Source organism: Carassius carassius, chromosome 3, assembly GCF_963082965.1.
Source record: "Carassius carassius chromosome 3, fCarCar2.1, whole genome shotgun sequence".
In the NCBI taxonomy this organism is placed as follows: Eukaryota; Metazoa; Chordata; class Actinopteri; order Cypriniformes; family Cyprinidae; genus Carassius; species Carassius carassius.
The window spans coordinates 31997050-32069138 of NC_081757.1; positions in this window are offsets into that span (position 1 = coordinate 31997050).

The window sequence follows — 72089 nt, forward strand, 5'->3', positions numbered from 1 at the left end:
TAGATTTTTTTATGTTTTTAACTGGAGTCTCTAATGCTCATCAATGATGTATTTATGTAATCAATAATGCAGGGGAAAAACAGTAATGTTGTAAAATATTATTGCAATTTCATAATATAATATAATTTATTTCTGTGACGCAGCGCTGAATTTTTATCAGCCATTACTCCAGTCTTCTTTGTCACATGATCCTTCAGAAATCATAACATGCTGATTAATTATCAGTATTTAAACTGTTGTTCTGCTTAATATATTTTTGCAACCTGTTATATTTAAAGATAGCCTATTTAAAGATATTCAAAGATATTTTTTCTTTGATGAATAAAAAGAAGAGCATTTATTCAAAATAAAAATATTTTCTTACAATATATTTACTATCACTTTTTATCCATTTAACATCCTTGCTGAATATATATATATATACATATATATATATATATTATTATTATTTATTTATTTTTTTTAAGAAAAGAAAAAAGAAATTTACTGACCCCAAACATGAATACTGAGTGTAACACAAAATTTATATTTTAAATAAACATGGTTCTTTTTAACGTTTTATTTAGCAATGAATTAAAAAAAAAAAGGTATTACTGGTCCCAAAATATGAAGCACAACAGTTTCCAGCACTGATAATAAATCAGTATATTAGAATGATTTCTGAAGGATCATGTGGCACTAAAGACTGGAGTAATGATGCTGGAAATTCAGCTTTGATCACAGGAATAATTGTATTTTAAAGTATATTAAAATAGAAAACGGGTATTTTAAATTGCAATAAATTTTGACTAAATGTTTTTTTTTTCAGCAGCTTTGATCAGAAGCAAAATAAATAAATAAACATAAAATCCCAAACTTTGAATGGCAGTGTATGTGTGTGTTATTGTGTTATTCTATTATATTATGGTATTACTCAATACAATTGCATGGGCGTCAGTTTGGTTTGAAATGTGGTGGGGACAGAGACGCATTCAGAAGTGCATTTTCAGAAGTGGTGGGTACAATGATGCATTTTTTTTTTCTCTTTCGCGCAGGTCATGTTTTGAAAGACGTCCTGTATCTTATTAATGTAAATAAATAAAAATGTATACAAAAATGTGATGATGTCCGACTCGTTTTATGAAGAAGAAAGCCGTACAAAGCATTAGACATATGATATATGACCCACTAATCTGCTTCATATCATCATATAAGTACCATGTTGACAATATGACATGGCCATGACGTGGTTTAATGTACCTAAACAATGATTACCAAATTTCTCTTTCATGTTGCTTTGTTATAACCACTGAAAACGGGGAAAAAAATCTAACCCAAAATCGGGCCTCGCTCTACATTATCCCGCTTATTACATGGCTACCCACCAAATAAATCAATAATTTGACACAAAATATTGATTTAAAAATGAGTTTATTGATTTAAACACGATTGTATTGCTTCCGCTAAAGAAAATAGTTCCGTCTCTACGATTAGAATCCTGCCGCGTCCATACCAACGCTCTGTTTTTCATGGCAACGGTGTTATTATCAAGAAATAACAGACTTCATTCTACAGTGGAATTCAACCAAGCCATGTAATAATTTGATTTAATTCCCAGTACAATTTACCATATCTAAACACAACACAACTTAAGCACTACAAATTTTATCAAGATTGAAAAAGCAAAAATACGTGTAGCACATGAACACTATTGACTATCACACCATGATCTGACTGCTCTCAATTCACAACAACATGCATCCATCCAATCTACATCAGGCATTTTGACTAAAACTTGATCCATTCCTCATCATCATCATCATCACAACTATTTCAGAATTCAGCAATAGATTCAAGCAATAATTAAACAAGATACTGACTACTCAACAATCATCTCCCCCAACACTTGCTGTATGAACGCAAACCGTAACTAGCTAATTAAGTTGGTGGCTAAGGAAGTCTAACGTAACATTAATTGCAAGAGAAGAATTAAAACAGCCGATCCCTTGTGTGCAAATGCACAAGACCTAGCCATAATACCAGCAAATCTTAATAAACATAAGTTATCGCGTCTTACCTTTGTGTCAATGGTCTGCAGACCCTTGCTGTGTGTACAACAACATCCATTTGTTCTACAGGTTATCACTTTGATATGTTATAGTCCATGGCACTAGGATGCAACCTTGTGATATTGTATGAAGGCTAAATGACTTGCTCGTCTATGATACATTCGCCAGAAATTCTGGCCAATCCCAGCAAAGACTAGGTAGCCTCGTTCCCGCTTGTTCACTGTCCATTCCAAACTGTCAACTCATTTGAAAAACATTCTTTAAAAAAAAGAAGCGCGATAGTCATATAGACGGTTTCATCGGGCGCACGCGCCTGGACCTAAGTTAACTTCCGGTCTGTGTTGTGTATATCGGTCTGGCTGCAGTGCCTTCTACAAACGCGGTTAAAGTCAAGGCGATGAGTAGACTGAGGGCTCAGGTGGTTGTGCTGCGGGATGTGTTTCCCATACATTTATTTATTTTTGGAAACTCACCACAATTTTAAAACTGATCGATTTTCAAAAAGGCTTCGCTGAATAAACATGAGTAACGTTATGTACTGCACGTTTAATAATAATAATCCCTTACATTTATATGTTTAAATATCAAAACGAGGCACAGGTGTTTTTTATATCGCTGTATTTCTGAAGGAAGACTTGCATGTTATATGCCTGATAAAGCAGCGTGTGTGAGCGTACTTTGTTTACAGCTGTTACTGGGGAAACCTCCATTTCTCGCGCTTTATGTCTATGCTTTAAAACATCTCCTATTGGCAAAGAATGGATTTGCATTCTCATTAAGTCCGCCTGATCCATGCAGCAAACATATTTTGTTTGTTATCAAAAAATATCTACTCTAGAGGGACTTGGCTGATGTTATTGATTCTATTTGGAAGTCTACCGGAAGTTAAGTTAGGTCCGCAAAAGCGCGCATGCGCTGTAACGTTTGTTTATGTTGTTGCCGTTGAAACCGGCATATAGAGAAAATAATAACAGTGACACGATGACTCCCCCTCCCCCAACCTAGAACGTATCCCAATGTTACAGTTGTTGCAGTTTTAATGAACAGAAAAGCGTGTTGCCAGCGCAGCAGCAGAACTCGAGGTTTAAAAAAAAAAAAAAGTGGTGGGTACAAAATGACTCATGACGAAATCTGGGGGGGACACGTCCCCCCCCGTCCCCCCCGAAATCGACGCCTATGTACAATTGTGTTATTCTGTTATTTATTCAATATGGTATTATCTTATAAGAAATCAATATACTAATCAATATGCTGAGTTATTTCCAAATACTGGATGTCATAAAGAGGGTTGGATGTATAAAGGCCCTCCCATTGGGCAGTACTAGTAGTGTTAAAGAGGACTGGACGTATAATGGACCTCCTATTGGGAGGTACTAGTCTTCCATTGAGTTGTATCTGTGAACTAAGTTAACCCCTGAATTGCTTCTGTGAGCTAAAGTAACCCTGTGAACCTTGGGTGATTTACAGATGCTGACATCAGAAGTAAACAGATTTGATGGATGGCACACATGACCACAGCCAACCAATAGAGAGAGGCGATTTCTTAATTTTTTGATTTGGCCGAATTCCACCATTAAAAATACTAGGTGGACTAGTAGAAAATTGTGGTAAACCAGACAGTTGGTGCCAAATAAAAACCGGAACTACCAAATCTCTAGGTAGAGATAAAGGTATAAAGCGAGTGTGCGGATACACCGAAGATTCAGATGTCTCAGCTTTGCTGCTTTGAGTAATAAAGTCTATATTTTGACATCAGGAAGCAGACAGACTGGCTAAACCGACCGTCTGCTAGCTGCCTCACATCACAGAGGTCAGTTAATTCTCAGCACATAGAGACTCTTTCACCTAGATATTACACTATAGAGACTGTGTCTGTTCCCCGAACTAGAAAATACACAAAACGTCCAAACCAAGATTCACAATTTAATTGAGGTTCAACAAATAAAAAACAGATGCAATACGGATAAACAAATGATAAAGCTTGGCTTATTGAATATCAGATCCCTTTCTACGAAAACACTTTTTGTAAATAATATGATCACTGATCATATTAGATGTGCTCTGTTTGACAGAAACCTGGCTAAAACCTGATGATTACATTATTTAAAATGAGTACACCCCCCAAGATTACTGTTATAAACATGAGCCGCGTCTAAAAGGCAAAGGGGGAGGTGTTGCTTCAATATATAACAACGTTTTCAGGATTTCTCAGAGGGCAGGCTTCAAGTATAACTCGTTTGAAGTAATGGTGCTTCATATAACATTGTCCAGAGAAACAAATGTTAATGATAAATCCCCTGTTATGTTTGTACTGGCTACTGTATACAGGCCACCAGGGCACCATACAGACTTTATTAAAGAGTTTGGTGATTTTACATCCGAGTTAGTTCTGGCTGCAGATAAAGTTTTAATAGTGGCTGATTTTAATATCCATCCAATAGATGCATTGGGATCAGCATTTATAGACATTCTGAACTCTATTGGGGTTAGACAACACGTTTCAGGACCTACTCATTGTCAAAATCATACTCTAGATTTAATACTGTCACATGGAATTGATGTTGGTAGTGTTGAAATTATGCAGCCAAGTGATGATATCTCAGATCATTATTTAGTTTTGTGCAAACTTCATATAGCCAAAATTGTAAATTCTACTTCTTGTTACAAGTATGGAAGAACCCATCACTTCTACCACAAAAGACTGCTTTTTAAGTTATCTTCCTGATGTATTCCTTAGCATATCCAAAACCTCAGAACAACTTGATGATGTAACAGAAACTACGGACTCTCTCTTTTCTACACTCTTAGAAGAGATTGAACCTTTAGAGTTCAAAAAAGAACATTTGAGTGCAAAAATGAACTTCTAGCTATCAAAAAGGTTCAAAGTTGAACTTAAAGGTTCTATAATGATCCACTGGTTATTTTGCAGTTATTTTAAGAACCTTTGCTGTGGTAAAAGGTTCATATTAGAACCTGGCATATTTCAGGTTCTTTCATGAACCTTTTCTAAGATGTACTGTAAAGACTAGACAGAGTACAGTTAGAACACGATTTGCTTAACTGTTACATTATTAAATTATTAATTTTTTTGTGTTTTGTCTGTACTCATGACCACCCACATATCTCTAAATTGCACAATAATCTTTAGTGCACCATGTTGTTGTAAATTTTTAGAACACAAATTAAAAATCACAAAAAACTAAGTTCAGTTTTCTGTTCATAAATGAACCAGAAGCTATTCTGTGTTAAATGGAGAGAGTGAAGTGAAATTCTTACCCCTAAAAATTAAGTTTATGTTCAATAGGCTATCTTCATATTTTACAGCCGTACATCCTTTACATTTTCCCCTTACCACATTCAACCTTCAAATCTCAGATAGCCAACTAATTCAGCTCAGAACATGACAAGTGACAAAAGCGAATGATTTTAAATGAATCTGGTTGCAAAACACCTTTTTAGACATGTTTATATTATTGAGGAACACCGTTATGTCATTTTGTAACAATCCTTCAAATGTGAAGCATATCTATATTTGTTGTGTAAGGTTGCGTCAGCAAGATTATTTTTTCTTTCTTTCTTTCTTTCTTTCTATCTTTCTATCTTTCTCTCTTTCTTGTAATTGTTTTATTATTATTATCATCATCATCATCATCATTATTATTACTTTTATTATTACGATATTTTTTCGATTTTGATAATAAAAACAATGAAAACATATGCATTTAAACCAGGGCGAAGGGTTTCTGGGCCTAATACGCAAGTTGCGTAACGCAACGTAAAGCACTGAATCTGTTACGCGCAAGATCAGAGGCCGCGCGGAAAAACCGTTACAAAACATTTAAGGGCAAACAGCGGCACTGAGTGGAGCAGCACGAATATCTGAGGTAAGACAACAAAACCTTTCAAATAAAGTATGACCTTTTTGAAAACCTATGAAAATAACACCTACCTAATGTCATAACTGTGTGTTACATAATGAATAAATGACGACTTGCCACAGAATTAAGCACACAAGATGTTAATGTGTCCACAATATTAAGTCACTTTACCCGTCCTGAGTTAATTATTCTGCCTATATCGTGGTTACTAAAACACCTCAAGACCTTTTCTCAGATGTTTTATTTCAAGATATTTGTAAAGATTTTAGCCTGCTACCAGAGCATTGTGCTCGTGTTTTGATTATTTTCACAAACAGAGGGCGCTGTGAGCTACACTGATTGCTTGGTAATGTGCTGCTACTTCATTCCTGAAGAACTGAACCTGGGCGACAGCGGGACGCTATTATCATCAATCCTCAGAAGAGACACCATTGTCCCTATAAAGGTAGTATGTCAAATTAAAATAACACTGTTTGTATGTACTTTATAACTGCCTTTTTAACTCTAACTTTATAAATATAATTTTATGACTCCTGTTGTTTTAACAGATACTGAAATTGATGGAGACACTTTAATGAACCTAACTAGGACTATGAAATCTTAAATATTCCCAAAAAATGAAGGATGAAGTTAAATTTATAAGATTACAAGAAAACCTAAATACTGAGATGCCAGCAAGACCACAGACACCACGAGTAAGTTACTATTCTACATGTGTTTAAAAATATGTGGACACCTTTACTAATTATTATTATTTACTATTGTAATTATTTAATGGGATGTACAGAAGAACTTAGTGACTTTGACATGTTCTTATATTTATGCATTTGGTTGTTATTACAAAGCAACTTTATTGCATTCCCATTTTTAATGGGATGCTCAGTTAGGAGTGATGGTCAGGTCAGGTGACCACTTATGTTTAGCCGAACTATATTGTTATCTTCGCAAATCATTGTAGGACTTCCTGTTGATATTCCACCTGGATCAATCTCAAGACAACATATTGCTTGTTTGTAGCAAAAAATAAATAAAAAAAAGACTTTAGACCAGAGATTTTTTCTTTGACAGGACAAAGCAAACAATATTAAAAACAATTCAAGGTCTGTTTGATTAAATGTGCATATACATGGTAATTTCCATGCAGTAAGTTTATAATTTTAGAGAATGATGAGGGTAAAAATGTTTTTCTCTATTTTCAGGTATGCAACAGGTGAACACAAGTCTTCAGCCCTTGTTATCAAATACCAGTTCTTGAGAGAAAAGACATGGAGGATCTGTCTGGTAAAGATTTGTATCAAAAGAGTCAAGGTCAGTCACAGACAGAGTCTGGAGGCACAAACAGTGATCAGCGAGCTGCGCTAAAGAAGAGCAGCTGGGGAGATACTGTTACTGAGCTGGATGAAGAAAAACAAATCTGTATTGATTTGGCACACAAAGGTAATAAATCATTGATTATCCATAATATCTAAATCTATAATTTCCTCTTTTTCAACCCCTTCTCTTGGTTATGATTTCTTCTAAACATTTGTTTTTAGAATGTAATTATTCTATGGAGCTATATATATATATATAATACATTTCACGTTAATTACAAAATATTGTTATAGTATAACATCAGTGGCGATTTTTTTTAAGAGTGCAAGGGAAGCTCGGCTTTCCTTATAATGTCACAAAATGAATGGTCAAATATGTACTATTGTATTAACATTTTATTGACTAAAAATGCGTTAGAAAACGTTCATCTCAAAGACGAGTTCGTTCAGAATCAGTTACATATAGCAGGTCGGCTGACTTGATTTCCTTCTCATACATTCCCGCAGCGTCACAGTGCATTTCCCTATTGAAGCCCAGCGTCATTGACTTCAATGGGGCTGCTTTGAACGTTTTTTTCCAGCGCTTCGAAACTAGACGGTCATTGGATAAATGCTGCGATTATGTCCCGCCCACGGACGCTCAGCGTCTCTGGGGGTGAATGGGGAGTGTGCTGGCCCGGACTCCGAGCTTCTGCGTGATGACTGGAGGGTCTGTCGAAAGACTGCATCTCCTTTTGACTGACAGCGATTCTGTACTATAAGGAATCACTGAAGCTATTCGCGCTCAGTCCCATCGCGGATTTCTCAAGTTCAGTCGAAATAAAAACTGCTGCAACCTATTTCTTTGATATTTGCTTGGCGAAATTGCTTGATTTTCATCATACATTTCACACAATTATACACCACATTCCTTGTTTCAGTTTTACAGAGTTTAATTTTTTTTTTTTAGATCGTTCATTCATTCATTCATTCATTCATTCATTCATATAACGTTAGTAGGCTAGGCTAGCGTCGTGGGTGAAACTGCGCACGATGGCAGACGGTGCTAATATTGTCGACCTGATTTTGGCGAAGCCATTTGAAAGTGTTCCTTACGAGGAAAAACTTAGAATTTAACAGCAGGGCAGATCAACACCTAAGATTGATTTAGTGCAAAAGATATGGAAAAATAACAGGTCTTTTCAGCTCTCCCGGTATGACAAAGTTAGCTGGCTGACTGGAAGTGCTGTGACAAATAAAATGTACTGCTGGCCATGTCTCTTGATGAAACCATCTCACGGATGTGTTGTTTGGTCAAAGGTGGGGTTTGGAGATCTGTCTAACTTTGACAGGGCATATAAAAGACATGAAAAGAGCAATGAACATGTGAGTGCATGTGCAAGATTAAGTTGCATGGGCAGGATCAGGGTTGAGCATGCAATAAATGAAGGTGCTCGCATTCAAGTGGCTAAACATAATGAAATAGTCAAACAAAACAGGGCCTTCCTAAACCGCCTTATTGATGTGACATCCTTGCTTGGCCGGCAAGAGCTGTCATTTAGGGGACATGATGAGAGTAGTGAATCATCCAACAAGGGGAATTACAGGGAGCTCACAGAAACATTAGCTAAATATGACTCTGTCCTGTCCACACAATTCGAGTCCTCAACTGTGTTTTCTGGTATGTCCCATACTATTCAAAATGATTTGATCTCTGCTCTTGCAGCCACCGTTTCTGATCAGATCAGAGATGAAATTCAGGATGCTCCCTTTTTTGGATGTCAGGTGGATGAAACAACTGATATATCCTGCCGTGCCCAACTCTCTGTCATTGTTCGCTATGTGGATAGTGCAGGTAAAATTCAGGAGCGCTTTATTGGATTTTTTGATGTTTCGGGGGGGCGAGATGCCAAGTCCGTTTTTGAAATATTAAATGAGAACATGCAGGGCTACAATTTTAAGGACAAGCTTGTGGCACAGACCTATGATGGGGCTGCTGTCATGGTTTCAGATCTCAATGGTCTGCAGGCCAAAGTGAAAGCAATAGCCCCCAGTGCAATGTTTGTGCATTGCTATGCACACCGACTGAATCTGGTGCTGTCACAGGGGGCTAAATGCTTGCCTGAGTGCAGAATTTTTTTTTGCATCACTCTCTGGATTTGCCACATTTTTTTCAAAATCCACAAAGAGGACATCTTTTCTGGAGTCTGCAGGCTGTTCAAGGTTGCCCAGAAACGCTCCTACTCGATGGAATTTCACATCATGGATAGTGAGCACTGTGGCAAACAATTATGATGGCCTCCTGCATACATTTGAGAACATCATTGCAGATACAACAATGGATGATGATACACTGGATTGTGCCAAAGGCTTTGTGAGGAAACTGGAGGATTTTGAGTTTGTGTTCATGTTGTACACATATGAACAAATCTTCTCTGAGACTGATGTGGTCTTTGATATTGTCCAGCAGAGGGCGATGGATGTTCTTTACTGCAAGAACAGAATTGAATCTCTTCTTGCATTTGTCAAAGAGAAGAGGTCAGAGGGGGCTTTCCAAGCCATTTATGCCAAAACAGCAGATCTGACATCAGACCCACGAGATGAGCCCATGAGAAAGCGCCGGCTGACCCAATTGCAGGATCCCCAAGTGCGATACAAAAATCTGTACATGGCCATCTTTGATAACATCTTGGAGCAGATTCCTCGACGTTTTTCAAATTGGGAAAGCATGCTCTTCTTAGAATTAGTCAATCCAGGGAAATTTGATGACATGAGACAGGTATTTCCAGAGGAGGCCTTCCAAAGTGTCCTGAAAAGTTATGGCCATCACTTTGATTCAGGAAGACTGAGGTCAGAACTTCAAGTCCTGTATTCAGATCAGGACTTGCAGGGTAACAGGGGAAAGCTGTGTGATTACTTAGTGTTCCTTAAAGACATGGAGTTGGACAGTGCAATGCCTCAGCTTTACAAACTGTTCTCATTAGTGGCAACAATTGGAGCTACATCTGCAGGTGTAGAAAGGAGCTTCTCCTGTTTAAAGCGACTCAAGTCCTACACCCGAAACACAATGGGCCAAGGCCGTTTAAGCAGCCTAGCTCTGCTGGCCATTGAGAGGACACTGGTCAAGTCACTTGAAAAGACTCCTAGTTGGTACGACAGGGTCACAGACCATTGATGCCTTCAGTGTGAATCTACAATTTTCATAGTCATGAAAATAAAGAAAACTCTTTGAATGAGAAGGTGTGTCCAAACTTTTGGTCTGTACTGTATATATATATATACTGTATATATATATATATATATATATATATATATATATATATATATATATATATATATATATATTGTGGCGGGGGAGGCGTGGTTTAGTGAAGTCTGCAACGGGAGAGCGAATGAAGAGACGAGCGGTGGTAAGTGGTTCAGGTGAGAGACAATTAACAGCTAGATCTCATTGCAGTGATTGGCGTGGGGAACCGATATTTAAGCCGCACAACATCCGCAGAAGAACGAGAGAGCTGAGGACTCGTGGGGAGAAAGTGCCGCCGACGTGCGCGGAGAGATCGTAAACCCAAGAGCAGTGCATTGTATTGAAGACGTTTGAACGTGTGCGCATGTGGCGCGAATTTATTTTTCTGTTTTATTTTGTTATTAATAAATACCCACGAGCCTCAGAACGCCGACCCCGGTCTCCTTCCTCTTTGATCGCTTGAACTTTACTACACTGGTGCCGAAACCAGGGAGGAAGGAGAACACTTCCGCCATGCAGTCTCTGTCAGGACCATCGCCTACGCCATTTGCAGACATTATAACATCGCTCGCGGGCCTGCACCAGGAACACCACAAGGCCCTGTTGGATCTGCGGGCCGACCATGAACACCGGTTCCAGGCCATGATGCAGGTTCAACAGGAGGACCGCGAGCTGTTCCGGAGCTTGCTCGACCGGGAGGGTCGGATGGGTGCGGCCTCCCCCAGCGTCGGCCCCGCCCCCCACATGCCGCTCGCGATGCGGGCCCACAGATGACGCAGAGGCATTCCTGGACCTGTTTGAAAGGATGGCAGAGGCATGTCGGTGGCCGATGGACAGCTGGCCCATCCGGGTGATCCCACTGCTGTCGGGGGACAACAACTGCCCGTCCCGAACCTCCTGGTCTATGCCGACCTGAGAAGAGCCATCCTCCAGATGGTCGGCCTCAGCCCCGAACAACACAGGCAGTGCTTCCGGTCGCTGGAGCTGAGCGAAGCAGGCCAACCCTTTGTGTTGGCACAGCAGCTCCGGGACTCGTACCGCAAATGGCTGTTGGCCGGAGGCAGCGAGGCCGAGACCATCATCAACGCGGTGGTGCTGGAGCAGTTCATCTCCCGCCTCCCAAAGAAGACCGCCCAGTGGGTCCAGTGCCACCGCCCGGTGTCGTTGGATCTGGCCATCCAACTGGCGGAAGACCAGCTGGCGGCGTGCCCCGGGGTCGGCGAGCCCCTTCCTTCTGTCTCTCTCTCTCTCTCTTCCGGCCACTAGGGCGGCGGGGAGGCCTGGGCCGGCCTGCTGGCGTTGCGGGGATCCGGGCCACTTTGTGGATAGGTGCCCGGTCATGGAGGTGGGGACACTGGTCCGGATCCCGGACGACCCGCAGGCTGCCCCCGATCAAGCCGGGCTGTACCAAATACCCGTGAGTATTAAGGGGGGTACCTATCAGGCTTTGGTGGATTCAGGTTGTAACCAGACCTCCATCCATCAAAGCCTGATACAATCCAGGAAATTGGATACGGGCCGCATGGTTAAGGTGAGGTGTGTGAACGGGGATATAATGGAATACCCCGTAAAGGCCATAGCCATTAAATTTAGGGGCCAAAACATAATGTGGAGGTGGCCGTTAGTCCGCGCCTCCGGCATCCGCTAATCATGGGAACTAATTGGCCAGCATTTCAGCAATTATTGGGGTGTTTAACAGTGGATGCCGTCGGGGGAAAGAACCGGCCGGGGGGCGGGGCGAGCGCTCAGGTGGGAGAATCTGTACCAGGACCTAGCGGGGCGGTCTCAGGGGATCCGAGCGGCGTGGCGAGGCTAAACCTTTCCAGTCGCGATGACTTTCCCCTGGAACAATCCCAAGACGAGACACTCAAACATGCGTTCGAGCAGGTCCGTTCTATCGATGGGCAGGTCCTCCACCCTGAGCGCCCGCTAGCCCATCCGTATTTTGCCATTATCAAGGATCGGTTGTATCGAGTGACCCGCGATGCTCAGACAAAAGAAGATACAACCCAATTGTTAGTACCTCGGAGCCGTCGAAAAATGCTTTTCCAGACGGCGCACTGTAATCCTATGGCGGGACACTTAGGAGTAACGGCAACACTAAATCGACTAACGACCCGATTCTTTTGGCCGGGCATTCACGAGAACGTGCGCAGGTGGTGCGCATCTTGTCGGGAATGTCAGTTGGTAAACCCACCGGCCACCCCAAAAGCGCCATTGCGCCCTATTCCCCTAGTGAAGGTCCCCTTCGAGCGAATTGGTATGGACCTCATCGGGCCGTTAGAACGATCGGCACGGGGACATCGCTTCGCGTTGGTCTTAGTGGATTACGCGACACGATATCCTGAAGCAGTGGCGCTCCGCAACATCTCGGCAAACAGGTGGTAGACGCCCTGTTTCGTTTAATCTCCCACGTGGGAATACTGAAGGAGATTCGCACGGATCAGGGCACCGCATTTATTTCACGCACGTTAAATGAATTGTACGGATTGTTGGGCATTAAAGCGGTGCGTACCAGCGTCTATCACCCACAAACGGACGGCCTGATCGCACATTGAAAACCATGATCCGGAAGTTCGTACAGGAAGATGTGAAAAATTGGAACCGATGGCTAGAACCCCTCTTATTTGCTGTGCGCGAGGTCCCCCAAGCCTCAACGGGGTTTTCCCCCTTCGAGCTTCTTTATGGACGTCAGCCACGGGGGGTGTTAGACGTCCTGAAAGAAACTTGGGAGGACGGACGCTCGGATAGCAAAAATGAAATTCAATATGTCCTGGACCTGCGAGCAAAAGTCCTTACACTGGGGCGGCTCTCTATGGAGAATTTGCTTCAGGCCCAGGACAGACAAAGCCAGCTGTATAACCGGGGGACTAAGCTACGAGAATTTGCACCGGGAGATAAAGTGCTCGTGTTACTGCCAACCTCTAGCTCCAAACTACTAGCCAAGTGGCAAGGACCCTTTGAGGTCACATGGCGGATAGGAGATCTCAATTATGAGGTAGTACGAACAGATAGAGGCGACTCACTGCAAATCTACCACCTCAACCTCCTTAAAAAATGGAGTGGGGAGGAGTCAGTGCTGCTGGCGATGGCAGTGAGTGAGGAGGAGGATCTTGGGCCAGAGGCGGTTACTAAAGCGAAATCCCTCGCACTGGCCCTAGGGGGAGATCACCTCTCGCCCTCGCAGCTCACTGACATTGCGCGTTTGCAGGTGGAATTTGCGGATGTGTTTTCGCCCCTACCTGGTCGTACTGACCTGATTCAGCACCACATTGAGACAGCCGGGTGTCGTAGTTCGCAGCCGGCCATATAGGTTGCCTGAACACAAGAAAAAAGTAGTTCAGACTGAATTAGAGGCTATGCTGGGGATGGGAGTAATCGAGGAGTCACACAGTGATTGGGCGAGCCCGATAGTTTTGGTACCTAAAACGGACGGCTCGGTGCGGTTTTGTGTAGAATATTGCAGGGTGAATGCAGTATCTAAATTTGATGCTTATCCAATGCTGCGAATTGACGAGTTGCTCAATCGGTTAGGCACGGCTCGCTTTTACTCGACATTGGACTTAATAAAGGGATATTGGCAGATCAGAAAAGACAGCCTTCACACGCCGTTCGGATTACACCAATTTGTTACGCTTCCTTTCAGCTTGTTCGGGGCCCCGGCTACGTTCCAGCGCCTCATGGATCGAGTGCTGCGGCCCCATGCTGCATATGGAGCATGTGAGGGCGGTCCTCAGGGCGCTGAGACGGGCGGGGCTGACGGCCAACCCGAAGAAGTGTGCAGTTGGGCGGGTGGAGGTAAAGTATCTGGGCTTCCACTTGCCACGGGCAGGTGCGTCCCCAAATCGATAAGATGGCAGCAATTGCAACCTGCCACAGGCCCAAGACCAAAAAGGAGGTGAGGCAGTTCTTGGGGCTGGCGGGATATTACAGAACGTTTATTCCTCGTTATTCGGACCTCACCAGCCCGTTGACTGACCTCACTAAAAAGGAGGTACCGGATACGGTTCAGTGGACGGAGCAGTGCAAACAGGCCTTTACCCGAGTTAAGGCTGCCCTGTGTGGCGGGCCGCTCCTGCACTCTCCTAATTTTTCTCTCCCCTTTTTCTTGCAGACGGACGCGTCGGACAGGGGGCTGGGCGCGGTCCTGTCCCAGGAGGTGGAGGGGGACGACCGCCCGGTGCTGTACATTAGTCGAAAGCTTTCAAAGAGAGAGACTAAGTACAGCACGATAGAGAAGGAGTGTTTGGCCATCAGGTGGGCGGTTCTCACCCTTCACTATTACCTCCTGGGACGGGAGTTCACCCTCTGCTCGGACCACGTGCCCCTCCAGTGGCTCCACCGCATGAAGGATACCAACGCGCGAATCACCCGTTGGTATATAGCTTTACAGCCATTTAAGTTCAACGTGATTCACAGGCCGGGGGCGCAGATGGCTGTGGCCGACTTCCTCTCCAGGATGGCTCCCCGACCTGAGTCGGGCGGTGGGGGTATGTGGCGGGGGAGGCGTGGTTTAGCGAAGTCTGCAACGAGAGAGCGAATGAACCATGACCGTCAGGCCACCGGAAAATGTCCCGGTGCTCCTGATGGCCAGTCCGCCCCTGCCTAAATATTATGATATCTAATCAATTAGATTCATTGAAATAAATAAATAATTCTACTACACCTGATTCTGTCGGGGGCTGAACAATTTTGTGAAATTCGGCTAGATGTAGTAACAGCACAATGAAGTTGCGCTTGTAAAGCCTGTGTTATACTTTCCGCATGAGCAATCCGGACGCAGACACGGCCAGCGCTGACGCGGACTTCTTCAGTTTATACTTCCGAAAGCGCACGCTGATGGTTCGCTCTGCAACAAACATGGCCCGGGGAAACACACCAATTTGAAAAACTAATGGAATGCATAGTCGATATAAAAAACTGGATGACGAGTAATTTCTTACTGCTAAATTCTGAAAAAACAGAGGTGTTAATTATAGGACCTAAAAACTCTGCATGTATTAACATAGAACACTGTCTAAGACTTGATGGTTGCTCTGTCAATTCTCCGTCATCTGTTAGGAACCTAGGTGTGCTATTTGATCGCAATCTTTCCTTAGAAAGCCACATTTCTAGCATTTGTAAAACTTAATTTTTCCATCTCAAAAATATATCTAAATTACAGCCTATGCTCTCAATGTCAAATGCAGAAATGTTAATGTTAAAAATATTGCTTATTACTTATAAAGCCCTGAATGGTTTAGCCCCTCAGTATTTGAATGAGCTCCTTTTACATTATAATCATGCCCCTTGGTACGTGCTGCGCTGCTCTTCCTTCTTCGCCATGGCTTGTACTACCAACTCCAACGCTGCTAGCTTTCTTGCCATCCAGAACTCAAAACCACTCCGTTGAAACTTCGTGACAACGAAACCATCCAAAACTCTCCAAAGTTCTACGTAACCAGGTGTAGGATTATCCTTGAACAGTCCATTTCATTAAAAGAACCCAACACCACATTCCACAGTTTAGAACGATTCCCCATCGAACCATTAGTGCATCATAAAACACAGTCATGGTGCCAAGATGGCTAAAGGAAATGCCACCCCCTCCTTTCCCTTCTGTGCCTGTCTAATCTCATACCAGCGATGCCAGGACAGCAGGAAAAGATTTCTCTTTACTCCCCAAACTTAAGACCAAATGGCCAAGAAACCCTGTGGTGACCCCAATGCATAAATCCCCAGTCTTATCAGGAAAGGAAGGATGCTGAGGCATTCCTTTGGCCCAGGATCACCAAAAACCTTAAACCAGGGAACACCTCCTTTCTGCAGCTGTAAATTCCAGAGACTTTGTCTCCAAAACCAACTGACTGAAATTTAACCCACTTGTGGTTTAATACAAACAACGGTCTCAAAATTGCATCCAATAAGCTGAATTGATTACCAGTATTTACCTCACATATAATTTATGTATCATGTAGGTTTAATATAACCTGTGGAATTATTTCTGTGTGTTTAACTTTCATTACAGCCTATTCGTAGGGTCTTCTAACTCAGTTATAGGAACTAATCACCAGAAGTTGCATACATGTGTATTCTCTGTATTATGCATACTTTATATTACTCAAGTTAATTTTTGTGTGTTAAAAACGGCTAAATCCTTATTTACTTCCACCTCAACTATGGGAAGTATATGTATTTTGGTACCTACTTGATGGGTAAATGATTTCTAGAATTTGATATAAAGTAGATGTGTGTAGGATGCACCATATTTAAACTATTAAGTTTGCTAATTAAAGCGTTTAAACTAAACTCTCAGGAGTTTGGACACACGCGATAACGTGGACATTACGCTAATTACATGCAAGAACCGGAGAACGGGGCGTAGGTCCCGCCCAAGACAATATCTGATTGGCTGTCACACTAAGAAGGACGGGTCAGATGGACACGCTTATAACCCAATGACAAGCTTTTTGCCAAGCTTTTTGCCCTGCTTGCAGTGACTTGGGCTCTTGCCTATGTTTTGTGCTGACCTTTCCATCGTCCAGCGTGTACTCTTCAAACCACCAAGAGCTCACTCAAAACTCATCAACTCTTCCGTACGATCCTTCGCTGAACTTCGTCAAAGAAAGAGTCACTCCAGACAGAAAACTCTGTTGCATAGCAACCCGCAATCCAGGAAGTCTCGCGAACGAAGTGCCACCCGGCAAAGCCATTCAGCACCATCGAGTGCTGTCCCTCAGAACACGTCATCGACCAACTGCCAGCCAATCAGTGCCAGTGATTCCCTCTCCAGCAACTTCGTTAAAGAAGGGAATGCATCCAATGCCACAAGGAGCATCCAAACGCAAGTACACAATATCTCCTAATTCTGGCTGAACTTGTGCAAATCTTATTAAGAAAACAAACAAAGATTAAAGTGCTAGTAGATTGATTCGCTCAGGTTGCGGTCAAGAAATAGTGTCTAACGCTAGACACTTGGGACTCCATTCACCCTCTGTTAATAACATCACTTTTCTCTGTCACTGTTTGAATGAATGTTTGTGTGTTTTCGTTAGTTTAGTTTGTGTGTATTAGAGTAGTTCAATAAAGCTTGTCTGATTTTACATACCAGTGTCTTGTGCTGTGTGCTTACAAGTTACTGCCTTAAACTGTAGATTTTATTACCTTGCTCATAATAAGTTATCAGAATTTCATGATATTATTACCGTAGGCCACGGGATAATATTTTGTCCAGAATTGATAAAATACCCTAACCTCAACTTATCGGTGGACGAATAGTTGATAAAGTGTTAAATATTAATTCTGAATAATTTTCATACTAATTCGGTTCTTATTCACTGTAATTCAGTCCCCTTTGAGTTATATTGATCTTAATTCCTTATTAATCTTGGAGAATGCTGGCAGTTCAAACTAATTTGTAAGCACAAAACAAGTCATTTGTAATTGTATCTAATCTATTGGTCCGGAAAGATAGATTAGAGACACAGGAAAACAAGTATTTTATTGTTGATGTGTAACGTTAAGAGCACATAACAGGGCATTGTGTGAATGAATGGAAATCTAAACTCTAAACTGTATAAGTGTTTTGCTGTTATTGTTGAAACTGCAGCAAACAAATTTAAGATTGCCTGTTCGAGACGAAAGAAAGTCGCCATACAGCACACCAGGAAAAGAAGTGAGCGTGTTCCTCACTTTCTTCCTAAAAGGCCTTGTTATAGCTAGATTGATTAATTATTGCATGTTCCAATGTTAAATCAACTAAGCTGTCTCCCTAGGTTGATATTAGAGTAGCTAACTAATGTACCTGTTTGTATCGACTCACTTGGTGAAGTTAAGATACTGTTACTCGTGAAACACCACATGTGTCCGAGTCTGATTTGAATGGGAGTTTTTTGTTAATCTTGATCAAGTAATTGATGCAGTAAATCCTGAATGCTGTGTTGCGTGTCCACAGAAACTGACACGAAGAATTCCGATCTGCCTAGATCGCAATAACATTATTGTTTTAACCGTAGTGCATCTGCAGTGCGCTAAATATTTTGCCTCACTCACAAAGCTGAGATTTACTGAGCACTATATCGTAAAGAATAAGCGCCCATTATTTGTGTAATACTGAAATGCGCCGCCATTTCATGTATTGTTTTGAACTTTGTCTGCATGCAGACATACCCATGTGCGTCTTGAACTGTATTGCTGTGCATCACCATAGTAACAGCTGTGACACGGAAGTCTCAAAAGATTTTCCGGTTGACCCTCAAGTGTTCACCTCACTGTTGTAAACAACTCAGGTGTTCACGGAAGTCTATTTTAAAGCCATTAGCCTCGTAGGTTAGCACAAGCATTGGTGTGGCTCGCTGAAGCTGAATGCAGTGTATTTTGTAGCAGTATTGAAATGAAAATGATTTAACCTTTTCACATCTCCACTCTAACAATCTGTGAACCTTATTTATGTTTTACTCTTTTTAAGTTCCCTCTTCCCATTAAATGAATATTGACTTCGAAGTATTTAATTTGTGACGAATCTACAATTAACTAGAGTTTAATCTAATAGTAATCACCAATACCCTAAGCATTATGTAACCCTCCTATTGTAGGAGTTATCTAAATCTAGATTCGATGAGGAGGTTGGTTATGTACTAATCATATGGTCAAAAGACTCACAGATTCCACTCCAAAGGAAGCACAGGGCAATAGATTAAAGTTTAAGTGTAGCTTTTATTCAAATTATATTTTTATTTTCTTATTCAAAATTCAATATTTAGTTCAGTTCACACAGCATTAGTAGCATTGATATTAACAAATCGGCCACAACTTTTGAGATCTCATGAAACAAAACAAAAGGGAAAATCTTTCAAAGAAAAAAAAATGTGTTACCCTTGAGTGCACTCAAATATTTTAACTGCCCAACCACCCCTTCAATACTCAGCATCCATATCAAACCACCCAATGGAACCGTTGCAGCGCTGTTAGTTGAGGCAGTGGACCAGGGAACCAGCCACCAGGGCAAACAGAGAGGAATCCAGCTCTGGTGGAAAGAGCACCAGGAATTCGGGACCAGAAGAAGCCTCAAAAAAAAAAAAAAAAACAGTCTACACAAAATGTGCAGAAAATTAACTAATGTTCAACTAAATGTAATTTTTCCATCTTTTCATCATTTAAGAGACCATTGTGACAATCGTTGCCCAGAGAGACACAGGGAGAGCGAGAGATCCAATTGCAGGTATTTTATTGTACAAGGGTAATCCAAATCGTGGTCGAACAAGCCAAGGTAAAAACCAAACAGACAGTCCAAAATAAACAAACAAATAAACAAAGGAGGGAACAGGAAAGGGAACTCGGAAGACGAGAGGTTAGGATGAATCTCGGAAGACAAGAAGAATCTCGGATGACGAGAAGGCTGAGCATACGAACGGAAAGGACTCCATACAAACAACAGGGAAAGACAGGTATTAATAAGGAGGCTTATGACAAACAAGTGACTGCACCTGGTGCAGTTAACAGGAGTGCAATTACTGTGAAGACAGGACCAGACTAGAGGAATTCTAGTGCCTACGGTGAAGTGCCTAAGGGGAAGTGAGCCCACTAGCGGACACCCAGGGAAACAGAGACTAGACAGCGTGACATTACCCCCTCCTCCACAGAGCAGCTGCCAGATGCTCCACCCGAACCCAAGGAAAAACCAAAACACAAAGAGACCAGGAGGGAGGTGGAGCAGCGGAGGACCAGGGGGAGGGACAGAGGGCCAGGTAAAATGGGGAAACAGAGACAAGATGACCAGGTAGAATGGGAAAACAGAGACAAGAGAAGTGCAACACAAAACAAGGAGTCCAGGAGGGTGGTGGACCGGCGGAGGATCAGGGGGAGGGACGGAGGGCCAGGTCCATAGGAGGAAACAGAAAGAAAGACACAGACTAGAAACCCATGAGGGAGGTGGACCGACGGAGGATCAGGGGGAGGGACGGAGGGCCAGGTCCATAGGAGAAAGACAGACAGAAAAAACAAAAAAAAACAAAAACACAAAAACTTAAGTCCAAGAAGGACATCATGTGACGCCCACCAGGGCGGAGCAGAAGACCACCATAACCGTGTGGTCGGGACGGACGCCCCCCAGGGCAGAGCAGAAGACCACCACAACCGTGTGGTCAGGGCAGAAGCCCCCCAGGGCGGAACAGAAGACCACCACGTCCATGTGGTCGAACCAGACGCCCCCCAGGGCGGAGCAGAAGACCACCACATCCTTGTGGTCGGGACGGAAGCCCCCCAAGGCAGAGCAGAAGACCACCACATCCTTGTGGTCGAGGCAGAAGGCCCCCAGGGCGGAGCAGAAGACCACCACATCCTTGTGGTCGGGATGGAAGCCCCCCAAGGCAGAGCAGAAGACCACCACATCCTTGTGGTCGAGGCAGAAGGCCCCCAGGGCAGAGCAGAAGACCACCACATCTGTGCGGCCGGACCAACAGGAGGACAAGTCTGGTTGGGCAAGTCTGAAACATAGAACATTAACATGTTAAGGGAAGCCTCCGTGGCCACCACAGGAACAGTCGGGTGCTCAGAGAGTTCCACTGAGACATGACGAGTCTCTGGGAGTTCCGCAGAGGCGAGGAGAGACTCTGGTAGTTCAGCAGAGATGTGGAGAGGCTCCGACAGCTCAGCAGAGACGTGGGGAGAATCTGGTAGTTCATCAGAGACGTGGAGAGGCTTTGGTAGTTCCACAGAGAAGTGACGAGACTCTGGTAATCCCATGGTGTTTATACTGGATTCCAGAAGATCGGTGCTGACTTGACTCTGCTCATGAAGATTATTGGTGACTTGCATTTGTTCATGAAGATCATTGGTGACTTGTATTTGTTCATGAAGATCAATGGTGACTTGCCTTTGTTCATGAAGATCACTGGTGACTTGAATTCTCCCATGAAGAACCCCGGTGACTTGACTCTGTTCCTTGAAGATCACCAGTGACTTGACTCGGTCCTTGAAGATCACCAGTGACTTGACTCGGTCCTTGAAGATCACCAGTGACTTGACTCTGTCCTTGAAGATCACCAGTGACTTGACTCTGTCCTTGAAGGTCACCAGTGACATGACTGTCCTTGAAGGTCACCAGTGACATGACTCTGTCCTTGAAAATCACCAGTGACTTGACTCTGAAAGGTCAACGGTGACTAGCCTTGACGCTGATGGATTACACCCCAGCAGAATCGGAGCGGAGCTGCTCTCTGACAACATCTCCAGGACACTTCGCTCCTTGTGACTAGTAAGACAATTCTCAGATAACTATTATGATGAGTTTTGTTCCACCCGCTTAAATGAGAAAAGTACTTGCGCTGTAAAAACTATTAAGACTGTGTCTGTTCCCCGAATAGTGAGGTCAAAATATAATGTAGGATCTAGAAAAAATCTTATTGTAATTAAACCAGAAAAATGTAAAGTAAATGAACAAAAACAATTTTTAAAATTTGGGCTCATAAATATTAGATCACTCACACCCAAAGCAGTTATTGTAAATGAACTTATCACAGATAATAGTTTTGATGTACTATGCTTGACTGAAACCTGGCTAAAACCAAATGATTATTTGGGTCTAAATGAGTCTACTCCACCAAACTACTGTTATAAGCATGAGCCCCGTCAGACTGGTCGTGGCGGAGGTGTTGCAATAATATATAGTGATATTCTCAATGTTACCCAGAAAACAGGATACAGGTTTAACTCTTTTGAAATACTTCTGCTAAATGTTACACTGTCAGATATGCAAAAGAAATCTAATGTATCTCTTGCTCTGGCTACTGTGTATAGACCACCAGGGCCGTATACAGAATTCCTAAAAGAATTTGCAGATTTCCTCTCAGACCTTCTAGTTACAGTTGATAAGGCGCTAATAATGGGAGATTTTAATATTCACGTTGATAATGCAAATGATACATTAGGACTTGCGTTTACTGACCTAATAAACTCCTTTGGAGTCAAGCAAAATGTCACCGGGCCCACTCATCGTTTTAATCATACACTAGATTTAATTATATCGCATGGAATCAATCTTACTGCTATAGATATTGTACCCCAAAGTGATGATATTACAGACCATTTCCTTGTATCGTGCATGCTGCGTATAACTGATATTAACTATATGTCTCAGCGTTACCGTCTGGGCAGAACTATTGTTCCAGCCACCAAAGAAAGATTTGCAAATAACCTGCCTGATCTATCTCAACTGCTATTTGTACCCAAAAATACACATGAATTAGACGAAATTACTGACAACATGGGCACTATTTTCTCTAATACATTAGAAGCTGTTGCCCCAATCAAATTGAAAAAGGTTAGAGAAAATCGTACTGTACCATGGTATAACAGTAATACTCACTCTCTCAAGAAAGTAACTCGTAGTCTTGAACGCAAATGGAGAAAAACTAACTTGGAAGTTTTTAGAATTGCATGGAATAACAGTATGTCCAGCTATAGACAGGCTCTAAAAACTGCTAGGGTAGAGCATATACACAAAGTCATTGAAAATAACCAAAACAATCCAAGGTTTTTATTTAGCACAGTGGCTAAGTTAACAAATTACCAGACGCCACCTGATTCAAATATTCCACCAACGTTAAATAGTAATGACTTTATGAATTTCTTCAATGATAAAATAGATAACATTAGAAATACAATAGGGAATGTAGATTCTACAGCATCTAACACTTCAGTTTCATCCATCGCACCCAAAGATAAACTGCAGTGCTTTACAAATATAGGACAGGAAGAGCTAAATAAACTTATCACTGTATCTAAACCAACAACATGTTTATTAGATCCTGTACCCACTAAATTACTGAAAGAGCTGTTACCTGTAGCCGAAGAACCGCTTCTCAATATCATTAACTCGTCGTTATCTTTAGGTCACGTCCCAAAACCATTCAAGCTGGCGGTTATCAAGCCTCTTATTAAGAAACCAAAACTAGATCCTAGTGTACTGGCAAATTATAGGCCTATTTCAAATCTTCCATTTATGTCTAAAATTTTAGAAAAAGTTGTGTCTGCTCAATTGAGCACCTTCCTACACAAAAATGATCTGTATGAAGAATTTCAGTCAGGTTTTAGGCCCCACCATAGCACAGAAACTGCACTTGTTAAAATTACAAATGACCTGCTTCTTGCGTCAGATCAAGGCTGCATCTCATTTCTAGTCTTACTTGATCTTAGTGCTGTGTTCGACACCATAGATCATGACATACTCATAGATCGATTACAAAACTATACAGGTATTCAAGGGCAGGCTCTAAGATGGTTTAGATCCTACCTGTCCGATCGCTACCATTTTGTTTACTTAAATGGGGTGTCATCTCATTTATCATCAGTAAAATATGGAGTGCCACAAGGATCCGTCCTAGGTCCCCTTCTATTTTCAATATACATGTTGCCCCTTGGTAATATTATTAGAAAATACGGAATTAGCTTCCACTGTTATGCTGATGATACTCAGCTATATATCTCAACGAGACCAGATGAAACTTCCCAATTATCTAAGCTAACAGAGTGTGTTAAAAATTTAAAAGATTGGATGACAAATAATTTTCTCCAATTAAATTCGGATAAGACAGAGATATTAATTATTGGACCAAAAAACACTACACAGAATCTTGTAGATTACAATCTGCAACTAGACGGATGTACTGTTACTTCCTCTACAGTCAGAAATCTGGGTGTTATATTAGACAGCAATTTGTCTTTTGAAAATCATATTTCCAATGTTACAAAAACTGCATTCTTCCATCTTAGAAACATTGCCAAGCTACGAATCATGTTATCTGTTTCTGATGCAGAAAAGCTAGTTCATGCATTCATGACCTCTAGACTGGACTATTGTAATGCACTTCTATGTGGTTGTCCTGCTTCGTCAATAAACAAGCTACAGGTAGTCCAAAATGCAGCAGCTAGAGTCCTTACGAGGTCAAGAAAATATGATCATATTACCCCAATTTTACAGTCTCTGCACTGGCTACCTATTAAGTTCTGTATCAGTTACAAATTATCATTACTTACCTATAAGGCCTTAAATGGTTTAGCTCCTGCGTACCTAACTAGCCTTCTACCACGCTACAACCCATCACGCACCCTAAGGTCACAAAACGCTGGACTTTTGGTAGTTCCTAGGATAGCAAAGTCCACTAAAGGAGGTAGAGCTTTCTCACATTTGGCTCCCAAACTCTGGAATAGCCTTCCTGATAATGTTCGGGGTTCAGACACACTTTCTGTTTAAATATAGATTAAAAACACATCTCTTTCGCCAAGCATACGAATAACGTATCTTTTAAATTGTGAGTGTAGTTGCATCTGATCAAATGTGCATTTTTATTCATTAGCTTGGGTTAAACTAATTTTACTTTGTTGGATCAGCAGCTATATCAGCAGCTGACTACGTCTTGTATTAATATTATTATTTTTTCTAAAATCCTGTCAAACGTGCACAAACTACTAGCTACTACTAAATATTGTAGAAACATAATTTTCTGTAAAGTTGCTTTGTAACGATTTGTATTGTAAAAAGCGCTATACAAATAAACTTGAATTGAATTGAATTGAAAGTCCATGGTAACTAGTCCTGACTCTGGAAGGTCAATGGTGACTAGTCCTGACTCTGGAAGGTCAATGGTGACTAGTCCTGATTCTGGAAGGTCAAAGTTGACTAATCCTGACTCTGGAAGGTCAACGGTGATTAATCCTGACTCTAGAGGGTCAACCGGAACCTGACTCAACTCTGGAAAGTCAACGGGCACCTGACTAGACTCTGGAAGATCAACAGGAATCTGACTTGATTCAGGAGGATCAACTGGAGCGTGACTCGACTCTGGATGGTCAACAGGAGCCTGACTCGACTCTGGATGGTCAACTGGAATCTGACTCGACTCTGGAAAGTCAACAGGAACTAGCCCTGACTCTGGAAGGTCAACGGTGACTAACCCTGACTCTGGAAGGTCGATGGTGACTAACCCTGACTCTGGAAGGCCAACGGTGACTAGCCCTGACTCTGGAGGGTCCATGAGCACCTGACTCGACTCTGGAGGGTCCATGAGCACCTGACTCAACTTTGGAGGGTCAACCGGAACCTGACTCAACTCTGAAAAGTCAACGGGCACCTGACTCGACTCTGGAAGGTCAACAGGAATCTTACTTGATTCTGGAGAATCAACTGGAATGTGACTCGACTCTGGAGGTTCAACTGGAACCTGACTCGACTCTGGAGGGTCAAAGGGAATATGACTCAACTCAGGAAAGCCCACTGTAGCGGCCATCTTGTACTGTGGTGCTGGCTCCGCAGACGTGATGTGAACAGTCTCTGGATCGGCAGACGTGACGTGAACACTCCTGGGAATCTCTAGGATCTCTGACAGCATGGAGAAATAATCCAAAAACATCTCAGTGGCCATCTTGGGCGTTGGCGCTGAGCTGGCGGCCATTTTGCACCGTGGCGCTGGACTGGTGACCACCTTGTGCTGTGGCACTGTGCAGGCGTCCATCTTGCCTCGTGGCACTGGGTTGACGACCCTCTTGTGCAGTGTCGCTGGACCTGCGGCCCTCCTGGGCAGTGTTGTTGGGCCGACGCCCATCTTGTGCTGTGGCGCCGGCCTGGCGGCCATCTTGCCTCATGGCGCTGAGCTGGCAGCCATCTTGTGCTGTGGTGTTGGGCTGGCTTCCATCTTGTCTCGGTGTGCTGGGTTGTCGGCCATCTTGTGCAGCGGCGCTGGCTCGGCAGACTTGCGCCTCCTCTCCCCTCTCTGTCCACAATGGGGAGACAGCGGCTCCCATCCGAACCCAGGATCGACAGGGGGCCACAGTGGAGAGCGATGCCAGACCTCCTCTCGACCACTCACTTCTGCGCGACCTCCCCTGGTCCCACGAAATACAACCAGGCGGGTACCCTCAAAACCATTCATCTCCCGCTCGGTGACTGGGGAGGAAATTTGAACAGACATACCGCTGGATCTCGCTGATGGAGTCCTTCTGTGACGATCGTTGCCCAGAGAGACACAGGGAGAGCGAGAGATCGAATTGCAGGTATTTTATTGTACAAGGGTAATCCAAATCGTGGTCGAACAAGCCAAGGTCAAAACCAAACAGACAGTCCAAAATAAACAAACAAATAAACAAAGGAGGGAACAGGAAAGGGAACTCGGAAGACGAGAGGTAAGGATGAATCTCGGAAGACGAGAAGAATTTCGGATGACGAGAAGGCTGAGCATACGAACGGAAAGGACTCCTTACAAACAACAGGGAAAGACAGGTATTTATAAGGAGGCTAATGACAAACAAGTCACTGCACCTGGTGCAATTAACAGGAGTGCAATTACTGTGAAGACAGGACCAGACTAGAGGAATTCTAGTGCCTACGGTGAAGTGCCTAAGGGGAAGTGAGCCCACTAGTGGACACCCAGGGAAACAGAGACTAGACAGCGTGACAACCATATGTTCAATAATACAAATTAAAATTAAAATCAATCAAATGGAATTGGACAAACAAAAGTACAGTATAACATAGTAACTCAAAATTGACATACTTGACTCAAACAAAATTATTTCCTTTCAAAAATGCATTTTTCATATATTGTACCAAAATATACAACAAAATGTACCTGTGTGGTAACATCCACTGCTATTGTAGATAGCCAGACTGTTTTTTTTTAATCTACTGTAATCCACTGTAATTTTGAAATGTAAACTTTTTAGTCATTTCACCATTTTAGCTTCACAAAATGATAGTTTTCATTCACCGAGATAACTTCGTTTTATAACAGTTGTCGTCTAAATTTCAATATAGTTCAACCTTGAGGATATATTTCGTTTTCCTAAATCAATTTCAATCTTAATATTTACTTCTGCTATAGCTCGCGTTTTTCCCGTTTTTCTTGTGTACGTTTCATTGTGCACTGCCACCTAGTGGCGAACTAGATATTGCACTTTACCCTAGTTTTAAGTGTTTGCATAAAAGGTCATTTCAGGACTTGATTGGGGCACAATTTACAGGGTTACAATTACATTGGCAATGTAATGAGAATTAGAACAAGCTAAGGCTGCCCAAGATGATCTGGCAAACAAGTTACAGTATGCAGAGCAGCTACTGGAAAAACCAGAATAAAAACCCTTGAAAACCATCTTGAAAGGTCACGAAATCAGATCAGCGGCTTGACTCAACAGCTCGACTATGTAAAAGAAGAATCTGACTCAATCAGAGAGGAACTCAAGCATGCTTATGAGCTGCACCCTGAGCCAACCAGGACAAGGTGTCCTCTGGTCTCACACCTGCCCAGCAGAGCTGCGTCCCCTATCCTGGGATTGCCACGTCAAAGAGAAAGTGAAGAATCACCACCAAAGCCCTATTCAGCTGTCATGGAGGAGCGCTACCCTGTTGACAAGAGAAGGGGGCCTCTCTGAACTGACTATGAAGCTGCACATGGCCTGGAACTCAAAGACCTTGACAAACTGGCCAGGAACATCAACAAATTCACCCCAAATGTGGCAGGAAGTCAAGATGTCCAGGCCTACCTGCAAGATATCGACTTCCTCTTAGAAATGAGATCCAACGTGACAGACAGAAACAGACTCTATTTGTTTCGAACAACATCCAGTCCTGAGGTGCAAAGTCTTTTGGATAGACAGCCTATACACACCAAGTCAGACTTCCACCTCCTCCGTGAAGCCCTGATTAAAGAATTTGCAGACCCAGAGGCAGACCAAGGACTGATGGCAGCCCTAGAAACCAAACAAGGTCGGCTTGAGACACCCCAAGCCTTTTACAACAGACTCAGACGAGCTTACTTTGGTGCACGACATGGAGGAGGACTTAAACTTCAAAACCCTCTTCCCTGAGAAACCTCCACCCTGGATTTGTGGAAGATTTTTATTAGTAAGATTTTAATCAATCAAGTATAATCAATGTGAATCTAGCCATTTTTGTTGCTAGTTATTATTCCATTATAATCCTATAGGTTAAGTATAGAAAGGAATATGCCTACGTGGCCCAATTGTACAGACCAGATGAGAAACATATGGTCAGACATACAGACGGGGCCTTTCTCTAAACCAAATCAAGCAGGGGGCCTCTTCTCTCTAGGGAGGAATTAAAATTGTAAACATAAGGAAAAGTTTGACTATTATATGCCCCAATAGGGCATATAAAGAGATAACACATAACATTCGGGAGATCTCCTTGCAAGGACCTCTCGACTTTATTCTCCTTGAAATAAAGTCTTTTCTTCTGCGAGAAAAACCCCAGACTGAGTGTGATTCTTGACAGCGGCTGACGACACTACAAATTTGGCGACCCAGATGGGACTGGAAAAGAGCAGCAGAGTGGACAACCACTTTTGAGCTGACCGATGATCAACACAACTGGGTGGCCACCATAAAATAAGGTAAGCATTTTTGCTTATAAAATTCGATTGTGTTGGTTGAGGTCAGTTCTGAGTGGTAAGGACACTTAAAATCTGCTCTTCCAAATTTAGAAAAAAATAATAAGATATATAAATTAAAAAAGGGGTTTTATTCCAGAAGAAATAACTGCATGCACATTTTAGGTTTATTAATAGGAAAGCCTTGAAAGGTGACCTTAATTTAAAACAAAGACGGTGTAGGCAGAAAAACATTGTATGCAATGGTCTGTGTTTATTGAAGACTGGGCCTAGGAAGGACAGCAATAAATGTGAAACAGATAAGTTAAGGAATCGCAAGGAAAAGCCCCACAGCTACCTCTCTGAGAAAGAACAAGGTGAAAGGTCGCTTTCTCAGAGGTCAGAATGGGTGGGCCCTGCAGGACAATAGGGAAGAGTGTTATGTTTTGTTGTATGGATGAAATTGTGTCCAGATGAATGAATGTGTGAACGATGATAAATGTATGAACAAATAAATTCTGTATTGGGTGGGTAAAAGTTGCGCACCGTTCCTGGACCGTCACTTCGGGGTGACTTGGTAGGATTGGACGCAACTAGTTTCCACTCGAGAGGGATGAATGTATGATGAGCCTGGATAATAAAAGGACAATTAATGACTGATTATCCTTTAGATAAAGGGAAAAGTATGCACGAATAAGCAATCTGGCTCAATAAAGAGTGTAGAAAGTGTGAATGAGATTAGGAAAATAGTATCAATAAAGTTTGAATCAAGATCTATAATAGGTTTTTGCATTTTGGATGTCTGTGTGAAAGAGAAGGAGAAAATTCTCTGAGCCCAGTGCAGTGAGAGTGAGAGCAAGGGATGAAGTTTCTACATTAAAGATGTATTACATGGGTGGACAAAAAAGGAAAGAGTAATAAAGTAATAAAAAAGAAGTATTGTTAGAAATTGTTATCTAAAGAGTGATAATAAAATAGAGCGAATAATATAGACAGTCAAATAATATAAAAAAGTGTAAATGCATCAGACAAAATAAAAAACTAAATTCAAAGAGGTATGACACAAAGTAATGAATAAAAATTAGGGTGGAATTGGTACAAAATAGTTAAATTAAGTGAAAGGAAGAGAAGAGAGTAAGAAGAGTAACTAAGTTACTATATAAAATAATACAGTATATAATAGAATAGATTAGATCATTCATGAGCTTCAGAGGATGAAAGCGGGTTCCAAGAAATCCAGATCAACTTCGCCATCGTCAGAGCATGCAGTAACACCCTAAAGACCACCAGGACAAGACTACAAGAAACTGATGATTCTTCTGCACAATCTGACTTTGCTGCAGCCTGGAATTAAACTGCTGGTTTCGTCTGGTCATAGGAGAACTGGCCCCCCAACTGAGCCTGGTTTCTCCCAAGGATTTTTTCTCCATTCTGTCACCGATGGAGTTTTGGTTCCTTGCCGCTGTCGCCTCTGGCTTGGTTAGTTGGGGCCACTTCATCTACAGCAATATCACTGACTTGATTGCAAATAAATGCACAGACACTATTTAAACTGAACAGAGATGACATCACCGAATTCAATGATGAACTGCCTTAAACTGTCATTTTGCATTAATGACACACTGTTTTCCTAATGAATGTTGTTCAGTTGCTTTGACGCAATGTATTTTGTTTAAAGCGCTATATAAATAAAGACTTGACTTGACTTAAAAGGGGGAGCATGCTGATTTAAGCTACCATCACCCAAGACTTCCATCCTCACACTATTACAGCCCTGCCTTATCATTCTTCATTGCCAAACAGTCAAGAGAACACTTATTGTGGTCCAACCCCTACCATTCCTAACTTCACCAAAGAGGATCCACGAGTTCGCCAGGTTAAAGGTAGCTCTTGACAATCTCCTGCCTGATGATGCCAAAGAGCACTTTAAGTTCCAAATATTGGAAATATGGATGGACCCAGCATAAGAAGTGGTGACACCAGAGCATTCAGGCTTTTTGCACAGAAGGTGGGAGCCCTCGTTGGAATGTTGGATCAGTACAGAACTGGATTGTTGGTCTCACGTCTCCCGCCTCATAGCTAAACTACTTCATGATCTCAGAGCTAACTTTAAGAGGTATGTCAATCCACTCAAGACACCTAGTAATTAATTACTTTTTTTTTGAGTAACTTACCCAACACTGGATGAGAGTTAAAATTTCAAAAATGTACAATTGCTAGTGACTAGATGTAGTTCACTTGGTCCTTCTTGAGTTTTGAGGCTTCCCTATAACACAGTAAATGATGTCAGAAATAAAATGAAGAAAGTTAAAACTTTGGAAAGACAGCATGGTTTTGCAAATCTGGTTCTCACCTTTTATGGTTAATGCACTTTAAAATTAAGTTCAGCCAGCACTCACGAATTGACTTTCCTTATTCAGTAATTGTGTTTGGCAATAACAACAGTGAAAATGTGCCTGTTCTCTACACTGCAAGTTGCACTTGACAATTAGGAATTCTGAAAAAAAAAAAAAAAAAAAAATATATATATATATATATATATATATATATATTATAATAAATAATATAATAAAGTGATAATGTTTTAGTAACATTGGCATAAGTTGTGGTACTGCAGGCATGATAGAACTGGTTAAATAAATTAACAAATTAATGCATTATTTGGATTATGACAATTATTGATAAGAAAATTCTGTGTAGGACCTATGACAAAGGCTAATGAAAGATGCACGTTAAAAGATGTCAACAATACGTTATTGTATTGTTCAAGTCTTACAATACTATGAGGCTTACATTAAACAAATTAGGCTAATGAGCAACTGTTAACGTCAGTAAAATAATATTAAGAATGCCAAAAGAAAAAAGAAAAAAATGCCAACCTACCTTCATGCTGCACTGCCAAAGATAAGTGGCTGCAGACATGGCCACCACATGAAGTTCCATGGTGGGTTTGAACACAGGCAATGATAATTAGAGCAACAGCATGGCATCTCTGAAGGGCAATCTTCTCACGTCACAACACTGTTCTGTGCATCTATGGTCAACGTTAAATGTACTTCAAATGGTATTTCTTGCCAAGTTAGCATAGCCTGGCTAGTGTGTAAACTACCTTGCCAACAACAGTCCACCTGTAGCTTTACATGTGCGCGCTAGCAGTTATCTAGTTAACTGTTAGTGCTTTTAAAGTTAACGTTAAACATGTCTTGGCGCTATCACTGTCAAAACTTTGACATATATTTAACTGTGATCATTACTTACAGACATACACTACATAATGAATCTATCTCAACTAATATTAATCTAGACTTACATTGATAAGAGCAAATGTTGGTGATTACGGGCTGCAACTTCATGAACATATAATGTTATGCAGCTTCTTCCGGTAGAACACGGTTTATAAAGTGGGAAGAGTTGGATCTAGGCCCAACCTCACCCCCTGGATCTTGTGTTCTGCAGTGAGGACCTTCTCAGTCTACCAGCACCATGATAAAAACTCTGTATGTTGATCGACCAACTGGCAGCAGTAAAGTGTTACTGAAATTGTGCAGAGTCCTCTTACGCAATGGAGACTTTTCACTAGATATATATGCATTGCTAGATGATGGTTCAGAGCGCACAATACTTCTCAAAGAAGCATCTTAGTTACTCAACCTCAATGGTTAACCTGAAGACCTGTCTCTTCGCACAGTGCGCCTAAACATCCGCGTTATCCAAGGCTTCACAGTATCATTCTCAGTGAGTCCAGCTACACAATCAGATCGCAACATCGCAATCAGAGGAGCCTTCACCGCTGAGGAGCTTGGACTAGCACCTCATTTCTACCCAATTTAAATGCTCCAAAAGATATAAATCGCCATCTCAGAGGCCTACCTCTTCAGTCAATTGACCATGCAAGACCAATACTGCTCATTGTATAAGACCATTACCTGTTACATTATAATCCTCCACGTCCACTACGTTCTCAAAACTCAGGCAATTTGATAATGCCTAGAATATCAAAATCAACTGCGGGTGGCAGATCCTTTCCTATTTGGCGCCTAAACTCTAGAACCGGGGTACTCAATAGGTGGACTCCGGTCCGCATCCGGACCCAGACGTGGTTAAATCTGGACCGATGCCAAAAACAACATACTAATTTATAATAATCCAAATAAATTTTCAAAGAGATATACAATTGTGAGCAATTGTGATTCCGCGCTATTTATCTTTGAGGCGTCTACTCGGTTTGGCTGCTTCATCTTTGTCCAATCACAGTAGCTGTAACAGCGTTGCTATAGCAACGTCGTCACTACGTCACTCGCTCGCTCACTCAAGGCAGCCAGATGAATCTACCGATCACATCTTCTGGGCCGGGCAGGCGAACAGGCATTCTCACCATTTGCGAACAGTGCAAATATCGATAACTGACTTTTTTTTTTGCTGACTGAAAGTGAAAATGGCGTGCTCAAAGTTGGCCGTTGATAAGAAAAGAAAAGTTGATTTTGAAACCCGCGAGCTTAAGAGTGAGTGGACAGAAAAATATGCATTTGTGCTCCCCGCGGGAAGCAGAAAACCAATGTGTTTAATCTGCACCGAGACGGTAGCAATCATCAAAAGTGGTAACGTAAAACGCCATTATGAAACCAAGCATGCACATTTTGAACAAAATTACCCTCAGAACACAGAGGTAAGGACCATAAAAATAAACCAGCTGAAATCATCCCATGAAGCTACAAGCAGTGTAATAGTTAGATCAGCCACACAACAGGAGCGGGCAACTGAAGCCTCACTAAGAGTAGCATGGGTCCTGGGAAAACACAAGAAATCCTTCTCTGATACTGAAATAGTCAAGGAGTGTATGAGTGAAGTGGTGACTGCTCTGTTTGAAGGGACTCAAAAGGATGAAATAATCCAGAAAATAAGCCAAATAACCTGTTCTGATTCCACTGCTGCAAGACAAACTGAAATACTTGCTGATGATTTGCTTGAACAACTTAGCTTTGCTATTAAAAAAGCCAAATTCATTTCATTGGCTGTGGAAGAATCCACAGACAACACAGACAATGCACAACTCATGGTCTTTGCCAGATTTTTTGATGAAGAAAAGGGAGAATTTCATGAAGATGTTTTGGGTCTCACAAACCTCCTAGGACACACAAGGGGGGATGACATTTATGAAGCAGTGACACAGATGCTTAGAGATAGAGAGATAGACCTGAAGCATGTTGTTTCCATTGCTATTGATGGTGCACCATGTATGATTGGGAGAGAGAGGGGATTAGTGTCACGCTTGAGAGCTCACCACCCTGACCTCATGGCATACCACTGCATAATTCACCAGATGGTTTTGTGTGCCAGCCTTGGAGAAAAGTATTCAGAAGTAATGACAACAGTCATGAAACTTGTCAACTATCTAAGAGCATCCTCTGCTCTTCAACATCGTTTGTTGCGCTCATTTTTAATAGAGGTGAATGCAACATTTGATGATTTGCTCCTTCACAACAATTTCCGGTGGCTTAGTAATGGCAAGGTACTGGAGCGATTTTGGGCACTGCGGAAAGAGCTGGAGACATTTCTATTGAATCAGAAGAGTGCAAAAGCCACAATGTTTGTGGATTTCATGAAGAATGAAGAAGACATGGAAGTTGTTGCTTTTCTAACTGACATTACTTCTCATCTCAATGACCTTAATATAAAGCTCCAGGGCAAAAACAGCACAGTGTGTGACCTCATGTCAGCTGTCCGTGCTTTCCAGAGGAAGCTGGAGGTCTTCAAATGTGACTTACAGCAGGACCTGCTTCACTTTCCAAGACTGTTGGATCAGGCTGCAGGAAAACATCACCATCACAAATATGCTGAATTCCTGGAAAAGCTGATTAAAAATTTCCAAACTCACTTTGAAGATTTCCCTCTGGCAAAACAAGCCTTGTTGTGCATTGAAAATCCATTTCTTGTAAAAAATGTTGCAGAATTCTCAACTGAAGTCACGAAAGTCTTCCCATGGGCCAATGCTGCTTCCCTGCAAACAGAGCTAACTGAGCTCCAAGAAAACCTAGCACTGCAGGAATCTCACTGTGACCCTGTCACCTTCTGGACGAAGATGGTTACTGCAGCAGGTGTTCTCAGCTGCAGAAGATGGCCCTTCAGATTCTCACAATGTTTCCCTCAACGTACTGCTGTGAATCTGCCTTTTCAACCATGAACATGGTGAAAAACGCTTACCGCAGCACACTCACGAATTAACACTTACATCAGTACCTCCGCCTGGCCCTAACACCTTTTATGCCCAAGTTTAAACAACTGGTGGCACAAAGAAGGTGTCACCTTTCACACTAAAAGTTCTACCATGTCATTTTTTTGTGTATAGTTCAAAAGTTTTGGGGAATGCCTTTTTTGTTTCTGTATGTGGAATTTGACGGTCATGTTTCTGGACCTCGGACTGAATGGAAAATTGATAAGTGGACCTTTCAAGTTTATATTTGAGTACTCCTGCTCTAGAATAACCTACCTAACATTGTTCGGGAGGCAGACACACTCTTGCAGTTTAAATTTCGATTAAAGACCCATCTCTTTAACCCTTTAGGCGCCAGAGGTTTTTTCCTAAAACGTTCTATTTTGACATCTTAATTTCAGAAGGCTATATCTTAAAATTTATAAAAGATAGAGACTTTCTGTCAATTATACAAATATTAAGGATGACCCAATGTTTATGTAGGGATTTTATTTTCCCATCTAATTTGCATATTATGACGTCATATGGGGGTGGCCATCTTGAATTATAGAATTTTCATGAAAAGTCACATGTTTAAATAATAAAATGCAGTACTTCTTTCCCCCCAAAAATGTCCCTCACCTTCTGTGTGCTATATTGCACAATACTGAATGCTCAGGTAAATAGTAAGTAGTAAACAAACGGTGTAAATCATTACTAATAAATGGTAGAAACAAACCGAATGCATGTAGCAGTTGGGATTTTCAATTTACTACATGCAGCAGGCACTCTGATTCCATGTATGGGGCACATATATATTATTCATATGACACACAAACACAAGTAGACAAGACCTGTTTAGTTCAAAAGCTATGCCCCGTGTCACATCGCCTCTGCTTCTGCTACGAGCAGCGCGGCCAGATCTGCCTCGCGCACGCGCCGAGTGTGCACAGCTCGGACTACTGTCAGTGTCATTGCGACTCCCCACCTTGCCTCCTAACTGTCCTATGAATACTTCAACCTCGTCTAACATACCCAGTGGCATTAGACAAAGTCTACACTACAATACTGTCGCCGCGATCGCGGAGAGGCGCGGTCAGAAGACAAATATACATGTCTAGCGCGGTAAAAATCTCCCGCCTCGTCCTCGCAACAATAACACGCCTGCTAATTTCGCGATGAACACTCTGACCCCAGCAAACATTGTTCACACCTCTGACATTTGGCAAAGGACCATTTACATTAGGCAAAGGATTCACCGTTTGTGCTTGGTGAAGGGCTATACTTTCACTTTCAGTATCACCGGCATCTTCTGAATGCAGCTATTCCCCTTCAGAATCAGTGTCCGTGAATAGAAGTCCCAACACCTCATTGCGGCTTTATTGAAGCTTTATTGATGCCATTAGATAATAATAATAATGATAATAATAATAATCTATTGCCAATACTCGCTGACGTTGACAATATTGGTCAGATAAAATGGCTCAGTCTCACACTAGCTCCGCTTTTTTTTCAATTCAATGCGCTCTAGCTCGAAGATTTTGTATAGGAGCATTACGTTTTTTTGAGTCAGAGATGAAGTATTACATGTCTGCTATCTGGTGCAGGGGAGGTTGCATGAAATTTGACACCCTATTTGACAAAATCGGCCGTTTTATTCAGTGCCGCATCTTGTCGAGTAAACTTGACCGTGGCGCCAAGAGGGTTAACCTGGCTTACACATAACATACTAATATGCTTTTAATATCCAAATCCATTAAAGGATTTTTAGGCTGCATTAATTAGGTAAACCGGAACCGGGAACACTTTTCATAACACCCGATGTACTTGCTACATCATTAGAAGAATGGCTTCTACACTAATATTAGTCTGTTCTCTCTTATTCCGAGGTCACCATAGCCACCAGATCCAGTCTGTATCCAGATCAGAGGGTCACTGCAGTTACTCGGATCCAGTACGTATCCAGAACAGATGATGGATCGGCACCTACAAAGGACCTCTACATCCCTGAAAGACAGCGGAGACCAGGACAACTAGGGCCCCAGATACAGATCCCCTGTAAAGACTTTGTCTCAGATGACCACCAGGACAAGACCACAAGAAACAGATGATTCTTCTGCACAATCTGACTTTGATGCAGCCTGGAATTGAACTGCTGGTTCCTCTTCAGGAACTCGAGCTGCATCAAATGCACTTTGGGGAACGCGCCCAGCATGAGCGACTCTGAATATGATATTTAATCTGTCTTATAGAAGAGCGTGACGTCACAGGCGGGGTGACGTAAGCGACCAGGAAGCTATAAAGGCACGAGCCGCGCAGCTGGCTTCAGCTTTGCGTATTTCAGCAAGCGCTCTGTGTGTGCATGACATTCTGTCTTGTCAGTCTTATTTATTGTTGTTTGTCACTATTAGCTCCTCAAAGAGTAAGCAATAGTCAAAGAGCAAAGTTAAGACGAGACATCTGAAAGGTGAATCCAGATCGCGTTTCAGATTGTGTGTTCATCACGAGTGGGAATACATGGTCTGTGCGCGGTCTGCCTGGGATTGAGGCACGCTGTTTCGGCTCTTGAGGGAGCCAACTGCCTGCACTGGTACAAGCCAGTGTGGACGCTTCGATCCCAGAGGACTCTCTCGAGGGGGAGTCTTCGCCAGCGTTCCTCGCGGTGTCGGTCCCGCTTTCGCCGAGGCGGAGCGGCGCCTGCACTCACTGGGTTCGCAGATAAGATCTGCTGGAGGGTATGGAGACGGGCGCATCCCTATCTCCTACCTCACCTGCCAGATCTGCCCGATCTCCGGGTGCGGAAGCCCGAGTGCTGGGGTCCTTCCCCCCCGAGGGACGGCTGTGACGCACCGCCTTTTTTTCTCCGAGGAAATTGAAATGGAGGGCGTCGATGAGCTCGTAGTTGCACAAACATAAGCTGCATAAACATCAGTTGCACAGACAAACAGTTACACAAGCATCAGTTTCACAAACATATTATGCCTAACTGTATAACGAGCAGCATTAATGAGGAGCGCAGCTCACGCAGTCAGCTCTCGAGAGAAAAAATAAAATAAGAGGGCTGACTGTGCTTCTCGCATATCTAAGGACGGGGCGAAGACGGCTCTGCCTATCTCCACCCGTATTCCCTAGATTTAGAGTTCATTCTCGAGGTTCGGAAGCACGCGAAGCAGTTCCTTCCCCCTCTGTGAACTCGCAGCTGCAGCTACTTATCTCCGAGGAGATTAATATTGTTTGTGTGACTAAGCGGCTTGCGTGTTGCCGAGGCAACGCGTGTACTACATCATTTTCAGTTTTGATGTAAATCTTACCAAAACCAGACCGTCTTTACTCGTCTGATTGGTTAACTGCATTAATTCTGAGGAATTAAATTCAGTATCTATCTGACTATGAGAAGTTAGATATGAATTATACCAACAAGGCAGACCGTGTTTACTCGTCTGATTGTTTGTTTGCATTAAATTCTGAGGAATATAATGACACTTATCTCACTCTGAGAAATTATATATACTGGAGGGGCTGCTGGGCATGAGGAGCCCTCTCAGTCTATAGTCAGAGCGTTGCCACCCGCGCTCCCCCTGCGTTGGGACCGGAGGCTGAAGCAAGGCTCTGAACCAGGGTTTTCCCAGCCTAAGGCGGATCTGAGGGCCGTACTTCAGGCTGTGAGGCCCTCGGTTAAGAAGTCCTGACACGTTTCGATCACGACTGCAGAGGGCGGCCCCTACTGGGGTGGAGCGGCGTACACCGCATTACACGGTGCCCGTCTCACCTCAGCGCCCTCTGGAGGCCGGTCTGCCAACCCTGCCAGTGTTCCAGGGCTCAGCGGGGCTGAGACGCTCGCTACCCCTGCAGGGGTCCCTTACACCAGAGGTCAGTCTCGAGAGACTGGTTCCCTTAGTAGATTATTTAGCAGCGTGAAAACTACTGCCAAATGTATCTCAATGGGTCCTGCACACAGTAGAAAAAGCTACTGATTCAGTTCGGCTCTGCGCCGCCGATATTCAACGGGGTTATTCCGACGATAGTCGGCCCTGTGCAGGGTCAGGTAATGGAACAGGAAGTGAAAACCCTATTAGAGAAGGAGGCCATCGAGGTGGTCCCTCCTCAAGACAGGGAGTCAAGGTTCTACAGCCGGTATTTCACAGTTCCAAAGAAGGATGGGGGGTTGCGTCCGATTATTTGCACATGCAGGGCATCCGCATTCTCAACCACATCGACGATTGGTTGATTTTAGCTCAGTCAGAGCAGGTTGCGGCTCGGCATCGAGATGTCGTTCTCGCACATATGGGGGAGCTGGGTTTGAGACTGAACGCCAAGAAGAGTGTACTTTCTCCGGTTCAGAGAACCACCTATCTAGGCGTAGTATGGGATTCGACCGCGATGCAGGCACGATTGTCCCCTGCTCGTATCGAGTCGATCCTCATCTCAGTCGAGAGAGTCAGAGAAGGCCAGTCACTTACTGTCAAACAATTTCAGAGATTGTTGGGTCTGATGGCAGCTGCGTCCAACGTGTTACCTCTTGGCCTGTTGTAAAGTCGTGGCCAAAAGTTTTGAGAATTACATAAATATTAGTTTTCAAAAAGTTTGCTGCTAAACTGCTTTTAGAACTTTGTTTCAGTTGTTTCTGTGATGTACTGAAATATAATTACAAGCACTTCAAACGTTTCAAAGGCTTTTATCGACAATTACATGACATGTATGCAAAGAGTCAGTATTTGCAGTGTTGGCCCTTCTTTTTCAGGACCTCTGTAATTCGACTGGGCATGCTCTCAATCAACTTGTGGGCCAAATCCTGACTGATAGCAACCCATTCTTTCATAATCACTTTTTGGAGTTTGTCAGAATTAGTGGGTTTTTGTTTGTCCACCCGCCTCTTGAGGATTGACCACAAGTTCTCAATGGGATTAAGATCTGGGGAGTTTCCAGGCTATGGACCCAAAATGTCAACATTCTGGTCCCCGAGCCACTTAGTTATCACTTTTGCCTTATGGCACGGTGCTCCATCGTGCTGGAAAATGCATTGTTCTTCACCAAACTGTTGTTGGATTGTTGGAAGAAGTTGCTGTTGGAGGGTGTTTTGGTACCATTCTTTATTCATGGCTGTGTTTTTGGGCAGAATTGTGATTGAGCCCACTCCCTTGGATGAGAAGCAACCCCACACATTAATGGTGTCAAGATGCTTTACTGTTGGCATGACACAGGACTGATGGTAGCGCTCACCTTTTCTTCTCCGGACAAGCCTTTTTCCAGATGCCCCAAACAATCGGAAAGGGGCTTCATCGGAGAATATGACTTTGCCCAAGTCCTCAGCAGTCCATTCACTATACTTTCTGCAGATAATTAATCTGTCCCTGATGTTTTTTTTGGAGAGAAGTGGCTTCTTTGCTGCCCTTCTTGACACCAGGCCATCTTCCAAAAGTCTTCGCCTCACTGTGCGTGCAGATGCGCTCACACCTGCCTGCTGCCATTCCTGAGCAAGCTCTGCACTGGTGGCACTCCGATGCTGCAGCTGAATCCTCTTTAGGAGACGATCCTGGCGCTTGCTGGACTTTCTTGGACGCCCTGAAGCCGCCTTTACAAGAATTGAACCTCTTTCCTTGAAGTTCTTGATGATCCTTTAAATTGTTGATTTAGGTGCAATCTTAGTAGCCACAATATCCTTGCCTTTGAAGCCATTTTTATGCAACGCAATGATGGCTGCACGCGTTTCTTTGCAGGTCACCATGGTTAACAATGGAAGAACAATGATTTCAAGCATCACCCTCCTTTTAACATGTCGTCTGCCATTCTAACCCAATCAGCCTGACATAATGATCTCCAGCCTTGTGCTCGTCAACATTCTCACCTGAGTTAACAAGACGATTACTGAAATGATCTCAGCAGGTCCTTTAATGACAGCAATGAAATGCAGATGAAAGGTTTTTTTGGGATTAAGTTGATTTTCATGGCAAAGAAGGACTATGCAATTCATCTGATCACTCTTCATAACATTCTGGAGTATATGCAAATTGCTATTATAAAAACTTAAGCAGCAACTTTTCCAATTTCCAATATTTATGTAATTCTCAAAACTTTTGGCCACGACTGTACATGTGACCCCTACAGTGGTGGCTCAAGACCAAGGGATTTTCCCCGAGGGGCAATCTACTTCGCACTATCAAGGTCACGCGGCGCTGCCTCCGTGCCTTAGCCTTGGTTCTTGAATCAGGGTCCGGTGCTGGGAGCTCCTTGTCGCCGTGTAATACTATCGACGGACGCATCTCTCACCGGCTGGGGTGCAGTCATGTGTGGCCACTCTGCCTGTGGTCTGTGGAGCGGTCGCCATCTAACATGGCATATCAATTGTCTAGAAATGCTAGCAGTTTATCGTGCACTGAAGCACTTCCTCCCAGACCTAAGGGATCACCATGTGTTGGTGCGCACCAACAACACATCGGTGGTCTCTTACATCAACCACCAGGGAGGTCTGCGTTCGCACCCTTTGTACAAGCTGGCGCACCAGACCCTGGTGTGGTCCCAGAGCAAACTCCTCTCATTAAGAGCAGTATATATTCCTGGGAAACTAAATATGGGAGCAGACATACTGTCAAGGCAGGGGCCAAGGCCCGGGGAATGGAGACGTCACCTAGAGTTGGTGAAGTATATATGGAGAGTATTTGGCAGGGGCTCAAGTAGACCTATTTGCAACTCAAGAGACATCACAATGTCCCCTTTGGTTCTCTCTAGTTCATCCAGCTCCTCTGGGACAGGAAGACCTGGCCGAGGCTTCGTCTGTACGCCTTTCCCCCTATTGCTCTGCTCCCGGGAGTTCTGGCGAGAGTACGCCGGGACGGGGTCCGTCTGTTATTAGTAGCCCCGCTCTGGTCGGGCCGAGTATGGTTCGCAGATCTGGTCTCGCTATTCGACGGCTCTCCATGGGAGATACCGATCAGGACAGACCTACTCTCACAGGCGCAGGGTATGATAATTCACCCTCGCCCGGAGTTGTGGAAGTTGTGGGTGTGGCCCCTGAGGGGGCACAACTGTTAGCAGCTGGTCTCTCAACTGAGGTTGTTGAGACCCTCCTCCAATCCAAAGCTCCCTCAACCAGGAAACTGTACGCCCTGAGGTGGAATCTCTTCACCTCATGATGCAGAGACCGCCAGCTAGACCCAGCAAACTGCCCAGTTGGTACAGTTCTGGAGTTTCTACAGGCCAGGCTCTCTGCAGGGTTGACCCACTCCACGCTGAAGGTTTACGTGGCGGCCATTGCGGCCTACCACGCCCTTCTCGATGGCCAGTCTTTGGGAAGACACCCCTTAGTTACATGTTTCCTCCGCGGTGCGCTGAGGCTGAGACCTCCAGTACGGTCCCGTGTTCCCCCCTGGGACTTGGGTGTGGTGTTAGAGGCTCTTTGCAAATCTCCATTCAAACCGATTCAAGATATCTCAGACAGACATCTGACTCTTAAAACCGCCTTTCTGTTGGCCATTACCTCTCTGAGGAGAGTAGGAGATTTACAGGCCCTCTCAGTGGCCCCTACCTATCTTGATTTTGCACCTGGCATGACCAAAGTGTTCATATACCCTCGAGCGGGATATGTTCCTAAGGTGCCCTCTATCACACCACAACCTGTAGTGCTGAAGGCCTTCTTTCCTCCTCCCGTTCGGGAGCCCGACCAAGAGAAGCTAAATTGTGTGTGTCCAGCTCGAGCGCTGGATGCATGCGCCCACAGAGCTGCCCTGTGGAGAAAAATGGACCAATTGCTTGCATGCTGCGGTCCCCCCAAGAGGGGTTTTCCTGCTTCTAAGCAGACTATTAGTCGTTGGATAGTTGAGACTATCAACGCCACTTTGAGTCCTCTGGTCGTCCCCCGCTGTCGGGAGCCAAGGCTCACTCTACATGGGGTATGGCGGCCTCCAAGGCCTTTCTAGCAGATGCGTCCATGCTGGACATCTGCAATGCTGCGGGGTGGTCCACGCCTTCTACTTTTGCAAGATTCTATGGCTTAGACATGCCAGTCACTCCAGGCACTTCAGTCCCCTCGTCCTAAGCTGTGCTTTTCGGATACACACTAGGCAGGGGTTTGGTAGTCTGGCGGCATTGGTACTCGTTCCCCAAAGCGCATTTGACGCAGCTCGAGTTCCTGAAGAGGAACGTCTCTAGGTTACGTATGTAACCCTAGTTCCTCGAGGGAATGAGACGCTGCGTCTCGGAGCCATACCCCCGGCACCCCTGCCGGCGCTTGCTGGTACTCAAAGCTGAAGCCAGCTGCGCAGCTCGTGCCTTTATAGCTTCCTGGTCGCTTACGTCACCCCGCCTGTGACATCAAGCTCTTCTATAAGACAGATTAGATATCATATTCAGAGTCGCTCACGCTGGGCGCGTTCCCCAAAGCGCATTTGACGCAGCGTCTCGTTCCCTCGAGGAACTAGGGTTACATACGTAACCTAGAGACGTTTCTTCTGGTCAGAGAAGAACTGGCCCCCCAACTGGGCCTGATTTCTCCCAAGGTTTTTTTCTCCATTCTGTCACCGATGGAGTTTCGGTTCCTTGCCGCTGTCACCTCTGGCTTCCTTAGTTGGGGTCACTTAATCTACAGCGATATCGTTGACTTGATTGCAAATAAATGCACAGACACTATTTAAACTGAACAGAGATGACATCACTGAATTCAATGATGAACTGCCTTTAACTGTCATTTTGCATTATTGACACACTGTTTTCCTAATGAATGTTGTTCAGTTGCTTTGACGCAATGTATTTTGTTTAAAGCGCTATATAAATAAAGGTGACCTGACTTGACTTGACTTGACATTGAGTCAGATTACCCACAACTGATCACCCCTGTTGAGCCAGTTCAGTTGGGACCCCCCAGAGGCCCAGCAGCTGTGAAAACTAATTTGGGATGGACACTCCAAGGTCCATCAAAGTTCCTTGAACACATCCCACACACACAACAGTGCTTGTTCACATCTGCAAGCCTTGCACCTAATGATCTATACAGTCAAGTGGAGCGGTTGTGATAGATGGACATCTTGTCCTACCAAAATGAACGACTTGTGATGAGGTCAAAGCAAGATGCAGAAGCTATGCGCATTCTGGAAGAGAAATCCATGACGGTTGAAGTTGAAGGTGTGCAAAGATACGCTACCCCGCTCCTGTGGAAAATCAGTCCTCCACCTCTAGCTGCTCCAAAGGAAGCAGTAATGCCTCATTTGAGAAGGACTGAAAATCAGCTGGAACAGAGCTTTGAGAAATCCCAAGTGTACAAATCTGAGATGAACAGGCTGCTAGAATCAGGCTATGTGAGAAAAATTCCCAAATCCACAGCTGTACAGACTCCTGGGTGGTACATTCCACATCACATGGCACATGCTGTGCAACCTTTGTTCTTCAGAAACATGTTGCTGATCACAGCCAACCAGATAGTGTGGTATGAGTATCAGTAGATAATTGTTTCTATGTGGACTAGGGTAAAATATTGATTAATTACATGGTCGATTGTCATTTAAATTAATGATCAATTAATCCTTAACCATAATGCTGCAAAATGCATCTATTGCAGGCAGCAGTCACTGGCATGACAGGATGTGCAAAAGCCACACACACACACACACAAAACGCTTTTTCACTTGAATTAATGGGGTTTTAGTCTGAATAAAATGCTAGTAGCAGGATTATAAAATGAATGGATGTGATTATGATCATTTCATAAAATGAAGAGAGAGTGCCATACGTTTGAGATCACTTAACTTTGTTGACTGTTTTCTGGAATGGAGGCCACTAAACGAGCCCCTTTAAATGGTTTTGTGGTGCTCGTTATTGTTTTTTAAAACACATTTGCAATGTTTTCAACTGACATTATGGCATTTAAAATAAAATTATTCCAAATGTAACTGTGGCGCGACTACGCTACGCATTAAGTGAACTGCTTACATCGGCGCTGCTGCAGCAAAACACTGTTGCTCACATTCATTTGATCCTGCTGGATTCTGTTCTAGAAAATGTCAGATTTTTAATTTTGGCATTCCGGTAGGCCTAGCCTATTTGTTTTAAAAAATCCGTCATATAGTGCAATAGATCATGAGACTGCATTCTTGCAGATGAGGACGAGCGAGTGCGGGTTTGGCTATATTTATTTGGAGATTACTGCTCATGTCTCATTCGGCACAAATCCAAATGTTTCCATATTCGAATTCGTATTTGAATTTTAAACTATTATTTATAATGTAAACTACTTACACAATCGCACATAGACAGAAAAGATGATCCTCTTCATATGAGCAAAAGCACTGCGGTCAAGCCAGCCACCAAGTCGAAAAGCACGGTCAATCTAGCCATCACGTTATTTCTAGGGTCGCGTAGAAAAACAGCGTATTACGGTAAAACCATCAGAGAACTGATCTGAATGCAATGCTCTTCCAAGGAACGCTACTTTTTTTCCCCAACACACAGTCAGTTACTGTCTGATGCTGAATACCAAAATAAAAACCCTCTAATACTCATATTAGAAAACAAGAACAATAATATATGCTTGCTGCATCTCTACATTCGAAAAGCTATAAAAATAAAAGTTCTAGATTGCACAGACTGGTTCCACCTCAGACAGAAAGTACAGTGTCAGCTGCGTTGTTTGAGGACTGTCTGATGTGGAATTACAAAATAAGACCCTCCCAAATCTCATAAATAAGCGGCATTTCTAGTTTCAAATATATATATATTAAAAAAGTTATAGATTGCACAGACCATTGAGATTGACAGTACACCTTACCACAATATCAGCTGCATCATTTCAGGAACGTCTGATGTGGAATTACAAAATAAGAGCCTCCCAAATCTCATAAACAAGCTTCTGCATCTCTACTTTCAAAAATATATAAAAATTTAACTTATAGATTGCACAAACCCATTCCACCTCAGATTGAGTGTACACCTTGTCACAATGTCAGCTGCATCTTTCAGGACAGTCTGATGTGTAATTAAAAAATAAGAGCCTCCCAAATCTCATAAATGAGCTGCTGCATCTCTACATTCAAAAATATATACTGTATAAAAAAAAAAGTTATAGATTGCACAGACCACTTTCACCTCAGATTGAGAGTATACTTTACCACAGCGGCATCATTTCTGTACTGTCTGATGTGGAATTACAAAATAAGAGCCTCCCAAATCTCATAAATAAGCTGCTGCATCTCTACAATCAAAATCTATAAAAATAAAATTTATAGAATGCACAGACCACTTTCACCTCAAACTGAGAGTACAGCTTGCCATAATGACAGTTGCATCGTTTCAGGACAGACTGATGTGTAATTACAAAATAAGAACCTCCCAAATCTCATAAACAAGCTGCTGCATCTCTACTTTCAAAAATCTATAAAAATAAAAGTTATAGATTGCACAGACCACTTTCACCTCAGATTGAGAGTAGACCTTGTCACAGTGTGATCTATATCGTTTCAGGACTGTCTGATGTGGAATTACAAAATAAGAGCCTCCCAAACCTCAAAAATTTGCTGCTGCATCTCTACATTCAAAAATCTATGAAAATAAAACTTACAGATTGCACAGACCACTTTCACCTCAGATTCAGAGTACACCTTACCACAATGTCAGCTGCATCATTTCACTACTGTCTGATGTGGGATTTGCAAAATAAGGGCCTCCCTAATGTCATAAACAAGCTGCTGCATCTACATTCAAAAATCTACAAAAAAGAAAAGTTAGAAATTGCACAGGCCACTTTCACGTCAGGTTGAGAGTACACCTTGCCACAATGTCAGCTGCATAGTTTCAGTACTGTCTGATGTGTAAATACAAAATAAGAGCCTCCCAAATCTCATAAACAAGCTCCTGCATCTCTACTTTCAAAAATCTATAAAAATAAAAGTTATAGATTGCACAGACCACTTTCACCTCAAATTGAGAGTACACCTTGTCACAGTTCCATTTATATCGTTTCAGGACTGTCTGATGTGGAATTACAAAATAAGAGCCTCCCAAATCTCAAAAATATGCTGCTGCATCTCTACATTCAAAAATCTATAAAAATAAAACTTATAGATTGCACAGACCAGTTCCACCTCAGATTGAAAGTACACCTTCCCACAGTGTCAGCTGTGTCATTTCAGGACTGCCTGATGTGGAATTAACAAATAAGAGCCTCCCAAATCTCAAAAATATGCTACTGCATCTCTACTTTCAAAAATCTATAAAAATAAAAGTTATAGATTGCACAGACCAGTTCCACCTCAGATTGAAAGTACACCTTCCCACAGTGTCAGCTGTGTCGTTTCAGGACTGTTCGATGTGGAATTAGCAAAAAGAGCCCCCTAACTTTCATTTACAAGTGCATCTCAATACATTAGAATGATGTGTGTAGCCGCACTGGGTTGTACATTATAATTAACTCAAATGATATATAGGGAATTTTAATAATTAATGAGGAATATGATTAATATATATATCTCATATGACAGTTACATTAAAATTATTGAAGATGAAAACTATGTTAACCCAGCACAAACCTATCAAAATACATCTTCTTAAGGACTTACATATAGAGCGTAAAGAAAAGTGTGTGTGTGTGTTTAGGAATGTTGGTGTTTCGTTTCTCCTTTGAGGCTGCTCACGTGACTGTGGAATTTATCATTCCAGAGTGTCGTAAATAATTTAAATCCAGCCAGGCTGGCGCCAGGCCAGGCATTTAGTTTAGAGAGAGTTGGGTTTATACGCCTGAATTCAAAATCTACAAGCTTTGGGTTTGCATTGTTTTAGATTCAACAAATCGTGATTCATTAGTTCAGAACCAATGAATCACTGAACTGCTCATCCGTTTCTTTTTCAGAAATTCAACTCAAACTCGGGTATTAAATATATTCAATGCACACAGACTGAAGTAGATTACATCTTGTCTTTTTTAATTTGTGATGATTTTGGCTCACATGTAACAAAAACCCACTGATACGAGTGGGGCGGGGCTGAGAGCCATGGGAACGGAGCGAAGTTAATGAGAATGAGCGACACTGCACTCACCGGTCTCGAGTCCCACGTAAGAGCTCCGGACGGATAATGGGAAGACTACGACATTGAAGCATGAGACAGGACCAAGCCTGGGTTTTATTTTGTGTTTTGTTTGTGCGGGACAGTCGTCCGTGAGGGCGGTGAGTTGCCGGGGGGATGAATGTGTTTGCTGCTGGTCGGCTGGAATGTGGAGGGACGGCTGCTGTTCTTGAGGGAGCGGAGGAGTCACCGCTGTTCGCCTGGCGGCCGGAGCCTGCTGCCATCCACCATGATTGGGGAGGAGCAGGGAACAGGGGAGTCCTGCCAGCTGCCCGAATCTGGAGGAGCCGTCATCGTCCACTGGGAGGGCGGAGGAGTGTCGTGCTGTCCACCGAGGGCTATCCAGTGCCGCCGCCAGGCACCGTGGAACAGTTCACCCAGCTGATGGAGGGCTGAGCTGCGGTGTGTTTGGGAACCGGAACAATTGATTTACATTTTTCTTCTCTTCCCTCTCTCATTTCTGTCTCTCCTCATACTTCCATCTCCTTTTCTCTCTCCTTATCTGTCTGTCCTTCCCAATCAGGGGGATGGTTAGGAGACATCAGTCTGGTGTGTTTTGTGTTTATTACAGTTTTATTTGAATGTTCACCAGTTACCGCCTCCTTCTTCCTGACTTACGAACGTTGTTACACCCATCAATTCACTCTCTCAACAAATTATTACAAACAAAATATTTCAAACATTCATTGCAAAATAAGCTGGCTGTTCACATAATGTTGTATCCAAGCATGTTAACAGAAAGTTGAGTGGAAGGAAAAAGTGTGGAAGAAAAAGATGCACAACCAACAGAGTGAACAGCAGCCTTATGAGGATTGTCAAGCAAAATCGATTCAAGAACTTGAGTGAACTTCATAAGGAATGGACTGAGGCTGGGGTCAAGGCATCAAAAACCACCACACACAGACGTGTCAAGGAATTTGCTGAAGCACAGACGATGTCAGAGGAGACTTACCTGGGCTAAGGAAAAGATGAAGAGGACTGTTGCCCATTGGTTAATAAGTCCTCTTTTCAGATGATAGCAAGTTTTGTATTTCATTTGGAAACCAAGACCCTAGAGCCTAGAGTAAGGGTGGAGAAGCTCATACCCCAAGGTGATTGAAATCTGCTGGTGTTGGTCCATTGTGTTTTTTGAAAACCAAAGACACTGCACCTGTTATCAAGAAATGTTGGAGCACTTCATGCTTCCTTCTGCTGACCAGCTTTTTGAAGATGCTGATTTCATTTTCCAGCAGGATTTGGCACCTGCCCACACTGCCAAAGGAAGAAAAGTTGTTAAATGGTGTTGGTCAAGTCAAGTCCCCTGATGACAGTTAAAGGCAGTTCATCATTGAATTCAGTGATGTCATCATTCAGCTCAGTTCAGTTCATGTAGTAAATTAAGTGTCCCCAACTAAGCAAACCAGAGGTGACACCGGCAGGTAACCAAAACTTCACCGGTGACAGAATGGTGAAGAAAGCTTGGGAGAACCCAGGCTCAGTCCGGGGACCAGTTCTTCTCTGACCCGATGAAGCCAGCAGTTCAATTACAGGCAGCAGCAAGTCAGATTGTGTCAGAAGAATCATCTGTTTCCTGTGGTCTTGTCCCAGTGGTTGTCGAAGACAAGGTCTTTACACGGGATCTGTGTCACGACCGGGATACAGGAAAACACGGTGAGAGATCCAAATGCGGGTATGTCTTTTATTAGGGATAATCCAAATCGTAAACAGTCCATGCAGGGGTCAAAACCAAAGAATCAATACAAATAACATAAACCGACAAAAACACAAGGCAAGAACAAGACTATGAAACAGACGTGATAATCATACAAGGACTCCGTGACACATACTAAGACAGACCGGGTATAAATACACAGGGAGAGAAAAACGCTAATGGGGAATTGACTGAGTGCAATGATGAATGACCAGTGACAGCTGAGTGCAATGATTAGAGAGAGAACGTGAGGAATGTGGTTCATTAAGTGACATACACCGTGGAGAAGGAGGACATCTAGTGGATACCCAGGGAACACAAACCAGACACTGTGACAATACCCCCCCCTCTACGGAGCGGCTCCCAGATGCTCCAAGACAAGACTACAAAACTAGAGACCAGGAGGGAGGCGGACAGGTGGAGGCTCAGGGAGAGGGACAGAGGGCCAGAAAAAAAATGGGGAAACCAGAGACCAGAGGAACATGTAAATGGGGAACAGACACCAGAAGTGCAAACACAAAACTGGGAGACCAGGAGGGAGGTGGACCGGAGGAGGTCCAGGGGGAGGGACGGAGGGCCAGGCTAACAGAGAGGAACAGGGACAGGAAGTGAACACAAAAAACAACAACAACAAAATGGGAGATCAGGGTGGATCGGGGCGTTCAGGAACCCCGGATGACGCCAACTGGGCAGGACCCCAGGGCGGAGCAGAAGACCACCACAACCGTTTGGTCAGGAAGGAAACCCCCCAGGGCGGAGCAGAAGACCACCACAACCATGTGGTTGGGATGGACGCTCCCAAGGGCAGAGCAGAAGACCGCCACAACCGTGTGGTTGAAACCGAAGCCCACCAGGGCGGCGCCGAAGACCACCACAGTGGGATCGGACTGGCAGGAGAGCCAGTCTGGCTGGGCAAGTCTGAAACAAAGAACTTGAACAAGTTAAGGGTAGCCTCCGTGGCCACGACAGGATCAGTCGGGTGCTCAGAGAGTTCAACTGAGACGTGACGAGGCTCCGGAAGTTCCACAGAGGCGTGGTAATCCAGCTGAGACGAGGAGAGGCTCCAGTAGTTCAGCAGAGACATGGTGAGGCTCTGGTAATCCCATGGTGTTTAGACTGGATTCCAGAGGATCAATGCTGACTTGACTCTGCTCCTGAAGATCATTGGTGGCCTGACTCTGCTCATTAAGATCATTGGTGACTTGCATTTGTTCATGGAGATCATTGGTGACTTGCATTTGTTCATTAAGATCATTGGTGACTTGCATTTGTTCATGACGATCAATGGTGACTTGCCTTTGTTCTTGAAGATCACGGGTGACTTGACTCTGTCCCTGAAGATCACCAGTGACTTGACTCTGTCCTTGAAGATCGCCAGTGACTTGATTCTGTCCTTGAAGATAACCAGTGACTTGACTTGACTCAGGAAGGTCAACGGTGACTAGTCCTGACTCTGGAGGGTCAACGGTAACTAGCCCTGACTCTGGAAGGTCATCGGTGACTAGCCCTGACTCTGGAAGGTCAGCGGTGACTAGCCCTGACTCTGGAAGGTCATCGGTGACTAGCTCTGACTCTGGAGGGTCATCGGTGACTAGCCCTGACTCTGGAAGGTCATCGGTAACTAGCCCTGACTCTGGAAGGTCAACGGAGACTAGCCCTGACTCTGGAGGTTCATCGGTGACTTGACTTGACTCTGGAAGGTCAACGGTGACTAGCCCTGACTCTTGAAGGTCAACAGTGACTAGCCCTGACTCTGGAAGGTCAATGGTGCCTAAACCTGACTCTGGAGGGTCCATGAGCACCTGACTCGACTCTGGAGGGTCCACCGGAACCTGACTCAACTCTGGAAAGTCAACAGGCACCTGCCTCAACTTTGGAAGGTCAACCGAAATCTGACTTGACTCTGGAGGGACAACCGGACACTGACTCCACTCTGGAGGGTCAACTGGAACCTGACTCGAATCTGGAGGGTCAACTGGAACCTGACTCAACTCTGGAGGGTCAACCGGAGCCGGACTTGACTCTGGAGGGACAACCGGACACTGACTTAACTCTGGAGGGTCAGATAATAAGAGCAGATCATTTGTAACTCTAAGAAGAGCAGTCTCAGTACTATGATACGGTCTAAATCCTGACTGGAAATCCTCACATATACCATTTTCTCTAAGAAGGAATATAATTGTGTGGATACCACCTTTTCTAGTATCTTGGACAGAAAAGGGAGATTTGAGATTGGTCTATAATTAACTAGTTCTTTGGGGTCAAGTTGTGGTTTTTTGATGAGAGGCTTAATAACAGCCAGTTTGAAGGTTTTGGGGACATGTCCTAATGACAATGAGGAATTAATAATAGTCAGAAGAGGATCTATGACCTCTGGAAGCACCTCTTTCAGGAGCTTAGATGGTATAGGGTCTAACATACATGTTGTTGGTTTAGATGATTTAACAAGTTTATACAATTCTTCCTCTCCTATAGTAGAGAATGAGTGGAACTGTTCCTCAGGGGATCTATAGTGCACTGTCTGATGTGATACTGTAGCTGACAGCTGAATGGTTGCAATTTTATCTCTAATAGTATTGATTTTAGAAGTAAAGTAGTTCATAAAGTCATTACTGCTGTGGTGTTGGGAAATGTCAACACTTGTTGAGGCTTTATTTTTCGTTAATTTAGCCACTGTATTGAATAAATACCTGGGGTTATGTTTGTTTTCTTCTAAAAGAGAAGAAAAGTAATCGGATCTAGCAGTTTTTAATGCTTTTCTGTAGGATATGTTACTTTCCCGCCAAGCAATACGAAATACCTCTAGTTTTGTTTTCCTCCAGCTGCGCTCTATTTTTCGGGCTGCTCTCTTTAGGGTGCGAGTATGCTCATTATACCATGGTGTCAAACTGTTTTCCTTAACCTTCCTTAAGCGTAAAGGAGCAACTTTATTTAAAGTGCTAGAAAAGAGAGAGTCCATAGTTTCTGTTACATCATCAAGTTGTTCTGAGGTTTTGGATATGCTAAGGAATTTGGATACATCAGGAAGATAACTTAAAAAGCAGTCTTTTGTGGTAGAAGTGATGGTTCTTCCATACTTGTAACAAGAAGTAGAATTTACAATTTTGCTATATGAATTTTGCAAAGAACTAAATAATGATCTGAGATATCATCACTTGGCTGAATAATTTCAACACCATCAACATCAATTCCATGTGACAGTATTAAATCTAGAGTATGATTTCGACAATGAGTAGGTCCTGAAACGTGTTGTCTCACACCAATAGAGTTCAGAATGTCTATAAATGCTGATCCCAATGCATCGTTTTCATTATCTACATGGATATTAAAATCACCAACTATTAAAACTTTATCTGCAGCCAGAACTAACTCGGATGTAAAATCACCAAACTCTTTAATAAAGTCTGTATGGTGCCCTGGTGGCCTGTATACAGTAGCCAGTACAAACATAACAGGGGATTTATCATTAACATTTGTTTCTTTGGATAATGTTATATGAAGTACCATTACTTCAAATGAGTTATACTTGAAGCCTGCCCTCTGAGAAATCCTGAAAACGTTGTTATAAATTGAAGCAAGACCTCCACCTTTGCCTTTTAGACGTGGCTCATGTTTATAACAGTAATCTTGGGGGGTGGACTCATTTAAAATAATGTAATCATCAGGTTTTAGCCAGGTTTCTGTCAAACAGAGTACATCTATATTATGATCAGTGATCATATTATTTACAAAAAGTGTTTTCGTAGAAAGGGATCTGATATTCAATAAGCCAAGCTTTATCATTTGTTTATCCATATTGCTTCTGTTTTTTATTTGTTGAACCTCAATTAAATTGTTAATCTTAACTTGGTTTGGACGTTTTTTGTATTTTCTAGTTCGGGGAACAGACACAGTCTCTATAGTGTGATATCTAGGTGAAAAAGTCTCTATGTGCTGAGAATTAACTGACCTCTGTGACGGGAGGCAGCTAGCAGACGGTCGGTTTAGCCAGTCTGTCTGCTTCCTGACGTGGGCCCCAGTTAGTCAAGTATAAACACTAAGACTATTTGCCATATTTCTAGAGAGAAGAGTGGCGCCACCCCAGGAGGGATGAAGACCATCTCTTTTCAACAGGTCAGGTCTGCCCCAAAAGCTCGTCCAATTGTCTATGAAACCTATGTTATTCTATATGTCACGCTTTATAAGGTTTTTTTCTCCATTCTGTCACCGATGGAGTTTCGGTTCCTTGCCGCTGTCGCCTCTGGCTTGCTTAGTTGGGGACACTTCATCTACAGCGATATCGTTGACTTGATTGCAAATAAATGCACAGACACTATTTAACTGAACAGAGATGACATAACTGAATCCAATGATGAACTGCCTTTAACTATCATTTTGCATTATTGACACTGATTTCCTAATGAATGTTGTTCAGTTGCTTTGACGCAATGTATTTTGTTTAAAGCGCTATATAAATAAAGGTGACTTTGACTTTGACCGATGATTTAGCTTTCGATCACCTATCAGGCGATGAATCTCAAACGGAATTTCATTAAAAGAACCCAACACCGCATTCCACTGTCTAATCTCATACCAGCGATGCCTGGACAGCAGGAAAAGATTTCTCTTTGTTCCCCAAACTTAAGACCAAATGGCCAAGAAACCCTGTGGTGACCCCAATGCATAACTCCCCAGCCTTATCAGGAAAGGAAGGATGCTAAGGCATGCCTTTGGCCCAGGATCACCAAAAACCTTAAACGAGGGATCACCTACTTTCTGCAGCTGTAAATTCCAGAGACGTTGTCTCTGAAACCAACTGACTAAAATGTAACCCACTTGTGGTTTAATACAAACAACGGTCTCAAAATTGCTTCCAATAAGCTGAATTGATTACAAGTATTTACCTTACATATAATTTAAGTATCATGTATGTTTTATATAACCTGTGGAATTATTTCTGTGTTTAACTTTCATTACGGCCTATTCGTAGGGTTTTCTACCTCAGTTATAGGAACTAATCACCAGAAGTTGCCACATACATTTGTATTCTCTGTATTATGCATGCTTTATTTTACTCAAGTTAATTTTGTGTGTTAAACACTTATCACGGCTAAATCCTTATTTACTTCCACCTCAACTATGGGAAGTATATGTATTTTGGTACCTACTTGATGGGTAAATGATTTCTAGAATTTTAATATAAAGTAGATGTGTGTAGGATGCACCATATTTAAACTATTAAGTTTGCTTATTAAAGTGTTTAAACTAAACTCTCAGGAGTTTGGACACATGCCATCACGTGGACATTACGCTAATTACATGCAAGAACCGGAGAACGGGGCATAGGTCCCGCCAGAGACAATATCTGATTGGCTGTCACACTAAAAAGGACGGGTCAGATGGACACGCTTATAACCCAAAGACAAGCTTTTTGCCAAGCTTTTTGTCCTGCTTGCAGTGACTTGGGCTCTTGCCTATGTTTTGTGCTGACCTTTCCATCGTCCAGCATGTACTATTCAAACCACCAAGAGATCACTTAAAACTCATCAACTCTTCCGTAAGATCCTTCGTCAAAGAAAGAGTCACTCCAGACTTAGAGAAAACTCCGTTGCATAGCAACCCGCAATCCAGGAAGTCTCGCAAAAGAAGCGCCACCCAGCAAAGCCATCCAACCACTCACCATCGAGTGCTGTCCCTCAGAACACGTCATAGACTGACTGCAAGCCAATCATCGCCAGAGATTCCCTCTCCAGCAACTTCGTTACAGAAGGGAACGCATCTAAAGCCACAAGGAGCGTCCAAACGCAAGTACACAATATCTCCTAATTCTGGCTGATGGACCCACCTAATTCTCTCAAATGGACCCACGAAGCTGAACAAGCCTTCCAGATGCTCAAGGATGCTTTTACCACAGCCCCCCTGTTGCAGCACCCAGATCCCGATAAAAAGTTCATTGTTGAGGTGGACGCCTCCACAACCGGCATCGGCGCCATCCTTTCCCAATGATCAGAGAACACAACTAAACCTATGCCATGTGCCTCCTTCCCTAGGAAGCTGTCCCCTGCGGAGAGAAATTACGACATAGGCAACCGAGAACTCCTAGCCGTTAAACTGGCTTTAGAAGAGTAGAGACACTGGCTGGAGGGGGCCCGACAGCCATTTCTTGTGCTAAGAGATCATAAAAACCTACAATATCTGAAGGAAGCCAAGATACTCAACCCTCGTCAAGCCAGGTGGGCTTTATTGTTCACGAGATTTCACTTCCAGATCGCCTATCGTCCTGGATCAAAGAACACCCGAGCTGATACTCTCGCTCGTCTCTACGCCCCTGAAGAAACCCCTGAGGAACCAGAGCCCGTCTTACCTACCAAGCTGTTCGTGAATCCTATTCAGTGGGACTTAGATGAAATGCTCAGAGAACAAGCTCAACAGCAACCCATTCCACCCGCATGCCCACCTGGGAAAACTTTTGTATCCGAAGATTATCGCAAGGCTCTGATCTCCCAGGTACATTCCTCAGTGGATACAGGTCACCCTGGTGTAAATAAAACTCTCACTTCTTTGCAGCGCAAATACTGGTGGCCGGGAATGCACGAGGATGTACAGGAATTCATCTGGGGATGCATACTCTGTGCCATGACCAAAGTCCCTCGGCAGCTACCCACAGGGAAGTTAGTACCTTTACCTATTCCCCATCGCCCTTAGTCTCACATCGGAGTAGATTTTCGTCACAGACCTCCCTGTGTCAGATGACATGACATGCATTTTAGTAGCCATTGACAGATTTTCTAAGCCATGCAAACTAATTCCCTTATGAGCTCTTCCCACAGCCTTTGAGACTGCTGAACTCCTTTTCGAACATGTGTTTAGGAAATTAGGACCGAGGACCACAGTTCATTTCCTGGGTATGGCGAGCTTTCTTCTCATTACTCAATGTCACTGTCAGTCTCACTTCCGGTTATCATCCCCAGGCAAATGGACAAACTGAGCGCAAAATTCAGGATATCAGTCTCTTCTTACGAACTTTCTGCCATCAAAACCAAAACCTGTGGAACCGTTACCTCATCTGGGCCGAACACGCCCAAACTCACTCTGTCAATCATCCACTAACCTTACCCCATTTCAATGTATCCTAGGTTATCAACCTCTGCTGTTTCCCTGGTCAGGTGAGCCTTCGGAAGTCCTTGCTGTCAATACCTGGTTCGAAAATAGTGAGAGGGTTTGGGACCAGGCCCATCAGCATTTCCAACAAGCCGTGAATTGTCAACAACGCTTTGCCGATACGCATCGAAGGCCGAACCCCACGTACCAACCTGGTCAATTGGTATGGCTATCTACCAGGGATATCTGTCTGAGACAACCTTGTAAGAAGCTCAGCCCTAAGTACATTGGACCTTTCCCCGTGGAACGACAAATTAACCCTGTCACATATCGTCTATGCCTACCTGCACAATATCGGATACACCCCACCTTTCATGTTTCCTTGCTAAAACCCCATCACGCTCCTGTCTCTGTTTCCTCCACAGACCCAGCCCTGACGACGAACCCCCGTTGCCACCCATTGACGCCGAACCCATCTACACGGTATGAGAGATACTGGACTCCCGACGTCGTGGTGGGCGACTGGAGTATCTTGTAGACTGGGAGGACTATGGACCAGAGGAAAGATTTTGGGTACCTCATCAAGATATCCTCGACCCCAACCTGCTCCCAGACTTTCATACCCAGAATCCCGAAAAACCCACTCCACGACCCAGAGGTATACCCCCATGGTGTCGGAGAGTTAAGTCTGCTGGCACGGACCCTGGAGGGGGAGGGGGTGTCAGGGATCTGGCAAGCCCGGTCCCCACCAATCACCAACGCTCACAGTCACCTGATTACTAACCAGCCACACCTGCCATGAATCACAGAACCAATCAAGGACACAATGAAAGCACTCACCCGTACCTCAGTTCCCCATCAAGCCTCCAACAGGAACGATCCTCTCAAAGTTGTCTCCAAGCTCCTGCAAGCCAGACATAACGTATACTCACCTTAGTGTTACGCTAACTGGTGTTCTTGTTCTGCTGTTCCCAGAACCGTGAATCACCGTGCAACATCAAGTGATTCGACGGTTGCTGTAGTCTCCTGTGATTACCCCGAGCTGGTACTGTCTTTGGCTTATAAGAAGGAAAGAGAACATTAATGAGCGATCCTTCACTGTGGCTTTGACATCTGCGTTCCAAACAAGCTCACCTGTGTGATTCCCCGCTCCATGTGAATTCCATACAAGCCTGCACTAGAATATCAAAGCTTCACTGTGCACTAAAGAACTGAAAACACTGAGCACTTGAAACTTTATTTAAATAAACACAGTTCTGAATTCACCTTTACATCAGTGTCCCGAGTCCTACCTGACAGGAGGTGGATCTGCGCCAAAGTGCACGAAGTGAATGTGATGCTCAAAGTCATTTTCAGATGCAATGAAAAATAAAATAAAATACTGAATAAAAATATACACAAAACTAGTAAATAGTTAACAACATAGCCTAGATTTGGCCCAGACTCTGTTCCTATTTATAATTTAAATTTGTTTACCCACAGTGACAAATTTTAACTGATAAATCGCCTATTTTCGTTTGCTGCATGTTTAAAAAAAAAAAAAAAAACATGCAAAAAAAATTATTATTAAATATATATAAGTCATGCATAAGTTGCATTTTATTACATTCAGAAACAATAACGGCAGGCCTAATAATGTTATTATGTGACAACAGGATATTTTTAGTTCCCTTCAATTTACAACAAATCCTAAAATGTATCTAATTTATCAGAACAGAACAATAATTAAAAATATATAATTATAATGGATAAATATAATCGCAGTATATAATAATATACACAGTAAAAAACGGAGTGTCAGTTCAACACTTAAAGTGTCGATTTTAACACTACTAAAGATCATATATGGTCCCAATCTGTGTTAAAAGTACAGTCGTGGCCAAAAGTTTTGAGAATTACATAAATATTAGTTTTCAAAAAGTTTGCTGCTAAACTGCTTTTAGATCTTTGTTTCAGTTGTTTTGTGATGTACTGAAATATAATTACAAGCACTTCATACGTTTTAAAGGCTTTTATCGACAATTACATGACATTTATGCAAAGAGTCAGTATTTGCAGTGTTGGCCATTCTTTTTCAGGACCTCTGCAATTCGACTGGGCATGCTCTCAATCAACTTCTGGGCCAAATACTGATAACAACCCATTCTTTCATAATCACTTCTTGGAGTTTGTCAGAATTAGTGGGTTTTTGTTTGTCCACCCGCCTCTTGAGGATTGACTACAAGTTCTCAATGGGATTAAGATCTGGGGAGTTTCCAGGCCATGGACCCAAAATTTCAACATTCTGGTCCTCGAGCCACTTAGTTATCACTTTTGCCTTATGGCACGGTGTTGTTGCATTGTTGGAAGAATTTGCTGTTGGAGGGTGTTTTGGTACCATTCTTTATTCATGGCTATGTTTTTGGGCAGAATTGTGAGTGAGCCCACTCCCTTGGATGAGAAGCAACCCCACACATGAATGGTGTCAGGATGCTTTACTGTTGGCATGACACAGGACTGATGGTAGCGCTCACCCTTTCTTCTTCGGACAAGCCTTTTTCCAGATGCCCCAAACAATCGGAAAGGGGCTTCATCAGAGAATATGACTTTGCCCCAGTCCTCAGCAGTCCATTCACTATACTTTCTGCAGAAGATCAATCTGTCCCTGATGCTTTTTTTAGAGAGAAGTGGCTTCTTTGCTGCCCTTCTTGACACCAGGCCATCTTCCAAAAGTCTTCGCCTCACTGTGCGTGCAGATGCGCTCACACCTGCCTGCTGCCATTCCTGAGCAAGCTCTGCACTGGTGGCACTCCGATCCCACAGCTGAATCCTCTTTAGGAGACGATCCTGGCGCTTGCTGGACTTTCTTGGACGCCCTGAAGCCTTCTTTACAAGAATCGAACCTCTTTCCTTGAAGTTCTTGATGATCCTATAAATTATTGATTTAGGTGCAATCTTAGTAGCCAGAATATCCTTGCCTGTGAAGCCATTTTTATACAATGCAATGATGGCTGCACGCGTTTCTTTGCAGGTCACCATGGTTAACAATGGAAGAACAATGATTTCAAGCATAACCCTCCTTTTGAATTCAGTGATGTCATCTCTGTTCAGTTAAATAGTGTCTGTGCATTTATTTGCAATCAAGTCAACGATATCGCTGTAGATGAAGTGACCCCAACTAAGCAAGCCAGAGGCGACAGCGGCAAGAAACCGAAACTCCATCGGTGACAGAAAAGAGAAAAAAACCTTGGGAGAAACCAGGCTCAGTTGGGGGGCCATTTCTCCTCTGACCAGACGAAACCAGTAGTTCAATTCCGGCTGCAGCAAAGTCAGATTGTGCAGAAGAATCAGCTGTTTCCTGTGGTCTTGTCCTGGTGGTCCTCTGAGACAAGGTCTTTACAGGGGATCTGTATCTGGGGCTCTAGTTGTCCTGGTCTCCGCTGTCTTGCCTTGGCTGACTGACAAAAGTTTTTCACAAGTTCATCAAACAACCGCAGTAAGAATATTTCATCAAGCACGGTGAGTAATGGCTTCTCCTGTCATTGTTACTTGCACCTCTTGCCACATGTACAGTTTATCTATCTCTGTCGCTGATGAGGGATTCACATGTGATAAATGCAGGGAAATAGTTAGGCTGACAGAGAAGATTTCAGAATTAGAGACACGCATCCAAACTTTAATTGAGGACAGTAAGAATGTTAGGGCTCTAGATACGGCTTTCGATGCGTCTAGCTCAGGGATTCCTGAACATTGTTCTGTTCCGGAAACAGAGCCGCTGCAGCAGGTCAAATGGGTGACGGTGAGGCAGCGTAGTCGTGGGTCAAAACACTGCTCTTCTGTTCCGATCAAAACATTAAACAGGTTCTCCCCACTCAGTGATGCACCCACTGAGAAACCTGATGAAAGTGCTCTAGTTATTGGTGATTCTATTGTACGGAACGTGAATATAGAGACAGCAGCCACCATAGTCAAATGTTTACCGGGAGCCAGAGCGCCTGACATCTTGGCAAATTTAAAAGTGCTGGCTAATGCTAAACGTAAATACAGTAAGATTGTTATTCATGCCGGCACTAATGATGTTCGACTTCGCCAGTCGGAGATCACTAAAAATAACATTAAAGAGGTGTGTGAACTTGCAAGCACGATGTCAGACACTGTAATATGCTCTGGTCCCCTCCCTGCTTACTGTGGTGATGAGATGCATAGCAGATTGTCATCACTCAATGGCTGGATGTCTAAGTGGTGCCCACAGAATAACATAGATTTCATAGACAATTGGACGAGCTTTTGGGGCAGACCTGACCTGTTTAAAAGAGATGGTCTTCATCCCTCCTGGAGTGCCGCCACTCTTCTCTCTAGAAATATGGCAAATAGTCTTAGTGTTTATACTTGACTAACTGGGGCCCAGGTCAGGAAGCAGACAGACTGGCTAAACCGACCGTCTGCTAGCTGCCTCCCGTCACAGAGGTCAGTTAAATCTCAGCACATAGAGACTTTTTCACCTAGATATCACACTATAGAGACTGTGTTTGTTCCCCGAACTAGAAAAAACATAAAACGTCCAAACCAAGTTAAGATTAACAATTTAATTGTGGTTCAACAACTAAAAAACAGAAGCAATATGGATAAACAAATGATAAAGCTTGGCTTATTGAATATCAGATCCCTTTCTACGAAAACACTTTTTGTAAATAATATGATCACTGATCATAATATAGATGTACTCTGTTTGACAGAAACCTGGCTAAAACCTGATGATTACATTATTTTAAATGAGTCCACCCCCCAAGATTACTGTTATAAACATGAGCCGCGTCTAAAAGGCAAAGGTGGAGGTGTTGCTTCAATTTATAACAACGTTTTCAGGATTTCTCAGAGGGCAGGCTTCAAGTATAACTCGTTTGAAATAATGGTGCTTCATATAACATTATCCAGAGAAACAAATGTTAATGATAAATCCCCTGTTATGTTTGTACTGGCTACTGTATACAGGCCACCAGGGCCTTTAGGCCACCATACAGAGTTTATTAAAGAGTTTGGTGATTTTACATCCGAGTTAGTTCTGACAGCAGATAAAGTTTTAATAGTTGGTGATTTTAATATCCATGTTGATAATGAAAAAGATGCATTGGGATCAGCATTTATAGACATTCTGAACTCTACTGGGGTTAGATAACACGTTTCAGGACCTACTCATTGTTGAAATCATACTCTAGATTTAATACTGTCACATGGAATTGATGTTGATGGTGTTGAAATTATTCAGCCAAGTGATGATATCTCAGATCATTATTTAGTTCTGTGCAAACTTCATATAGCCAAAATTGTAAATTCTACTTCTTGTTACAAGTATGGAAGAACCATCACTTCTACCACAAAAGACTGCTTTTTAAGTTATCTTCCTGATGTAACCAAATTCCTTAGCATATCCAAAACCTCAGAACAACTTGATGATGTAACAGAAACTATGGACTCTCTCTTTTCTAGCACTTTAAATAAAGTTGCGCTTAACGCTTAAGGAAGGTTAAGGAAAACAGTTTGACACCATGGTATAATGAGCATACTCGCACCCTAAAGAGAGCAGCCCGAAAAATGGAGTGAAGCTGGAGGAAAACAAAACTAGAGGTATTTCGTATTGCTTGGCGGGAAAGTAACATATCCGAAAGAAAGAACAGAACAGAAAAGCATTAAAAACTGCTAGATCCGATTACTTTTCTTCTCTTTTAGAAGAAAACAAACATAACCCCAGGTGCTAAATTAACGAAAAATAAAGCCTCAACAAGTGTTGACATTTCCCAACACCACAGCAGTAATGACTTTATGAACTACTTTACTTCTAAAATCGATACTATTAGAGATAAAATTGCAACCATTCAGCCGTCAGCTACAGTATCACATCAGACAGTGCACTATAGACCCCCTGAGGAACAGTTCCGCTCATTCTCTACCATAGGAGAGGAAGAATTGTATAAACTTGTTAAATCATCTAAACCAACAACATGTATGTTAGACCCTATACCATCTAAGCTCCTAAAAGAGGTGCTTCCAGAAGTCATAGATCCTCTTCTGACTATTATTAATTCCTCATTGTCATTAGGATATGTCCCCAAAACCTTCAAACTGGCTGTTATTAAGCCTCTCATCAAAAAAACACAACTTGACCCCAAATAACTAGTTAATTATAGACCAATCTCGAATATCCCTTTTCTGTCCAAGATACTAGAAAAGGTGGTGTCCTCACAATTATATTCCTTCTTAGAGAAAAATGGTATATGTGAGGATTTCCAGTCAGGATTTAGACCGTATCATAGTACTGAGACTGCTCTCCTTAGAGTTACAAATGATCTGCTCTTATCATCTGGTCGTGGGTGTATCTCTCTATTAGTTTTATTGGATCTTAGTGCTGTGTTTGACACAATTGACCACAACATTCTTTTGCATAGACTTGAACACTTTGTTGGCATCAGTGGAAGTGGTTTAAATCGTACTTATATGACCACCATCAGTTCGTAGCAGTGAATGAATATGTATCCTATCGATCACAAGTGCAGTATGGAGTACCTCAAGGCCCAGTACTAGGGCCGCTACTCTTCGCGCTTTATATGTTACCCTTGGGAGATATCATCAGGAAACATGGTTTTAGCTTTCACTGTTATGCTGATGATACTCAGCTCTATATTTCTTCGCAGCCCGGTGAAACACACCAATTTGAAAAACTAATGGATTGCATAGTCGATATAAAAAACTGGATGAGGAGTAATTTCTTACTGCTAAATTCTGAAAAAACAGAGGTGTTAATTATAGGACCTAAAAACTCCGCTTGTAATAACCTAGAACACTTTCTAAGACTTGATGGTTGCTCTGTCAATTCTTCGTCATCAGTTAGGAACCTAGGTGTGCTATTTGATCGCAATCTTTCCTTAGAAAGCCACATTTCTAGCATTTGTAAAACTGCATTTTTCCATCTCAAAAAGATATCTAAATTACGGCCTATGCTCTCAATGTCAAATGCAGAAATGTTAATCCATGCATTTATGACCTCAAGGTTAGATTATTGTAATGCTTTATTGGGTGGTTGTTCTGCACGCTTAGTAAACAAACTACAGCTAGTCTAAAATGCAGCAGCAAGAGTTCTTACTAGAACCAGGAAGTATGACCATATTAGCCCGGTCCTGTCAACACTGCACTGGCTCCCTATCAAACATCGTATAGATTTTAAAATATTGCTTATTACTTATAAAGCCCTGAATGGTTAAGCACCTCAGTATTTGAATGAGCTCCTTTTACATTATAATCCTCTATGTCCGCTACGTTCTCAAAACTCAGGCAATTTGATAATACCTAGAATATCAAAATCAACTGCGGGCGGCAGATCCTTTTCCTATTTGGCGCCTAAACTCTGGAATAACCTACCTAACATTGTTCGGGAGGCAGACACACTCTTGCAGTTTAAATCTAGATTAAAGACCCATCTCTTTAACCTGGCATACACATAACATACTAATATGCTTTTATTATCCAAATCCGTTAAAGGATTTTTAGGCTGCATTAATTAGGTAAACCGGAACCGCAAAATTTTGCAAAAGAATGTTGTGGTCAATTGTGTCAAACGCAGCACTAAGATCCAATAAAACTAATAGAGAGATACACCCACGATCAGATGATAAGAGCAGATCATTTGTAACTCTAAGGAGAGCAGTCTCAGTACTATGATACCGTCTAGATCCTGACTGGAAATCCTCACATATACCATTTTTCTCTAAGAAGGAATATAATTGTGAGGATACCACCTTTTCTAGTATCTTGGACAGAAAAGGGAGATTCGAGATTGGTTTATAATTAACTAGTTCTTTGGGGTCAAGTTGTGGTTTTTTGATGAGAGGATTAATAACAGCCAGTTTGAAGGTTTTGGGGACATATCCTAATGACAATGAGGAATTAATAATAGTCAGAAGAGGATCTATGACTTCTGGAAGCACCCCTTTTAGGAGCTTAGATGGTATAGGGTCTAACATACATGTTGTTGGTTTAGATGATTTAACAAGTTTATACAATTCTTCCTCTCCTAAAGTAGAGAATGAGTGGAACTGTTCCTCAGGGGGTCTATAGTGCACTGTCTGATGTGATACTGTAGCTGACAGCTGAATGGTTGCAATTTTATCTCTAATAGTATCAATTTTAGAAGTAAAGTAGTTCATAAAGTCATTACTGCTGTGGTGTTGGGAAAAGTCAACACTTGTTGAGGCTTTATTTTTCGTTAATTTAGCCACTGTATTGAATAAATACCTGGGGTTATGTTTGTTTTCTTCTAAAAGAGAAGAAAAGTAATCGGATCTAGCAGTTTTTAATGCTTTTCTGTAGGATAGGTTACTTTCCCGCCAAGCAATACGAAATACCTCTAGTTTGGTTTTCCTCCAGCTGCGCTCCATTTTTCGGGCTGCTCTCTTTAGGGTGCGAGTATGCTCATTATACCATGGTGTCAAACTGTTTTCCTTAACCTTCCTTAAGCGTAAAGGAGCAACTTTTTTGTACCTAACATTGTTCGGGAGGCAGACACACTCTTGCAGTTTAAATCTAGATTAAAGACCCATCTCTTTAACCTGGCATACACATAACATACTAATATGCTTTTATTATCCAAATCCGTTAAAGGATTTTTAGGCTGCATTAATTAGGTAAACCGGAACCGGAAACACTTCCCATAACAACCTATGTACTTGCTACATCATTAGAAGAATGGCATCTACGCTAATATTTGTCTGTTTCTCTCTTGTTCCGAGGTCACCGTGGCCACCAGATCCAGTCTGTGTCCAGATCAGAGGGTCACTGCAGTCACCCGGATCCAGTACGTATCCAGACCAGATGCTGGATCAGCACCTAGAAAGGACCTCTACATCCCTGAAAGACAGCGGAGACCAGGACAACTAGAGCCCCAGATACAGATCCCCTGTAAAGACCTTGTCTCAGAGGAGCACCAGGACAAGACCACAGGAAACAGATGATTCTTCTGCACAATCTGACTTTGCTGCAGCCTGGAATTGAACTACTGGTTTCGTCTGGTCAGAGGAGAACTGGCCCCCCAACTGAGCCTGGTTTCTCCCAAGGTTTTTTTCTCCATTCTGTCACCGATGGAGTTTCGGTTCCTTGCCGCTGTCGCCTCTGGCTTGCTTAGTTGGGGACACTTCATCTACAGCGATATCGTTAACTTGATTGCAAATAAATGCACAGACACTATTTAACTGAACAGAGATGACATAACTGAATCCAATGATGAACTGCCTTTAACTATCATTTTTGCATTATTGACACTGTTTTCCTAATGAATGTTGTTCAGTTGCTTTGACGCAATGTATTTTGTTTAAAGCGCTATATAAATAAAGGTGACATTGACATTGACATTGACTTTATTTAAAGTGCTAAAAAAGAGAGAGTCCATAGTTTCTGTTACATCATCAAGTTGTTCTGAGGTTTTGGATATGCTAAGGAATTTAGATACATCAGGAAGATAACTTAAAAAGCAGTCTTTTGTGGTAGAAGTGATGGTTCTTCCATACTTGTAACAAGAAGTAGAATTTACAATTTTGGCTATATGAAGTTTGCACAGAACTAAATAATGATCTGAGATATCATCACTTGGCTGAATAATTTCAACACTATCAACATCAATTCCATGTGACAGTATTAAATCTAGAGTATGATTTTGACAATGAGTAGGTCCTGAAACGTGTTGTCTAACACCAATAAGAGTTCAGAATGTCTATAAATGCTGATCCCAATGCATCTTTTTCATTATCAACATGGATATTAAAATCACCAACTATTAAAACTTTATCTGCAGCCAGAACTAACTCGGATGTAAAATCACCAAACTCTTTAATAAAGTCTGTATGGTGCCCTGGTGGCCTGTATACAGTAGCCAGTACAAACATAACAGGGGATTTATCATTAACATTTGTTTCTCTGGATAATGTTATATGAAGCACCTTTACTTCAAACGAGTTATACTTGAAGCCTGCCCTCTGAGAAATCCTGAAAACGTTGTTATAAATTGAAGCAACACCTCCACCTTTGCCTTTTAGACGCGGCTCATATTTATAACAGTAATCCTGGGGGGTGGACTCATTTAAAATAATATAATCATCAGGTTTTAGCCAGGTTTCTGTCAAACAGAGTACATCTATATTATGATCAGTGATCATAATATTTACAAAAAGTGTTTTTGTAGAAAGGGATCTGATATTAACTAAGCCAAGCTTTATCATTTGTTTATCCATATTGCTTCTGTTTTTTATTTGTTGAACCTCAATTAAATTGTTAATCTTAACTTGGTTTGGACGTTTTTTGTATTTTCTAGTTCGGGGAACAGACACAGTCTCTATAGTGTGATATCTAGGTGAAAAAGTCTCTATGTGCTGAGAATTAACTGACCTCTGTGACAGGAGGCAGCTAGCAGACGGTTGGTTTAGCCAGTCTGTCTGCTTCCTGACCTGGGCCCCAGTTAGTCAAGTATAAACACTAAGACTATTTGCCATATTTCTAGAGAGAAGAGTGGCGCCACCCCAGGAGGGATGAAGACCATCTCTTTTCAACAGGTCAGGTCTGCCCCAACGTTTAGCATTAGCCAGCACTTTTAAATTTGCCAAGATGTCAGGCGCTCTGGCTCCCGGTAAACATTTGACTATGGTGGCTGCTGTCTCTATATTCACGTTCCGTACAATAGAATCACCAATAACTAGACCACTTAAATCAGGTTTCTCAGTGGGTGCATCACTGAGTGGGGAGAACCTGTTTAATGTTTTGATCGGAACAGAAGAGCGGTGTTTTGACCCATGACTACGCTGCCTCACCGTCACCCAGTTGCCCTGCTGCAGGGGCTCTGTTTCCAGAACCGAACAATGTATAGGAATCCCTGAGCTAGACGCATCCAAAGCCGTATCTAGAGCCCTAACATTCTTACTGTCCTCAATTAAAGTTTGGATGCGTGTCTCTAATTCTGAAATCTTCTCTGTCAGCCTAACTATTTCCCTGCATATATCACATGTGAATCCCTCATCAGCGAGAGAGAGAGATAAACTGTACATGTGGCAAGAGGTGCAAATAACAATAGCAGGAGAAGCCATTACTCACCGTGCTTGATGAAATATTCTTTCTGCGGTTGTTTGATGAACTTGTGAAAAACACTTTAAAAAACAGAGAGTGATAGTAAGATAGAGATTCTAGAGAAAAAATACAATAAAAACAGCTACACCGAGCTACGATTAGCTACAGAAGGCCAACAGGAAGTAGAGAAAACACTGTCCAACAGCGACACCCGCCAATATTAGTTTTTCATATACGACCCATCTGCCAATATTTTGAGGCAGACAATAGGTAGTGAAGATAGTTTCTTCCTCCTTTACAGCTGAATCAAAGGTCAATTGGCTTCTTGAAGGTCGTGGGAGAAGCCGGGAACTTTGCTTTTTGAAAAAATACAAAAATAAAAACAATTAATGACAAGATCTCTCTCAGGAACCATTCTGCTCAGTTGATTGTGTAGTCACACAGTGGCTCTGTTCCCAACCTGGCATTTGCACGCATCTTGGGTGATGCATATGGCCATATACTTTTATTACAGGGTTTGTTAAAAGATGAAATTTTCATCAGTTTACTCAGCCTTTTGTTATCTTTCAAACACAACTGAAATTATTTTAAAAGAATATAAGATTTCTGTCCCTGACGTCCATGCAACTACCACTTTAATACTTCATAAACTTCATAAAGAGAACCAATCCATAAAGAGAATTAATCCATACGTATCATGTGGTTTAGTCCAAATTTTCTGTTTATGTTCCCTGATCAATGTTAAAATGTGAAAAAAGTAATTCTGTTCATTGTATAGTGATCGAGTCTCTTCAGAAAATTTGGACTAAACCGCTCGATTCATTTGGGTTAGTTTTATGATCTCTTTATGAACTTCTTGAAGTATCAAAGTGGTAGTTGTGTAGACTGTCGATGGAAGGAAATTATCTCATTCAAAATATCTTTATTTTTGTTTTGAAAATGAATGCAAGTCTTGCAGGTTTAGAATGACAGAGTGAGAAATGATGAAATTTTTCATTTTTGGGTCAACTTACCATTTATCTTTTTGCAGTTTGAGATCTTAAATTAATAATTAGTAAATTCCAGGTGTGAACATAAGCTAATATTGTGTGCCTGCCCAGTTAAAACTTACATTTTTCATATTAATTTGTGCATTTTAAATTTCTACTGCACACAGAATAACATAAATGAGACTCACACTTCTGGCGTCATCTTCAGCATTCTGCTCCTTCCTTGTAGGGCTTCCATCACTCACAATCAGAGTCATCAGACTCACAGGAGCTTCCTTCACTTGACACAGCAGAAGTCTGGGCCAATTCTATTGAAAAAGGATAAAAAAACAAACAAACAAACAAGCAAAAAAATTTACATCCTTCATTCTAGGGTCAATTAAATGAGACATTGTGCAATATTCACATGGAGGCCTGAAACAATTTAAGTATTTATTTAATCTGATTATTAAATACATTTGTATAATTTTAATGAGTAACATGAGTAATAAGGCATCTTAAAATGAACAGTGTACTACATTAGAATAAATTAACAAGTGTTAATTTATCTTACTATTAATTGATTATTTATAATGTGAAAAGAAACTATAGATAGATTCAGATATATTTCTTCATTAAAACTTAACTTTGTATATCTGGAAATATTTAGGACATTATTCAACCCAAAATAGCATGCCATATGAATTGATAAAGTACATGCACGCTGTGGCAGTGGGCACTTAAGGAAACTGAAAGACTGACAGATTTACAGATCTGCAGTGGCGAGACAGACACTTCAACACGTTGTTATGAGTCACAAAAAACTAAATTGTTAGCGGATGATGATTAACAGTCCCACTATTACCATTTCAAAGCATGGAAATGGCGAAATGCCACACTCTATGCTTTCAAAAACAAATACATTTACCATTTGACGAACTGTCTAATTTGAGCAGAAAACCTACTGAATGTAACTGAGCTGCTTCAGTCTTCAGCGTCAGATTCCAGTAAACCCAGGCCGAGGCGGGAACAGAGGCGAGAGGATGTCAACGAACCTAACTGAAAGTAGCGTAAAATATATAACGTTATAACATAAAAAAGTACATATGTCAACACATTCCAAAAAGTTACTTTACACATAACGTTAGTCACCTTTTCTTCAGGAAATCGAAACAGCATGAGAAACTTTCACTCTTCTGTAACTTACATCTCTGCACCTCACGAACACGAACTTGACACTAAAACTCACATAAACACTCGCAGTTAGTAATTTCTAAATGTGTTCACCACCAATCATATTGTGAGTAAAATTATCAGCAAAAATGTTTTTTCAGTGTACTTTTATTGAGAAAAGTAATCCAACTTACCGTCTCGGTCACTCGAAGAAAAAATGGCGTCGTCACTTCTCGAGGCAGCAGTCACTGAGGGGCTAGTATAAACTACTTAAATTGGGAATCAGTTCAAATAAAGCAATTCGAATCTTTAGATTGATTCTTCTCAAAATAAATGAGCTAATGTTTCCCTACATAATGGTGGAGAATGCGGGCATATGTCCTAAAAATAAATAATACCAAGACATTTTGCATTGTATTTGTTCTATTTTATCCAGAAGAATAGATCAAAGACAGAGAAACAGTTTATTGTGTTATAGGTACTTTATTATGGCATGCCAGTGTGTGGATGAATGACTCGAGTTGTTGTTTGAAGCTGAACTGCAGTAAAGCATTTGTTTTGTCCTCAGAGACAAAATAAATCGCTCTAAAGTGCATAAGAAAGAAGTGAGCATGTTCCTCGTTCTTCTTTCTTTTAAGATAAGGGCCTTCATAGTTCGATTTGTTTGTGCGTGTTCCACATCAAATTCGTCTATGCTGCATCTCCCCAGCTTGAGACATTAACCTAGCTAATTAAGGGAGCCAGTGCAGTGTTGACAGAACCGTGCTAATATGGTCATATTTCCTGGTTCTATTAACTCTAGCTGCTGCATTTAGCATTTAGGACCAGCTGGAGTTTTTTTTATTAGGTGTGTAGAACAAACACCCAATAAAGCATTACAATAATCTAACCTTGAGGTCATAAACGCATGGAATAACATTTCTGCATTTGACATTGAGAGGATAGGCTGTAATTTAGATATATGTTTGAGATTGCAAAATGCAGTTTTTACAAATGATAGAAATGTGTTTTTTAAGAAAAGATTGCTATCAAATAGCACACCTAGGTTCCTAACGAATGACGAAGAATTGACAGAGCAGCCATCAAGTCTTAGACTGCATAATAGGCTATTACACGCAGAGTTTTTAGGTCCTATAATTAACACCACCTTTTTTTATATCGACTATGCATTCCATTTTTTTTTATTTGTATGTTTCACCGGCCAGTGAAGAAATATAGAGCTGATTATCATCAGCATAACAGTTAAGATGATATCTTCCAAGGGTAACATGTAAAGCATGAAGAGTCATGGCCCTAGTACTGAGCCTTGAGGTACTCCAAACTGCACTTGTGATTTATATTATACCTCTTCATTCAGTGCTATAAATTGATATAAGTACGATTTAAACCATGCTAATGCACTTCCTTTAATGCCAACAAAGTTTTTTAGTCTATGCAAAAGAATGTTGTGGTCAATAGTGTCGAACACAGCAATAAGATCCAATAGCACTAATAGAGAGATACAATCACGATCAGATGATAAGAGCAAGTCATTTGTAACTTTAAGAAGAGCAGTCTCAGTACTATGATACTATGGTACCATTTTTCTCTAAGAAGGAATATATTTGTGAGGATAATACCTTTTCTAGAATCTTGGACAGAAAAGTGAGATTCGAGATCTGTCTATAATTAACTAGTTCTCAATTTAAGGGTCAAGTTGTGTCTTTTTGATGAAAGGCTTATTAACAGCTAGTCTGAAGGTTTTGGGGACATATCCTGATGGCAATGAGGAATTAATAATAGTCAGAAGAGGATCTATGACTTCTGGAAGCACCTCTTTTAGTAGCTTAGATTGAATAGGGTCTAACATACATGTTGTTGGTTTAGATGATTTAACAAGTTTATACAATTCTTCCTATCCTAGAGTAGAGAATGAGTGGAACTGTTCCTCAGGGGATTTACTACAAATTTACTACAGATTTACTACAAATACCATGGTTAAACTATGGTTAATTTAGCAAAACCATGGTTAAGTTGTGGTTACCATGGTTTAACTATAGTAACC